Source organism: Mytilus californianus, unplaced genomic scaffold (genome assembly GCF_021869535.1).
Source record: "Mytilus californianus isolate M0D057914Y unplaced genomic scaffold, xbMytCali1.0.p SCAF_7, whole genome shotgun sequence".
Taxonomy (NCBI): Eukaryota; Metazoa; Mollusca; class Bivalvia; order Mytilida; family Mytilidae; genus Mytilus; species Mytilus californianus.
In genome coordinates, this window is record NW_026262723.1 from 79,450,986 (window position 1) to 79,523,074 (window position 72,089).

At 32.3% G+C, this 72,089-nt stretch overlaps 2 protein-coding genes across 5 annotated transcripts; one reads left to right on the plus strand and one right to left on the minus strand.

The window, feature by feature from the left end:
- Window positions 1-1,193: 1,193 nt before the first annotated feature.
- On the minus strand, window positions 1,194-45,842 carry LOC127708961 (lethal(2) giant larvae protein homolog 1-like). 4 transcript variants are annotated; one of them, XM_052214177.1, is made up of 26 exons: window positions 45,803-45,837; window positions 37,932-38,033; window positions 34,280-34,377; window positions 31,441-31,522; window positions 29,711-29,826; window positions 28,181-28,327; window positions 27,176-27,248; window positions 23,361-23,444; window positions 22,483-22,609; window positions 21,003-21,054; window positions 20,322-20,491; window positions 19,473-19,690; window positions 19,067-19,134; window positions 18,258-18,411; window positions 15,842-16,170; window positions 15,496-15,584; window positions 14,927-15,059; window positions 13,855-14,033; window positions 13,013-13,296; window positions 10,912-11,017; window positions 9,706-9,826; window positions 8,646-8,852; window positions 8,218-8,352; window positions 5,124-5,242; window positions 4,306-4,367; window positions 1,194-2,887 (listed from the first exon to the last, which is right to left on the minus strand). In XM_052214177.1, the coding sequence occupies exons 1-26, from the start codon at window positions 45,809-45,811 to the stop codon at window positions 2,753-2,755; spliced, it is 3,399 nt and encodes a 1,132-aa protein (XP_052070137.1). In that variant the 5' UTR covers window positions 45,812-45,837; the 3' UTR covers window positions 1,194-2,752. The 4 variants fall into 4 exon arrangements, with proteins under 4 accessions (XP_052070137.1, XP_052070138.1, XP_052070139.1 ...); XM_052214178.1 differs by lacking the exon at window positions 45,803-45,837 and adding an exon at window positions 38,164-38,301; XM_052214179.1 differs by lacking the exon at window positions 8,218-8,352 and having other exon boundaries at window positions 45,803-45,842.
- A 14,942-nt stretch (window positions 45,843-60,784) lies between these two features.
- LOC127708963 (26S proteasome non-ATPase regulatory subunit 10-like) lies at window positions 60,785-67,048 on the plus strand. Its single transcript, XM_052214189.1, has 2 exons — window positions 60,785-60,872; window positions 65,868-67,048. The coding sequence occupies exon 2, from the start codon at window positions 65,910-65,912 to the stop codon at window positions 67,035-67,037; it is 1,128 nt and encodes a 375-aa protein (XP_052070149.1). The 5' UTR covers window positions 60,785-60,872; window positions 65,868-65,909; the 3' UTR covers window positions 67,038-67,048.
- The last annotated feature ends 5,041 nt before the right edge of the window (window positions 67,049-72,089 follow it).

The window sequence follows — 72,089 nt, forward strand, 5'->3', positions numbered from 1 at the left end:
GAGTAGATGGTCAGCTTGATCTTAAATTTCGCCTGTGGATTATTGGATACAATATGGGGAAATGAAACGAAAACCATTATAAAATGTGTTTTTTTTTTTTTAAATGTTATAATCTAAAGATTCGTTCTTATTATTTAAGGTGTATTTTAAGTTAGCGAAAGTCCAAATTACTGTCCATTCCTGGGAAATAATGGGCGTCTGCCCTACGGGCCTCCGCTCCATTATTTCCCAGGGATGGACAGTTATTTGGACTTTCTATATACCTCACAGATTCATGAAATGACGTAGAGGTCAGGTGAACCCGGTCTGACAGACATGTAGACCTTGAAATAATCTTATATACCAAATATAGTTATCAAATTACAAGTGAGTATTTTAAAAATGAAAAAAATCTAAAAGACTTTTTCAAGCAATCACTGAACCATGAAATTAGGTTAAGGACATATAACAGACAGAAAATTCTTAACATAAGGTATCTGCATAGAAGGTATAAAGCATTCAGGTCTTCTACCTATTGTTGTATATTGTACTCTTGTATGGCTAATCATTTTTGTTGTTTGCTGTTTCTTCCAACTCGTATAAAGGGTCAACCGGCATGTTCGACTTAAAAGAACACTGGTCCAATGGTCAAAACCATAAAACTCTGGTCAGACTAGTCTCATTGGCACTCATACCACATCTTCCTATATCTAGTATAATGAGAAGTCCACTGGACCAAACTTGGAAATATTTGTTATGGTTATATCTTGATTTTTAAGTGAAATTTTCTAAGGACAAGTGAATAATAATGCACTGAATCTAATGTTCATTGAACCATCAAGCACCTTAGCTGAACTTTGCAGACGACATCCAATCTTTATTTTTGTCATTGGCTTTACTATTCTATGCTTCATGTACACGTTTCATATTAATGAATTATTTTCCTTTAAAAAAATTCATTTTGCACACTATGGTTCGATTACTAAGGATTTTCTACTCAAGGAATAGATCACATAAGCTGTATTTGGCAAAACCTTTTGAAATTTTAGGTCCTTAATGCTCTTCAATTTTGTACTTGATTTGATCTTTTATTAACTTTTTTATTCGAGCGTCACTAATGAGCATTTTGTAGACGAAACACACATCTTGTGTACTAAATTATAGCCTGGTATCTTTGATGCTTTATTTTAAAGACACAAGAAATGAAAACTGAAACAATTTATACATTTTATTAGTAGTGAGATGTTTCTATACAATATCATGTACATGATACACATCATGAAAAAAGCTTTATGAAAATAAAATGGATGGATCATTAAAAGCTCTATAGCTTTCTTTGGTCTAAAATGATGGTCAACTTAATCTAATAATGTATCACAAAAATATGAATCATAATTTTTCTTCTGTTTTCATTTTCTTCTGAAATATGCATAAAATTTCAAAAAATTGTTCTTTGCACTACTTCAACAAGAAACAACCATATATTTAGACAGGCACATAAAACATGTAGTTCTCAACTTAACACAGACAAAAAGCTATCATAAAATGCATAGGAAACAGTACTGAAGCAATTAAAAATATAAAATTCTTAATCACATGATTTTTTAAAAATCTAGTTTTAGCAAATAGATTAAAATAACTATTAAATTGGTACACAACCTATTTCATCAAAAACATCAATACAAACATTTCACAAATGTAAAAATTATTCTTCATTTTTACAAAAGCTCTACACTCTACTAAATAAGAGGCAAATTGAATGATAATTTACCAGTGTTCAAATCTCATTAATCTATAATGCAGTCCTGCTTTGTATGCTCAAAAACTTTTCATTTTAATACTGAAACTTTTGAACTGATGTAACGAAGATTTACAAACAAGATATAATCATATAAATTATTGAAAGTACAACCTTTATTATTATTAAATAATTATAATGAATAGTCATTCAGTACTAATTCAATTTTGGTAATATTAAAGTAGCTTACAAATCTTATTTAATAAATTTATTATTTTTTAATACATACTTTACGATCATAAAATAATTATTACACAAAATACATGATAATGCCTTAAAGGTCAATTTATATTTTCTTCTTATTATTTCCATGGTAAAGAAAACAGCAATAATTTGCCTGTACTTTGTAATGCCTATAAAAATGTGTATGTATGTCTGAGAATAAGCTTGGAATAAAAAAGATTTTAAAAAATTCTATACTACATTGCACTAGTTTGAAAAAAAAAATTTATTGGTTTCAATCTTGACAAAAAAACACCACAACCACAAGTAAATCCCTATCCCAATAAAATGTCTAAATAATGTAAAAATCTAAGATAACAAAATTTAAACATCTTTCTTTTCTACTTATTATGCAGTTGAACTTGGAAGACAAATATAAAATAGTATCTAAACCAAATATCTTCCTCCAAGCAGTACTTAGTACATGTAGGTGTCATACTTTTCTATGTACACTTTTTAATAACACTGACAAAAAACCAGGCTAAGCATTTAACATCTGACAAAAAAAATCACACTATTTCACATTACACAGTAGCAGTTGCAGTTTCATAAATAAGTATAATAATCTTGGAATGATTCTTAAAATAACTTGACAATAGTCAAAAATGTCCTTTTAAACAAGCTTAAGCACAACTTAAACATAGATAGTCCGTGATACTTAAATTTCTCTTCCTAATTGTCCACAATATAAGTGTGAATTATTGCCATTTTATCGTTGGCCCCATGTTTACAGGCAAGCCTTAGCATTACAGTCTAACTGACAACTGGAGCCTCGGTTGAAATCACCTGTTCTGCATCTTGTAGATTTTTCTTTGCAAGAGCGGCATCATCTTCTGTTATCTTCAATTCAATTATTTTATCATGAACTTCATTTACATCAGTTATTACCTGTAACAAAAAAAAAATCTACAGTGAAACCTGTGCATTACATATTGTTAAATTATTTACTTAAGCTATGTTTGAAAGTCTGCATGAATTTTGTACAATGAAATGTATTTTGCCATATTTCCAACCCCAAATATTTTGAATTTCAAACTGCAACCTTTTTTTAATATGTTTAAATAGCACTTTCATTGTTTTCGACTAAGACTTCATATTTGTTCACTCCCATACCATGTAATACTCCACAAATATTAAGTGGAGTAATGTGAAGCATGTATGGAACAGATATAAGATCTATGAAAGAGATCTGCCATAAAATACCAACTGAACATAGACAACAAAATTTATAGGCATTTGTTGGCAAAGCTTAAGCATGTAAAGGATTATCAAATTGCAGTAATGGATTAAATATGTAAAATACATAATAATGGTAATAAATTTTTTTTTTTCAATTCTTAACCAATTTATACTTTTCTAGAGAGGTGGTTGATTATTATTCTTTTTTATACAATGTGTGGTTTGTTTGATCTTAGTTCCTCATAAGTTCAAATTCAATGATGACATCAAATTTTCTTGCTTTCTTCTGAAATTTCTATTGTGACGTCGTGAAAAAAAGGCGACCATGCCTGATGACGTCACATGGTAAGAACACATCTATTGGCAGATCATTAAAAAAAGAAAGATAAATTTTGTCTCCATATTTTAAAATCATTGGAGAAACAGATTCCACATCTCGGGCAATACGATATTTCTCCACTCTTGACACCTAAAATTTTAATATTTAAAAAGCTCAGCAAGCCTTAAGTATAAAAATTTAAGTGTCTCGAGGTGAGTAATACTGTATCATACTTGCTGCAGTGGTAGAATGTATATATAAATTTCCTAGTTTATGTATATATACTGTTTATATTTATAAAAGTGAAAATCTTGTCTTACAATGAAATATGCGGTGGAAGAGTGACATACTCTCTTAAGACACTCCTTTCAGATTTGAAAGAACAACATTGAGCTTTAAAGTGATCACATTTCATTTCAATAGAATATCTTCAATATTTCAGAAAATCTTTTTTTCAAAAAACAAAATTTAAACTCACAACAATATAACACTGTTCTATATTAAAAAAAAAAATTTAACTTGCTTATATGGTGGACAAATTCATGATTAGTCTGATACCAATATGTATGCTTAATAACTAGCTTTACATATTTTTATGATTTTTAGTTTATACATGGACAGATGCAAACTGAGGACAAGTATACTATTAAAGCATTAACTCACTGCAAACTAAACATGAAAATGAACAAATAAAAAAAGTTAGGACATCTAAAAGGTACATAAATATTGAGAGATTACAGCAGAATTTCAGATATTAAGAAGTTCTACCACCAGAAAGGTTTGCCACAAGAGTTGTCCCTCTTCTCACCTGTGTTGTAGTAGTAACAATCGGCTGTGTAGATTTCGTGTCATCATCAATATTGACTGATTCTGTTGGGACAACATAAATAAAAAAACATTAACATAATGAAATAAGCTAAAGACTTGTTTTCGAAAAAGATATAAAAGAAATCAAAATGGTAATGATTTAGCAACAGAATAGCATGCTCTATTCGAGCAGGCTTTAGTAACTGGAGATAATTTAACTATTGCTTAGCATGCTCTTCCTTAGCATGTATAGAAAATTTTAGAATATTCCAACAGTTGCTAGCATGCTCAATGGAATAAGAAATTGCAATGACTATAGTGTTTCCAAGTCTTCCTTTCTCAAGAATTACTGACATGCAAAGGTTCTAAATATACATCATAATATTTAACTTAGCTTTCTATAATATTGATTCCAGTTATTGAGAGTTTTGAGTATACCTTAAGACTTATTACCGTGCAATAGACAAGAGCATTAAGGTCATGCTGTTGAAATTGTAAAGATGTGGTGTGATGTTTTTAATGCATGAAAAGGTTGAGGCTTTAACAACTAAATGCAAAGAATAGTTTGACAAAAAATTTCTTTTCTAAAATTCGTGCAGTAAACATAGCCATGTAAAATTTTGAAAAATAAATCTTTTAGTATATAAATCCAAAATTTAAAAGTTCTGTATATCAAAATAGTTACAGTATAAATTTACATAATTGCTTACAATTCAACAGCTACTGCAAGATATTTAGTTGAAAGCATATATAACCAAGGATATAAGGAAAGCTAAAAAGTAATACCACAAAACAAACATGTAAAAGTGATTAACCCACCTGGACCATCCCCACCAGCTGTTACTGTGTGTGTTACTGTCTCCTCTGTTGTTGTAACTACTGTTGTCTCAGATGTAGTGATTAATGTTGTTGATTCTACCACTGAACTATCCTGTAGTCTAAAGATAAAAATATGTTCTTTTAAAAAAAAAAATTCAACTGTATTCAATAATATAAGTAAGAAAAAAAGAACTCATCGAAGATACCAAGCTTTTAATTTTGTGAATAACCCAATGAGAAATGCTTTTGCATGATGGGAACATCATCAGTTTGAACATTCTGATTAATTGAGATGTAATTTGTGACTTGTATTATGGGAACATTATTTTGCACATTCTGATTGGTTGAGATGTAATTTATGAATACTCTAGTTGATGCTATACAATTTACAGCCAGAAATTAAATTTTCTGACCCATTCTGCAGCAATTTTTTCCTTCAAAACAAAGATTAATAAAGAGCTGCGCCATGAGTGCATGATACGCCCATCGCTTTTTCAAAGAATAAAGTTCCACAACTCCTTAATGTCATTAAGAAATTTATAAAAAACTAAAGGGAGGTTATTCTAATAGATATAAAGCAGTCTCCAAAGTTTCATGAAAATTGCTCAAAGCACTTTTAAGTTATTGTCCTAAAACTGGAAAATCACCTTTTTTTAATGAATAAAACCCATAACTCGGAAACTTAAATCTATAATTTATAAAAATCGCAATTCACCAAAGTTTCATGAAAACTGCTCAAATCAGTTTTGAGTTATTGTCTGAAAACTGGAAAATCAAAAGGGAGCTCACTTTAAGAGATATATAAACAATTCATCAAAGTTTCATGCAAATTGGTTAAAGGGTTTTCGAGTTATTGTCCAACATGTTGACAACGGACGGACAGACAACAGTATACAAAAATACATCCCGTAAACGGGCGTATAAAAATAACAACTTGATTTTCTTAGTTCAATTTGATCTCATTTCATTGATAAAAAATGTAATTAAATGTTTATCGTTTACATCATAACCTGTATAAGACTAATTTTTGGCAAGCCAATAACACTTTATCAATGTTTTGAGCTAATTTTGACAAAATGCCAAATGCAAAATATTATCACAATAATATCTAACCCAAATTGTGAAAAATGTTACATATCTTACATTATTTTTCTTATAAGTAAAGAGCTGGGTTGGTGCTGCCATACAAATGAATTTTTGACCTACATCTTTAGATAAATTTCTAATGAAAGATTTTTCAAAATCAACAAAACCTAAGGCCAAATAAAAATATATGTGATGTTCCAGTTACCTGACCAACCCTAGACCTTTTTTGCATTTCTTAAAAATAAATTTTGAACAATCCCATTTTGTGGAATGTAAACTTCATTAATAAAATTCAGACTTCTGTCTTCTGCATTTCCATTAGAAGTATGCACTACGACTAAAAAATCAAAAAAATTGTTAACAGTATGCAACAAAATTAACTAAAAATGTAAAACATCTGTTTATTTTTACAACCAAACAGACAATGGCCAAATTCCAGTAGGGGCATATACAATAACGGAACCAGATTCAGTGAAAACAAGATTCCCCCCGAATTTAAACAATGCATTAAAAAAAAAATTAAAAAATTTGAACCTAACAACCTATTTTTTTTTTAATGGATGTAACTGGAACCACACATATATTTTTATTTGGCCCAAGTAAAAATATAATTATAGAAAATTAAGTATACAAAGATATGTTGCCTTTCTTCAGATGCTGAATATAAAACACTTTTATTTTAAACATGCCTGGTAAATATTTCATTAAAAAGCAGATTGTATTTAAGAATAATAAACAATAAGCAAAGTAATTGCAGAAGCGAATGAATCACACATATGTTAGTTCTACCACCAATATGCATCACTAAAGCAATACATTTATTCTATATATTTAATACACCAGGAATCATGTAGTAGTCTACCAATTCATTAGGAATTTAAATCTTAGCAAACAAAAATGTTAGTATTGTCCTCTTTACAAAAGGGGAAGTGGTGTTTCAAGCAAAGGTAATTAACTACATCCATCACCAAAATGTGGGAAGGGGAGTAATCCAATGATATATTAATAAAAATTTCCTTACAAGAGCACAATTATTCGTAATGCATTTTCCATAGGGTACCAGTGGTGTTCCGTATTTTTTTTCTCGAAGACTACACAAACTAGGGAAAAACAGGTAGCAGTTCCTGTTACTAGAAATGCCAGTGTTGCATGACAACCAAAAAAATATATATGGTCATGCGGCAAAAATTGACTTAAAATGCAGTTGAAAAAGATCTTCTATTTTTTTCGCTTAATGAAAAAGGCATATTTTTAATGGCCCTGACGTGCAGAAATGGAAGATATTTTCTATACTTTGCAAAATGTGAATTTGATTTTCTGGATTTTTAAAACCTAATAGGATAAGCTTTCGATTAAAAGTAATTCCAATTCTGTATCATCCAATCAGAAGCCGTACAGGATTCTATTCTGAGTACCATCTTGTGGTAAAAAACTTGCCGGTAAAATATAAACAAATAATTGCGCTCTTGTAACCTACAAAGGGGGGAAAAAATCCAATAATGACTGCCAACAAAAGCATGCTATTACATATAATTTGTGATTTAATAAAAAACTTAAATCAACAAAAGTATAAACATTATGTTAGGTAAGTATCACAAGACTACATAATAATGATTTTTATTAGCCAGACCAGTAAATTTACATTTCAGAAGTATTAAGTGTTTAAAACCTTTTCAAGTCTTTAAATGTCAAGCTCAATTCTCAAATATTTTTTTTTCACTCCTAGTATAAAATTTTCAAAAATTCAAATAACTTACAAAAACTGCACTCAAAATGTTTAAATACTACACAGATTTGAAAAACATTTGTCAATAAAAAAGTCTTTGAATCTTAATTAAAAAATAAAACCATTAAAATGTAAAAACCATAAATATTTTAAAATGTTGCAGTCATTTAGTATTTCCCCTCGTTTTAATTTCCAAATATATCAATTTCCTTCTGAAGATAAATCACTTATTGTCTGAGAATTTCTGCATTTAAACCTGTGCATTAATGGTTTAATACTAACACTTGTATGCTGTCTTGTGTTACTTCCCCTTCAACGGTTGTGTTGGCTTGTGAGTCGTTCAACTGTGATTCATTCAAAGCTTCGGCAATATCTCCACTATTATACCGATCGTCTGGGGTTAGACCACCTTCTTCTCTGTTAACAGAAAATATGCTTCTTTTTTATTTCCTTGATTTTTTTTTAATTTCACATTTTTATCAGTATTTTTCTTTATACAAAATGTTTTTTTTTATGTTTTAATGGATAAAAAAATGCATCAGTTATCTTTAACAACAACAAAAAACTGACCACTTAAATTTTTACTATCAAGTGCTTTTTTTGTTATATTTTTTAGATTTACATGAATATATTGGTAAGCACTTATACTATTTCCAAATATTTATATTTTCTTGTGTACAGAGCATGCAAGCTTTGAATTTTTCACATACTCTTTTTTCTCCTCAGCCTCTTCCTTCTGAGGTTCAACAACAACTTCAGGTTCAGGTTCTGGCTCTGGTCTCATGCCGTCTTTCAGTTCTACCGTACAGTTTGGTTCTGTAACATTCCGTGATGACAATGTCACTCTTGCATACTCTGATGATGATAATAAGTAAAATCCCTGACCATGCTTGGTAAAAATGAATGATGAAATTCCTCTGAAAGGCAAAATTAAATATTACTTAATAATTCACATCATATCATTCTCTAAAGAAACAACATTTTCTTTTTAATCCTGATCCAAAAGTAAACAAAAATACCATCACTTCTCTCGGTCAGTTTCAAAAAGAGAATTGACTTCACCTACTGATTCTGAAGTGGTATGAGCCCTGAGTGGTTTTTTTTAAGGAAAATTTTTTAAATCTTCAATGACACAATATATATTCAATGTGACAATGTGCAAAGTCTAGATGTGCCTGAAGAATCATTTTATTTATTTCAAGAATGTCTATATTTTTCAGAATTATTCACATTGAAATTTGGTGACTTTTCAAGGATACTCAATACACAACAGCTTTAAAAGAAAACAATTTTAGAGCCTATTCAACACAAAATGTACAGGGAAATATTGTTTGTTGTAACACTGCATATTTCAAGAAGTTATGACTTGTAGTTGGTGAGAATAATGTGACAAAAATTTCATTTGTGTGGATGACATTTTAAAAGATACAAGTTTTCAGCAAATGGGAATTAAAAGAATGAAAGGAAATAAAAACATGTCACATGGTAAGTCATAACCAAATGAAGCTTGGTGCCATATATCATGAAGCTATGAATTGTAGTTGCTGAGAAAAATGTGACAGAAAATATTATACCATCGCCCTCTTTTCCATTGGAGTGTGGATAACAAAAATGCTTTTCCAGACAGACACCCAATATGAATCCCGATATTGTTAGAACTTTCTGTATTTTTTACAAATTTTCAAGACTTTTTATGGTGGTAAAATATCAGTCTGCCTTTCATAGAGAATTCCTTGTTGTAGTTTATTTGTTCACATAATAATCACTTACGTTATGTCTTCTCTTTTTAGAGCTGATGCTACTAATTGCTGCCTTAATGAATTAACAGTATGTACACTTAAATCTCCTAAATTGGTTAAACAGGCGATGTCAAATTCATTATAATTTTCATCTGAAATTTAAAAAAAAACATAAAACCATTGTAATATTTCTATAAAAATATCAAATTAACAAATCAAATGGCCTTCATATACTACACATCCCAGATCACTTAATTTCATAACTTTAAAAATAATGCACAACACATTCAATGGATTGAAGCCTGAATCCACAGATTACTTATATTCTGCAATTGAAATTTTTTTTATTATTTATTTATTGGTGTTTTACGCCACTTTCAACACTATTGTGCAATTTCGTGGCGGTCAGTTTTTATTGGTGGAGGAAGCCGGAATGCCCGGAGAGAACAACCGACCATCAGTAGGAAAACTGACAATCCTAGTCAATTAAGGTTGGAGTCGACCGCGCCTGCCACGGGATTCGAACTCACATCCTCAGTGTTGACAGGCTAGTGATACAGTAGTTTGACTACTTAGACCACTTGGCCACCGAGCCCCTCAATTGAAAATTTATAATTTTACATTTAACTTAAAGTAGATTTTCAGACTGCAAAATCAAAACGATGCAAATATATAATTCAAATTATATTTTCATAAATCGATTACAGAAGCATGTCTGCAAATGTAAAGATATATCAATAAATAAAATTATTGATTTTTTTTCCAGGAAATTTCAAGTTAACCTCAAAAACTTAAGTTTTGACTTTCACAAAATTCTTAAGACAAAAAACCAAGAATTCTATTTTCACTCTCTGACAATGTGAATATATTGGATTGTGATAAACATTTATCAGAACTGCGAGACATTTTGTTTCTTTTTTATTGCTTTCCTTTCTATTTTTTTGGTGTGTGTCCATGGTTATTAAACACCAAAAAAATATCAAACAGTATCAGTCAATACAGAAAGTGAGATCATATGCAGCCTATTCTAATGTCAAATTATCACTTTCACCTGAGAAAGTAATGAAGTGAGTGAAATTCAAATATATCTGAAAACTTTCAGAAATCCAGCTCATTCTAGGGACTTTCCTCCATCATGTCCATGGTAATTTCTAAATTTCAGAGAGTATATTATTGTGCTGAACATAGAACTATTGTCTTATATGCCAACCTTCATATCACAGTCAAAGAAACTTACCACTTTTACTCCTAAAATTAATAAAAGCTACTTTTCTAATTCTAGAACCATCTAAAGCTGTTACTTTGTACTTTAATTTAGCCTTCAAATGTGGTAATGTAAAAATCTGAAAAGAGAGAGAAAAAAAAGAAATTTTTAATAAGTTTAAGAAGGTGAATATTACCTGATGATTGAGCATATCCAAATTAGTATGTACAAATCATTGTTCTCTAATAGAATACCTCATCAATGCCTACAAAGGGTAACAAAGAAAGAATTCATTTGTGTGTTTATCAAATACAGTCGAACCATGATAAGTCGAAGTGACCTGACATAACTATTCGACTCATCCAAAGTTGAAAGTACATCAGATTGTACCATTTCAATATTGTACCTTGTGTTGTCAGCATATGTAATGGCAGAAAACATATTTAGTATCCCAAACCATATGCATCGTCATGCAGTATAAAACAAGTGAAACTGCGAGCTACTGCTCACTGATGATACCCCCGCCACAAATGGATAATTTTAATAGTGTAAAAATATGTAAGTGTTCGGTAAACAGGAAGTTGTCAAGTGATGAATCTGAAAATGCATCACACGGTAAAGCTGACTTATATAAACCCTGAAACCAGATTTCAGAAATCCTTGTAATGTAGTTCCTGAGAAAAATATTCATGGGACGGAAGGACGGACTTGAAGGACTGACGGATGGACAGACAGACAGAGGTAAAACAGTATACCCCACTTTTTTAAAGCGGGGGTATAATGATTTATTTCATAATAAACTATTAACACAGAGATATGTCTCGCCTATTTGTTATTTTGATAATGCAAATGTTGAAATTAAAATAGCAATACTTTAACATGTAAGTTATGCAAATATTCAAAGTTCAATGAACCATGACTGAAGGTACAGGGATAAACAATCTCCAAGGAAATGAGATGTGCCAATGCTTACCAACTGCATACCAAATACCATTGACTTTTCATAAGTCGTTCCCTTTAAACAAACCTAAACACAAACATTAACTTGTAAACTATGTAAAAGTTTCAAAGTCAATGTACCATAATGAGGGGGTGGGGTTATATAATCTCCATGGATATGAAACTTTTGCATACCAAATATCATTGACTTAACATTAGAGGTTCATCTAAAACTGATCTAATCATAAACTAATACATGAAAATTAAGCAAAAGTTTCAAAGTCAATAGACCATGACTGAGGGGTAAGGACCAAATATTCTCCATGGAAATGACATGTGCTAATGCTTATACAACTGCATACAAATTATCATCAACCTTCCACTAACGGTTCCCCATAAACTGACCTAATCACAAACTAATACATGAAAACAAAGAAAAAGTTTCAAAGACAATAGACCATGACTGAGGGGTAAGGACCAAATATTCTCCATGGAAATGACATGTGCTAATGCTTATACAACTGCATACAAATTATCATCAACCTTCCACTAACGGTTCCCCATAAACTGACCTAATCACAAACTAATACATGAAAACAAAGAAAAAGTTTCAAAGTCAATAAACCATGACTGAGGGGGCGGGGTCATAATCTCCATGTAAATGAGATATGCCAATGCTTATACAACTGCATACCAAATATCATTGACCTACCACTAGTAGTTCACCATTAACTAGACCTAATCACAAACTAATACATTGTTGATGCCGCCGCCGCTGAAACAGCATACCTGTGTCTGGCTTTTTGACTCCGTCAAGGCGAGACAATAAACGAGACAGAATAGACAGTTCACAGCTGATGTTTACAAAGATAAGCAAATATAAAATACAGATGTACAAATTTTTAACTTGCTCCTTAGCAGCAATCTGCTGAGGTCAAGTATTAATCTTACAACAAACGTTTGATCAGTTGGAGTAACCTTATGATCATTTTTCTTCGAGGGGACTTCTAAATATACTGGAGTTAACAAGGACTTTGAATCAACAGACAAAATACCTGGACTTTTCGACACAACAAGGTTGGACTGTATTGTTACAATAAGATTATACATGTACAATAATCCTACCATACTATACAAGAACCATGAAGCTGCATTTTTAACTTATTAGAAAAATAATGTGTAATGAAAGTCTTACTTTAAGTTGTTCTTCAGAACAAATTATTACTGTATGATGTGCTCCTGAGTAATCTGCAGCCTTAGCTCGTTCATTCTCAACTTCCAGTGCATCTGGTATGACACGAGATTTACCGTCCACAACAGCAATATGTATTACAGGAGCTTTATGTCTTAATTTAATTTCCTTAGCAATAATTGCTATCACATCTGATTCATTTCTTTTCTCTGTTGGAACTGTCATTGTATAAATATAAACATGTCCGCCATTTGTTCCTACCCATAATGATGGAGCACTATCTGTACCTGTTGATGAAATTTACTATAATGATAATATCTGCATAGTCTTGATTCTTACTTCATGCATAATTCATTCTTTACCACCTCAAAATTTAGAAAGTTATAGGGAATACAGAATATATCTTTGGAACTGTTTGCTGTTACATACTTTAAAATTTTCTATCAGGTAGACAATTATTTATTTCTTATTTAATGATTTTTGCAGTGAAATACAGTTAAACATTTCAAAGAACAATTTTTAGTTAAAGCTAGAATAATGTAATACAAATTCTTTCAAATCTCTTCATTTGATAAAACTAGTTTCTTGATAGTTTTTTTAATATTTTTCTTTCCTTTTTTACTGGTAAATACACCTTTTCTGAAAGAGCTAATTATTATTAACACTCTTCTGGAAAGTTATAGACTTTAAACTCATCTTCCTATTAAGTGAACAAGGAATTACTGCATTGTCTTAGATTAATTATTTTTGCCATCTTCTACTTTAAAACAAGAAATTTCTTCACATATCAACAAGTACAGTGACAACACTATGTCATGAACAAAATGCATTTTACAAGTACTTACCATTTGTTACGAAAGTATTTGCGAAATATAAACACCTAACCATAGACCCTATGGTTTCCTCTGGATTTCTAGCTTCTATTTGTCTTTCTACAGGGCGTGGTTCTGGTGAAGCTCCAGGGGAGGCTCTACTTTTAGATGGTGATGAACTTCCTTCATCTGATTTCTTTTCTTTTTCATCACTGAAATGTAATAAATAATTATTAATAGATATAAGAAGATGTGGTATGAGTGCCAATGAGACAACTCTCCATTCAAGTAAACTAAAATCTACTTCACTTATGAAATGCTTGTTTTCATGGTTAAATAAACTTAAGGTGATAAATGGATTTTTAATGTTTGAAGAGTTTAACATTTGAGAGCCAGGCTTTTAAAATTTCTGTATCATTGAGTGTCAATAACCGGCCTATAAAAAAGTGTTGTATTTAAGGTGTTATAAATTTTATTACAATGTGACCGCATAAAAGGAAACTTCACATCAAGTTTTCTAACCATTAACCTTTCAAAAAAGTGTCAAAATATATTAAAGGTAATCTGGTATTCTTTGTACTTCAGAAAATAGTTCATTGGTGTAGGATCCTTATTATTTAAAACTTTTATGATCTATATAACACTTTGTCTAATAATTCTAAGAAGTTCTATTTATAAATGCCACAGATGAAAAAGTAATTCATTTATAGACTAATTCAGATCTCTGCCTTTCTACCAGAATCGATAAAAAAGGATGAGGGAATAACTTTGTTTGAAGACAAATGGCCAATTTGTCCTTTATTTTACTCAGATGGTCAAAATAGGAAAATAAATGAGAAACCTAGTACTTTTTAGTAAATATCAAAGATTTCTTGATTATTTGTAGCTTATTTTCCTTTGGCAAATCATTCAGACTTCAGGATATAATTGATTGATGGCAGATTTTAACATTGTGTCAATTTATTATTATTGACCAAAACAGCAGTATTAAGTCAGACAAAAATCCTGTTTTAAAATAGTTGCTAAAACAATCTGACTTTTCAAAAACAGTTTAACTATATAAATACAATTAAACTTAACTCTACAAAATGATTCATAAGCTTACGTTTTTTGTTCAGGTTTAGCTTTATCTTGTCTTCTTTCTGATCTCCTCCTCCTCAATCTACGGAATGATTCTCGCAGTGATTTCTTTAAAGATTTCCTTCTAGACATAGGTGTTTCTGATGTTCCTGTCATGTCTGAAATAAAAATATAAACATATATATAACAAAAACAAATATTCTACTTTAAAAATGTGTAATGTAATTTATTCTTGCTTCAATGCCACATCTTATACGGTAGCAGTATCACTAAAATCACAAGAGATCTTAAAAATAAAAACAAAATCATTTTGTCTCTTAATATCATAAGCCTGACTTTTCTGTGTTTTATTTCTATTAAAAAAAATATTTAATCATTTTGTAGCCTTTTTGTGTAATTTCAATTCCATTTTCTATATCAGAATTAGTTGTTTAATTTTTATCATGGAAGGAATAATTCTGAAGTTGTACCCTACTTTCTATTGAAAATAGAAACTTTGTTGGTTACATGTAAAATCTATCTTTCTGTCACGATGAGAGAGAGAGTGCTTGCTCATAAACATACAGATTAGTTTTGTTAATCGTTATAACTTACCATCTGGATTTAGGGTACATCTGGTTGCTACTGGTTTCTTTTGAGCATAATCAAATAATGCAAAGCCATGGGCTGTTCCAGCTGCCATTCTTTAAAGAAAACAAGATAAGAAGCACCATTTTAAAGTATGTAATATCATACAGCACTTAAAAACTTTTTTTTTAAAATCAGAACCTGTGTGTCTATTCTGATCAAGTTTTGGTCGAATCTGAGTTAATTGTGGAGAAAACTTTCAATTAGAATTTCCGAATGGAAACAGTTAAAACCATATCAAATAAAATCAACATTCACTTAAAAAGAATGACAATGAAAGACCTATAATATTTTCTGTATTATTCAAACTTACAACTGCCATTCTGAATGGAAAGCCAAAGCTGTGCAAGCCGCTGGTGGATATAACTGAATTACAGCTGTTGGCTGGAATCCTGCAGCATACTTTACTTCACCATCCCGTGGTTTCAGTGCTTCATGTCCTTTCCACACAAAATTATCACGATCACTAACAATGTTCATAGTATCGCTTGATGTTTCATATTCACGTTCTTCTCTTTCCATCTGTAACACCAAAACTTGGCCAGCAGTTCCTGCTATCACACAAGTTTCACTCAGAGGGCACATGGATATTTTCTGAATGCCTAATCTAGGATCATCACTGAATGGGTCATATATTCCAACCTGAAAACAGTGATCTTTAATTTTAAATTCAAGAAAAAATTTAGGTATATTACATTTACATACACATTCTTTTGGTTTATCCATAAATTTACATTCCAAGTGGGAGATGAGAACACATGCCCTATTCCAACCTGGATCTTTTGTTTTAATTGTCCAATCAATAGTCTTCTATACATTCAAAACTAGTAACACTTTGCTCATGGTGAATTTTTTTAAGTCAGAGATCATTAGCATACACAATTGGAATATCAGTCTTTACAAAGAAATAGGTGGAAATAGAGAGAAAATATTCTCAACAAGAGTGCGAACGCTGAAATGTCTCGCCTGTTTTACTGACCATTGATTTTATGTTGATAGTCCTAAATATAAAGCTTTACTACAAGTATCACATAAACATAACATGATCCAAGAAAATGAGGTCAAGGTCAGATAAACCAAACCGGAAATACACATACACCTTACAACCATTCCATACACCAAATATAGTTGAACTTTTGCTTATAGTTTTTAAGAAATAAACTTAACCAGGAAAACTTAACATTGACCAATGAACTATGAAAATGAGGTCAATGTCAGATAAACCATGCCAGACAAACATGTACACCTTACAATCAATCTATGCATTAAATATAGTTAACCTATTGCTTATAGTATCTAAGAAACAAACTTAATCATGAAAACTGAACATTGACCAATGAACCATGAAAATGAGGTCAAGGTGAGATGATACCTGCCAGACAAACATTTACACCTTACAATCATTCCATACACCAAAAATAGCTGACCTATTGCTTATAGTTTAATAAAAACAGACAAAAACTCAACACTGAGCAATGAACTGTGAAAATGAGGTCAAGGTCAAATAAAACCTGTCAGACTGACATGAGGACCTTGCAAGGTACACACATACAAAATATAGTTATCCTATTACTAATAATAAGAGAGAAATTAACATTACAAAAATTTTTTGACTTTTTTTTCAAGTAGTCACTGAACCATGGAAATGAGGTCAAGGACAATGAACATATGACAGACGAAAACTATACAAAGCATGAAACATCCAGGGCTTCCACCTACTAAAATATAAAGCTTTTAAGTAGTTAGTTAACGCCGCCGCCTGATCACTATCCCTATGTCGATCTTTCTGTGACAGAAGTCGCAGGTTTGACAAAAACTATATGTGTTGATTGATGGCTGCTTCATGTCCAGCGACTTTCAAATGTGCGGGATCCTATTAACTTAAACAAGACCACCTATAACGACCTACAAAATGTATAATTCTTCTGGTCAACATCCTCCCCTCCCCCTCTTTATTTTATATATTGATGCAGTAGAACCTGCATTAGAACTAAAACTGACTGGTTTTATTATGCATTAGGATTGCTGTTGGACTTACTTTTCTAGATAATTTAGTTTAATTTTGGCAATTTTTTTTTTATCTATCAATTCTTTCTCAAAAAGATAACAAAGAGAGATAAATGGGTAAAGTGTCCATGGGACACAGATGATGCCCCCGCTTGCATATCATATAAAGTTTTGTGGTAATAAGTATTGTGTATAAGTTTCATAAAATTTGGTTGAGGCAAACTTAAGTTACAGAACGGAAACGAAAAATTCAGCAATTTTTCCATTTGTAAAGGGGCATAACTCTAGAACAGTAAAAGTGACACAACCAAAATTCAAAACTTGATCTGTATTTTGTGGTAATTAGCATTGTGTATAAGTTTCATAACATTTGGTTGAGAAAAACTAAAGTTAGAGAATGGAAACCAACTTAGGGATGTACGGACGTACGTAAGTACAGACGGACAAGGATAAAACTTTATGCCCCCTCCACTACGGCAAAAAAAAATCATGTTTTTTGTTGATGTGTTCTTTATTCCTTCAAGTTACTTACCAATTCAATTGAGAAATGTAAAAATTATGCAAGTATCCATGGTAGAAATTGGTTGGCAATTTTCTTGTTACTAAAAATCAATGAATGAACATATCTTTAATGTCTGTATACTTTGTTACTGGATTGCTGTATCTAAAATATTACCCCTTATCTCTTTTAAATGATTAACCCATCTATTATGTAACCTTACTTTTCTGAATGGTGGCCATTCTTCTTCCACTTCAGGAGAGCTCTGTTCTCCGGGATGGAAGTCCACACTGAACATGGTAGCTGTTGACAATGAGTACAACAATTTCATAGATAGTCCTGAAGCATCCCAGAACTTTACTGTACCATCCTCATGTCTGTCATAAAAATAAAAGACCATATAAAAATTCATTATTTCAAGGTATTGACAATAATGAAAAGTAACATGATTATTTACTTCCCTGTAAAAAAATTAATATATACATTTTCTTAAAGAGTTATTCAAGAACAACAATATAATGGAGTTGACAGGCAGTTTTTTTCAAAACCAACCACTCGTGCAATTTCATTCAAAATCAGTGCATTCCAAGCCACAAAAAACCCTTAATTTTTCCCCTAGAAAAGTCCTGACAGTATTTCTACAAGCAAATTATTCCAAAGAAAATGTATCTTCCAAATATTTTATCAAAATATACTAATATATAGTAAACAGCTGTGCCAAGAGTCCTTGATATGTCCTTCCATAAAACCAAGCTGTAAAATTTTTATATTGAAAGTGAGTTTACTTTTATTAGTAGTGACAACTAAACTGAAAATTATAATCTAAAAGTAGTTTTTTATGGAAACAACAAGTAAGAATTTGCTACAGCATACTGTATTTCCAGGATTAGAGGTTAGAGGGAGCTGATCAAGACAACATTCTTTTGGACATATTTTATTGCAAAAATTAAATTTCAACGGTTTTGTCACACTGCCTAAATCTACCATTGATTTCTGAATCCATTGAGATTTCTCTATAATAATTCTACCTACCCTGTGAGTAATAAATCTTTAGTTATTCCTTCAGCTCCTTTTAGTTTACCTCCATTTATTGGCCATTCCTATAAAGACGTAAAAAACTGTCTGGCTACTCAAAGCAAGGTTTTATAAAGTCACAGCATGTTGAAAATGCCATCATGTGGGCATTTAACTATAAACATGTTTCATGTATCTATAAAATTGTGTTTTGGCATAATTTTTTTATGTAACATGTTATGTGACTAAATTAAAAAAAAAACAAAACACACATTTCAATGAGAAATGATCAAATATTGTGAGGTTTAACCACATTATATAGATAATAGAATAACTGCTAATTGTATTCAGGTACAGCTGTAGTCCATCCTATCAAAAGCATACCACAGTAATATTGAACTGTGATAAACAATTTTTTACATACCCTTTTTGAATGGTTTTTAGCTTGAGATTCTCCAACATCAACAATTTTCTGCCAGAGTGGATCAGGAACATTGGCGACATGATGGGAGCATGTAATTGGTGAAGAATGTAAGCTGTTGAGGTATGGATTCTGGAAAGTTGGCCATTGAGAAGAATCTAAATCTATTACAATCAATTCTTCTTCCAGTAAAACTATTAAACAATGTGGATCATCATGTTCTAAAAGAAGAGAAGTAAATTAACATTCAACTTTTTGATAGAAAACAACAAGTTCAGTATTTTCTATTGTGAAATGACATAACAAATAGTTTACTCTGGAAAAGGAGATCATATCGACCGTATATGTAGCAGCAGATAACACAACATTCTGAATTGTAATTTGTAATCATTAAAAACCAGTTGCACTATTTATTCTGAATATGTATGTTTCTAAAGTTTTTTACTTCCTGCATAATATTATGACTAAAATATTAATAGTAAATTATTTACTTTGAAATATGCCCATAGAAGGCACTCAATACATGCTTGTTCAACAACCAGCTCTTGCATTTATAATCAGCAATAATAATTCCTTTTTTTACAGGTTTGAAATTCATTTCTGTATTCTTTAATTTTTAGACTATTTTTCTCTATTATTTATACTTTTGCCCTTCATTCTCTATTCTTTATATTTTAGCATCTCATTATTCTCTATTCTTTATTTTGTTGGTCCATTTTTCTCTATTCTTGATATTTTTTGCCCATTATTCTCTATTCTGTAAACCCCCATCCACACCCTCATAGAATTTGGTAAAAAAAAGTTGATGAGCAATGGATGTGAAAACACATTTAACAAATATATGATATTTACCACTATTGTTATCCTCATCATCACTATCAGCTCTGCCTAATGTGATGAAATCTATTACTTTAGATGTAAAATCAAACACAACATGGTTAGATCCTTCCATAACACTGATTGTATGTTTGTCTCCATAGCTAGCACGAGGCATTCCTCCCGAAAATATGATGAAAGGCTCTCTTTAAAAAAAATTCACATGTTCAAAAATACATCGAAGAATAATTATTTCATAACTATAAACATGAAATTAGAAATGGCCATGTTTGTCACATTATATTTTCTGGATAAAGTCAGACCTTTAAATATGTAAAAGAAGAAATTTTTTATGCTGTTTTTTTCCTTTCTTTCTAGAAAATCAAATTTGGACTATTTCTAATGTCAAGTGGAGCAGGAACTTTTAACATTTTATTGGGTTGTGTTGTTCAATCTGTTTTCTGAAATTATAATTTGTGTACCTGTCCTTCAACCGTTATCTTTTAGTTTTTCTCTCATATGCAATGATAAAATGGTAGCGTTTCTCTCATTGCTATAAAAGGAAAGCAATTGTTAATGTTGAGGTTATCTTTATAGATGCTGAGATTGACTGATTTATGTTTGCTTTACAAATATATATCTTTTTTAATTCTACAGCTATGCATTTTGTACCATATACCAATGTGCCCCATAATAACAATTAGGAGAAATACTCACGATTTCGATGTTTTCCATTCAACTTTGCTAATTGCCTTACAAGGAAATGGTCCTACAAATAAAAAAATAAATATTTCAGTTAAGATGTAATTTTTGCTTTTTTAATATGAATTTCAAGAAAAAATTGTATGTTGTCTTTAGGTCCAGTCTATCTCTAGACAACCAATCCAAAGAACAGTATATTTAACATTCATTCCATGGAAGCAGTACTTGTTCATTGCAGTGCTGAGCTACAAAGGGAAGTAATTATTTCAACAGATAAAGCACCACAAAATGTGTAAATTGGATATTTTCTCAGATCACTCATGTACTTAACAAGTAAGATTTCTAATTCAACTTAAATATCTGAAAGCTGTCAAGCTTTAAATTCATTTTGAAAAGGAGACATTTGGGCAGATTTCTAAATAAACAGCTGCGCCATGAGCGCATGATACGCCTGTCATCTTGTGTGTGAATTTTAAATTTTGAATCAAAACCAAAAAGTATACAGATCTTTAGATTAATATAACTAAAAAGTGTGTAAAATTTTAAGCAATAATCATAAATCGTTTTTGAGATACGGCGCGACATGTGAAAACCCCCCTTTTAAAAAAAAAAAATCAATATCTCAAAAATAAAATTTTAAATCAAAACCAAAAAGTATACAGATCTTTAGATTAATATAACTAAGAAGTGTGTAAAATTTTAAGCAATAATCATAAATCGTTTTTGAGATACGGCGCGACATGTGAAAAACCCCTCCCCCTTTTTTTACAAAATATTCAATAACTCAAAAATAAAATTTTGAATCATCACCAAAAAGTATACAGATCTTAAGGTTAATATAACTAAGAAGTGTGTAAAGTTTTAAGCAATAATCATAAACTGTTTTTGAGATACGGCACGACATGTGAAAACCCCTCCACCTTTTTTAACAAAATACTCAATATCTCTAAAATAAAATTTTGAATCATCACCAAAAAGTATACAGATCTTAAGATTAATATAACTAAGAAGTGTGTAAAGTTTTAAGCAATAATCATAAATTGTTTTTGAGATACGGCGCGACATGTGAAAAAAACACACACCTGTTTTAGTTACTAAGTCCCGTAACTCAAAAAGTTTTAATCTTATTTTCACCAAAAAGTATACAGATCGTTTGACCATCATAAGAAACAATTATGTTAAGTTTCATGAAATTTGGATAAGTCATTCTAAAGTTACGCGACATGTTTACGCCGGAGAGACAGACGGACCGACACCGGACATTTGTATACCATAATATGTCCGGTCAAAAATTGACGGGCGTCGTATAAAAATTGTAACCAGAATGTCAATAATTTAGAAATCAAACTATCTAAAATTATATGAGAATTGTAACAAGAATTTCAATAATCTAAAAATCAACTAACCAAAACTATATGGGAAATCCCTCCCCCCCACAAAAAAAAAAGATTAAGTGTGGCCTGGATTATTTACAGGAGTAAAGAGAAATGTATACCATAAGGTGTAAGAGCTGATTCTTTTGGTGTAGTTGAATCTGATGCATTCCATACAATGTAACTGCCATCTATATGAGCACTCATAAACTCTTCACCATTCCTATGCCAACACAAAGACTCTAATTGCTACAAATGAAACAAATTTTGTTAATCAGTGAAAATTTTTTTATCTTAAAATTTGCAGGCAAAATTTACATAAAAATAAGTTTTCAAAATTATAAACAGTTGAATAATTTTGAAATATTCTCAACTTAAGTTACCAAACTGTCATGGTTTGAAACTAAAAAACTTAATTTAATCCCTTTCAAATATGATTAAAACCTTATAAACACTTATATCATAACATTTGAATATCTTTTGAAAGAATTTAAAATGAAGTTAAATATTGTACAACAAATATATGTGTCCTGACACAATGCCTTGCTTAGAATTTCATTTATAAATTATCACATTTACATGCTCAATGGACTGATTTCATATATCACAATGAACATGCAAAATCAGGAGACTGTAAATCAGTTGGTCTTTTATTGCTGCATAACATATTTGTTTTCTGTATATTGTTTTGTTCATAAATCAGGCCATTAGCTTTCTTGTTTGAATTCTTTCATCTCTCATTCCCAAGGCCTTTTAAAGATTATGATTTAAAAAGTAAATGCCAAAAATCATTCCAATAATGAAATGAAATAGGAAGTGTAAAAGTACATCACATGAACATGATTCTGTGAAAGAATAACAAAGTTCAGTAAAGCAGTTCAGAAGTAGATGAGGATACAAGATCAGGACACCCAGCATCACTATATACCTTAACCAAGCAGGGGGTATAATACAGAATAAGGCTACTTCAATATAAATAACATAATTGATGATTTTTTACCTGTGTAGAATTATATGTCTGATCTGTGTTGCTGGTTTTGTTATCCCACAATACAATTAGACCTCTGTTATATCCTATCAGTACCTGCAATTAACAATCAAATTCATAAACATAATTGAAAAGAAAGCATATATTGTATAAATTATTCATGACACAAAAACCCTATATATACTTGACAAAACACAAGGCAAAACAACAGTGAAACAATATACTGTCACTATAAAACAGTCTTCTCATTGAACATGTTCTTATCCCTTCATCAGACCTAGGGGACAGAAATTTAGGGGGTCCGGCAAATGACGTCTTTGTGTCAGACCCAATGACCGGCAAATATTTTTACTGTTTGGGGCCTTCAATATTGAAATTTCAGTTGGTCCTGGTTACCTTGGCTTCGAAATCAATTATGTAGTTGAAAAGCATTGAACACCAAACGTTGTATTGACACATTTATTGCCAGTAATAGGTAAACGTGCTGATGTAAACAGATTTCGATCTTCTCTATGTTTATCCAATTAGCGTAAGCAAGGGTCCGGAAACGGTCATATATGCCAGTCATGTCCTAAGATGAAACTATTTGTCCTAAACGAGTAATAGGGATTTAGGACAAATTTTATTTTTTTAATGAAGTAATTTCGGTCATTTCATTGACTCAATGATTGAAATCAGATTTCTTAATCGCCATTTTGCACTGTCTTGTGTAAGTTGTGATCACTTGTTTTTGTTTATAATCCCTTTCCTGTAATAAAACTGCCACTCCAGTAGTTTGATAATCCTGAGGGCCCTCCTAATATCTATATCAATGCCTCCGTGAAACATTGGCTTATGATCGCTAATCACTTTTTACCTGTGGTTTTAATTATTCACACCTGACAGTGATCACAAGCTCAGAATAATATCTTAACAAAAATTGAAATTCCCTTACAAGTGTATTCATTATTTAATTACTTTTCAGCAAAGACAATCATCAAATCTGATTTAAAAATTAAACCTAAATTTACGGAGAAGAAAGTATTTTTTCATGTGCTTTATTTACTATATAATACGCATGCGTGAAATTGTCTTCAGCAAATTTAATGTTTAATCGTAAAATGCAAATTGATTTCATGCTAAATTAAACGAGTGCAACTATTGTCTGTTACATTCAAACACTTCTAAAGGTAGTAAAATAAAAAAGCCATAAAAAGCCGGTGATTTCCTGTCAATTTGATAAAAAAAACAAATCCCGGAAATGAATCCGGAATTATTCGTACTTTAACTTTATCGCAAACTTCCGGTTTTAACTTTTGTCAAATCGAAAGAAACGTAAGCAATGTCTGAGAGATTTACCATTTTGAGTCATTAAAATCATTTCAATTTTAAACTATTGCCTTCCCTAAACTGTTCTTCATGGTAATGGTAATACATTTACTTAGTAAATGCGATGAAACAGCAATACAAGTTCGTTGATGCTATGAATCTAGTCAAGTTGACATCGACAATTAGGAAAGGGGCACCAACTTTTCTATCATCTCAAAATGACCGAAATTGTGTGGAAAAATTTCTGGATCCTTGAGCGTAAGTCATGTGATCATAATTTTTTTCTTATTTCTCGGGATTAATCATTACACATAGCAATGAATGAAAACAAAAGTAAATTTCCAGTAACAATATTGGATAGAAGCATGTTTTCAGCTTCTTTTTGATAGCTGAGGGATAATTCAGATGATGACAATTAAGACTCAGCAAGTGTTATCAGGACGCGTCCCTCGGACGCACGGTTCATGCAATGTCACTTGACAGAAAACCATGCGTCCAATAGATGGCCATTTCAATTATGTTGTTGAAAAGCATTGAAAACCCAAAGTTCTATTAAGGGACAACTTATGACCATATTTATGTAAATTAAATTAAACAAAAACAAGTATTTTTTTTAGTTTTCTGAGAGTATTTTTTCCATTTTAGTTAATGTGTGACGTAAATGTAGCTTGCCACGGTCATTGATTTTGATCTAATTAATAAGACAACTGTCCATAAAGTTAATGGATAGTTGTCTTATTGGCAAGTGTAGTACAACATTCTCATTTATTTATTTGATGTAGCAGGATGATTTAAATTAAATGTGGTCTCGGTCATTTAACCCCCCATGGTCATATCCTTATTTAACCTGGTCGATTTAGTCAAGGTTTTAAGGTGTATCTTAATCCAACTGGGGAACTGGTTATTATTTTTCAAAATAAGTAGGTCTGGCAAAACTGTCTTACATGCAGGACCCAATGTCTGACAGGAAAAACAAGAATGTGTCCATAGTACATGGATGCCCCACTCGCACTATCATTTTCTATGTTCAGTGGACCATGAAATTGGGGTCAAAACTCTAATTTGGCATTAAAATTAGAAATATCATATCATAGGGAACATATGTACTAAGTTTCAAGTTAATTGGACTTCAACTTCATCAAAAACTACCTTCACCATAAACTTTAACCATGTTAACCTGAAGCTGGACAGACAGACGGACGAACAAACGGACGCACAGACCGAAAAACATAATGCCCCTCTACTATCGTAAGTGGGGCATAAAAAATTATCTGCATCTCTGTTGAAAGATAACTTTCTGGACATAAAATATTCACCCCTCCTTAGAACATTTTCATATTCCTCACATTAAAATATTATATTGTTTGTACATCTAATTCAAAGTTATTTGTGTTACACAAGGCAACACTAAAAGAAGCAAGCTCAACCACCTCTTTTAGTTGAAGCTGTATATCTTCCATCCTAATTGCAAGTTTATATTGGTCTAACTTGAAAGCTAAGAGAATAAAATGCTCAGCGGGGCACAGCTCAATACCACTACAGAGGTCAAACCCTGAACAGTTGGAGAAAGTATTGACACTACATTCAAGCTTGATACAGCTCTGAATTTGGATTGTGATTAAATATTTGACACAGCAATTACACAGTTATCTGCACCATATCAATAACCCCAATAATTCAAATGTTGATGAAATGAAACAAAGTTTAATTTTGGACCCTTTGGACCTCAATGAGGACCAATTTAAAAACAGGGCCCAATACCCAAAATCTAAATACATGGTTGATATATTATTAGCATATTAAAGAACCCCAAAAATTCAAGACTTTGATCTAAACCTCCTTGAAATTGGTCAAGAAATAAGCAATTTTTACAAAGTATTAGAAAAGTTTTGTTTTTGGCCCCTTTTTCCAAAACGGTTGAGCCATATCTTTTAAAATCAATCCCAACCTTCCTATCTTGGTATTGAACCTTGTGGTACAATTGCAAAGAGGTCCATAGACTTATACTCAAGTTATTGTTTGGAAACCAGAAAATCTTTGTTTTCGGCCTTAACTCCTACACAGTATGGACCCTAAACCCCAAAATCAATCCCAAACTTCCTTTTGAGGTATGGAACCTTATGGTACAATTTCATCGAGATTTATACACTTATACACAAGTTATTGACCTAAAACAAGAAAAATGCTTGTTTTTGGCCCATAATTCTTAAACATTTAGGACAATAACACCAATAATCAATTCCAACCTTCCTTTTATGGTATGGAACCTTGAGGTACAATTTCATAGAAATCCATACACTAGTGCATAAGTTATAGCCTGGAAACCAGAAGACGACAACATCTACCATTATACGTCATATAAAAACTTTTTGAAACAATTTCATTTTTACCCCTTTTAAAAAAATAATACTAAGAAAGTGTTAGTCCTTATGCAATGTCTTACATAAATACTCTGTTGATATTGTATAATAGTTTTTGAAGAAATGATCTTAACTGCAGTGAGAAATAAAAATCAATACCTTATCGGGATTTATAGGATGAACAGCTATTGCTTCAACCGCACCAGGATTAACTTTGAAATCGTCTGGAACACTACAACATAAATTACTCTCTATTAACATACTTCCTTACTGCTTAATACTCTTTCTTGATAATTTCATTAACATAATGTGTATTATCATTATCATTATTATCATAAGGAGAAATCATAAAAACTACAAAAATTTTCTTTTGCCTTTACCACTGGTAATTAAGAAACAGTCAAAGATGTTCCATAATGAAAATGTGTTCTAACCTGGAACAATTCTTCCTTTACAATGTGTATGTGGGGACCTTTCAAAAATTAAATGAAATATCTTAAATCTTATTTGCAATGAAATAATACGTTTGAAAATACATGTTCTAGGTAGTTGGAAATATTAACCTTTTTTTATCTAATGCAATAACACTCTATCAAAATATTTCAAAATCTAACACTGATTTTAATATGATATCAGATTTTTGAAATTATAAATTTTGACTGATCAAATTACAAATCAAGATGATTAGTCACCCTGCATGCAAAACAATGTAGTAAAATCAATATGACAAACTCTTCTAATTCTTTACAGATTTCCTCTATTACGTAATAACAGTATGAGGATATCCAAGCAGAATTTATTCTAATTTTCCAGCATTTCTAATTTTTTTCCATTGCATCAAAACTTCCAATTTTGTAAACATCTATTTTGCTGCTTTTGTCCTCATGGTTTTTGACATCATTCTTAAAGAAATATGTTGTTTATTGCAATTTTTTTAAATCCTTATAGGCCTCAACCAAGTCACTCTATCTGTATAATCTGGTGTTGTCCATCAATTCAGTTTCTCTGTTCAAACTTCAAATTGAACCTATTTTGTTACTATTTCTGAACTCTCGTCTTTGAATTAGCCCTGGGCTATAGACTTAAATATAGTAAATATCTTTTCAGACTGATAAGTAGACCACTTACTTCAAAAGTCTAGTATATGTGACAATAAAGACTTACTTCTGCATAACAACATCTTGATAAATGATTTGATCAAGTAATTGGAATGTTTTTAAATCCAATATGAAGATGTTTCCTATTTCTGTTCCAATCAACAGGTGCTCTTTGTTCTTGGTTAAGCAACATACTGATATGTTCTTGAATTTACTGAAAAGAAACCAAAAAAAGATAATACTTTGCTTTATTGTAATTAATAAATCTCTTACTTTCTACATTTATCAATGTTTATCAGCTTTAAACCAACATATGTTGTAAATCTTATCTATAAAAATAGGGAGAAGTGGTAAGATTGCCAATGAAGATAACTATCTACCAGAGACAGAAGGGTGTGGATGTTAGCAACTATAGGTCACTGTACTGCCTTTAACAATGACCAAAACTTGTACCATATATTTAGCTTTGACAGGCAGAGGCATAACAAATTCTAGTCTATATTCTTAACTGATCATAATAAATAGATAGCACACTACATGATGAACTGCATGTCTATATAACTATGATCATCTATCACATCTTAATGAGGCCATAAAAAATTCCCACAATCTCTGAATTTCTAGTTGACAAAGAAAAAGAGATTATCATGTAACCACAAAAGAAACCAGGTAAGTACATTTGAAGAAACTTGGAAACACTCAAGTACATCAAATAAAGGCAATGAAATAATACTCAGAAAATAAATCATGATCTCATGCAAGTGTAAATATTTTGATTAGTAATACATTATTTGATTTTTCACCAGTCACAAAATTAAATGGTGATGAAGGTATTTTATTGTAAAAGAACTAAGATTTTGTATTTTCGCATTGATTATTCATGTCTAGACCTCTAGGTTGTAAACCATAATCAATATATTTAGGAACCTTAACAAAGCCTAATCAATTCTGTAATGAAAACACATTTTAAATCTGTAAACCAATCAAGCTTCAGTAGCTACCTGCAAAGAGGCTCCAATTAGGGAGTTTAAATTGTATGAAATAACTATATAATTCTTCCAGTAACTCCCCCCCCCTCTAATGTCTAGTTAAAAAAATTGCATCCAAAGTATGAACTTGATCACTTCATTTTGCTAAAATATTTTGGGATTGAGGCAAAGTTTTAAAAACTTTTTATAACATTTCACAAGGTTACGACGTTCTCTGTGAAAAACAAAGTTATCAGATAGAGAGGACCATCTGATGATAGGATTCAAATAAGATCATTTAAAGTATTAAAATTATTCAACCTAGTGTGAAATGGAGCCATTTCTTGATTGTGACATGATAATAACTTTGGATGGGTTGACCTTTTCAAAAAAACTCATTAGAAATACAATAGAAATAAAGTCAAATCATTGAACATTATTCATCTGAAATTTCCAGCAGGACAAAGACCACCTGGGGGAAAATCATCTTATCTTTGAATTATCAATTATTTAAACCAATTACAGATAAGATAACAATACAGTGTAACCAGATAAGCCAACATCCACAAACCTGCCAATCACACACAGAGTATCCGTTTTTTACCTGTTGTACAGGTAGTTTTTTTTACCTTTCTTCAGCACTAAATTTAAATTCTTTCACATCTTCTAAAATTGTATTCTCTCCTTTATCGTTGATCTCCCATAATGTGATAGTGTTGTCTCCACAGAGGGATATCAAGCGAGCCTAAAAATCAACATTAACAAAAGTCAAAATACATAAAAGAGAAAATATCAATAACACCTGCTTAAAATGATCATGTTCAAAATACTTGTTTAATTTGAAGGTATTTAAGAAAATAATTACAGATGGGGTCACCACTAATTCTTTGATGTGGTCTGGATAAATAGATGTTTAAACTAATTGAAGCAGAAAGATTTTCAATTTGTCTGTAAAATACAGACTATAGTAATCAATCATCTTCAATCTTTTAAATATATGCTTTTAGTTACAAATATTTGTTATTGAAGAGATTATAAATCTTATATCTGATTTCTGGAGATTTAGCTAGGGTAACATAATAACTGATTGTATCTCTATCTATCATGAATGTTTTACAGTACTTTCAGTTATCTATTTCAGATGATATCATATTTTCTTTTGCAAGCTTTCCTCCTTATGCTTTGAAGCAAAAGTTTGGATTTCAATTTAATTCATTTTAAAACAGTTATGTACTGAAAATATAATGGGATATGGGATTAATTTTTCAAGATACTACAGTAAAATAGATGAGTAAATATGCCTTAAAATTGAGAAACATAAATCTTTTATGTTGCCTCAAATGAAAATCACAGCAAATGATTAGGAAACCACCACTATAGTTTAACTAACAAGTTATGAAAACATTTCCCTTTTTCTATAGAAGAATCAAAGTTTATTTTATCAAAACAAATGTTATTATTTTTTTTAATTTTTAAGTAAATAAAGTTCTCTCCCAACCCTATCCTTTTACTAAATTCTGTAAAATATTTTCAGCTGTTGTAGCTAATCTTCGGATTGACAAAGGTCAGTTTACCCTGGACATCAATGGACATATTGACACCCTTCAGGTCACGAGATTAACTGTAAATAGTAGGACAAACAATGTAATTGAACTACAAAATGTATTGATTTCTACATTGAAAAGTTTTTACAGAAATGAATTGTATAAAGTTCAAGAATCACTTTATCATTTATAAATTTTTTGTTGTTAAACTTTATACCCTAATAAGTAACAATGGCAGGATGGGTTACACTATCACATAAAACAAACCAAGATTTACAGTTCAAGGATCATTGTATCTTGGTTTTGTTTAGGGGTATATATATATATTTTATATACCAGTATAACTGAATATCATAGTTTGTACAATTTTTTCAACAGAAAATTGACACTTTGGTGTTGTACAGTACAAATTAAAATCGAAACTCTTTGAGCAGCATTCTTTCTCTTTTATAACTAGATCCTATGTTTAAACAGAAGGTTGCCACATAGCCAAATGATCATAAAACTATTTTAGGATTAAAACAATTCCAGTTTAACAGTAACAAATTTATGAAACATGGCATTATTGTAATTTCCATTTGTGCCGCTTTATTATCAATATGTCAACCTGCATGTATTGCTAACTCAGCAATTTTATCCACCAAGTTTTGATACAAGATGACATAGTGCAAGATGATGAAAAGGTAATTTAATACATGCCATCATGTCTACCTGTTGTCATCAGATATTGAAATGTTTATTCATAAATGACATTAAACAAACATGTCTATGTAAAGGACATGCAATAATTAGGTACATAATGAATCTTTAATTACCTCTTCTGATAAGAAAAATAACTGGTTGACAGATGCTCCACTCTTCAGTTCACCACAGAATTCTACACCAGGCTGTCCAAGTCTGTTCGTGTGTTAAGATAGATACATGTACTATCAAAGTTGCTACTAGGGTGAACATTGTAAATGGCCTTGTTCATTCTAAACTAAATGTTTATTTTAGAGCAATAGTATATTTATGAAGTGACTGTTGCACAATCATACCTTCAGGTTATTGAATGACTTGGTTTACAATAATTTTTACATTTGATGGTGGTTTTGGGGGATGCATGTTTAATCATTATCATGTCAGTCATATACATCATAATAGACTCGCATATTATTATTTAGTACAATGTACATGCAGTAAGAAATTTAATTTCACTATGTAATCTCCCTAGAAAACTGCAAGTGATCTCAAACAAGTAATCTTTTTCTTACACCTTATGTTTGCAGAAATGGCTAATCATGGAAATTATCTATAGGTTCTAAAGGGCATTCAATCCTTGAATCAGTGAAATACAAGTCTCAAGATAGAAATTCCTGGCAGTAAAGCTTGCTGTAAAGATGTTATCATTCTACTTGACTGTGTGTTTACTTTGAACTACAATTTCTTCAATTTTTGTTAATTTCTCATGACTAGTAGATAAATTAAACTTTGCAATAGAATTTTATACAAATTTTTTTTACGTGATTCAGAAATGGGAAGTCTTTGTACAGCTGCATACTTTTTTGTGTATGTGGGACAAATATTATTTGATACAAGAGAAGTCAGAGGTGTTTATTTCAACTGTCATATTCTGAAAATATGTAAGTGGGAGTTGTGTTGACAGTATAAAACCATCCCAATTTAAATGTCTCTTTTTAATGTAAACAATTTTATGTAAATTTGTGAACTACTATTATACACATGACCTATTTTTTGGGTGTAATAACCAACTTCCTGCACTGATTGCTAACATCTATAAATTTATGCATCAGCTATTATTGAATTATGAACTTCATACTCTCCCTTTAACCTGTATTATCAGATACACTATTTGTAATCAATTAATTTTAACTGATACATGTATGATTGGAATAAACGGTACTTCAGAATTTAATTCACATTTATACCTAAATTGTCACCTAGTGACCTAACCACCAAAAAAACACTACAAGATACTTAAAGACAATAAAATTTCACAAAAATCTGATCCTATTAACATTTTTGCATGCTTGACTGATGAAGATGTATACAATAAATTCTTCCTATTGTATATATATTAAGTGGGTTAGCATGCCCACACCTTGACAGTTTATAACCTTACAAAGATATAGTATATCTACATTCATTGTATGCTTCATTGCCATCCATGACATTCCTCACATACAATTATTCAATGTTTACAAAAATCATTATCCCATGTTTAATAATATTTAAGTAACTAAAATTATCTTTGGAGAAAATTTATGATTGCAAGATAGGCAAAATGCACGTAGAGTTCCAATATGCTATTCAAAACATGCAAGCAGCTCATCTTGAAAAAAGGCAGTTTAAATTTAGTTTCAATGTCACGCCTTAATACTATTAAAGGCTTACAATGCACAAGAATGACAGTTGTGCACTATTTCTACTTTCCATTAATTTTGTATTAGCTGTGATAAACTGAAGCCTTGATAGTTAACATTTATGTGAAGAATGTTAGAAATATGCAGACAGCTGCTCTGTTATTTTGTAATATTTTTTAGTATTTTACACAACTTTCATTTCATACTGTTTATTGAATTTTTGGCAACATGCGGTCTGGTTATTGAATATTTGGCAACAGGTGGGATATGAATATTATGCTAGATAAAGAAAACAGTCCTGGAACTATGATTTGTCATTGCTATATCTTATAAACAAGGACTCTATATTTTTTCTTCCTTTTATGTATCATATAATGCAGAAATAATTATACAATAAAAAGATTGTGTCAATGGGATACAGATGCCCCCCACTTGTAAATATGCAAGAGTCAATATACTAATTCAAACCTATTGACATTTGTTTTCTTTGAAACTTATGTTGACATTTGTTTCTTAATGTTGAGTGCGCAAAACAACAAGTTTGGTAATTTTCCATTTATAAAGGAACACAACTCGAGAACAATAAAAGTGACACCAACCTAATTAACCTTGATCTGTGTTTGGTGGTTATAAGCATTGTGTATAAGTTTCACAACAATTGGTTGAGGCAAACTAAGGTTAGAGAATGGAAGCTAATTTTGGCCATACGTATGGATGTACATGTACAGGTGTAAACCTTAATGCCCCCTTCACCTACGAGCAGGGGCATATAAAATATTAAAAGCATTTCAACTGAGACAAAATTTGATACATCAGCAACATTTTAATAGTAACTGCTTTGTTCTTATAAAAATGTTCTGCAATTTTGATCTAGATTTACACTACACATCTGTTATTTGGAAAATGCAAAACAGAATTTTGCTATTATGAATGTTGCGGCTTGCCCCAACTTTTAACTTGATTTTGGTTAATTCTATATCAAAGTTGACTAAATAAATCAATAGAAATAGATATGTAGTCTATCGTGTCTGTCTATTCTTAGTCTCACACTACAAAATTCACAGATATTCACTTTTAAATCGTCTTCTATTTTTATTTGTTATACATTTGTGTTATGTAAGCAGTTCATAAAGCTCAAATCACTATATTTTCAGTAAAGTATATTTTCAGGTTACAATGTCACATTCTGTGACAATATTCAGAATCTGGCTTCCAGAAGAGCCTGTATTCAAATAAATAGCAAATACATAATTAACATTGAAATGAATGTCCTAATCTATGTAAAGGATACATTTTAATATAACCTTGCTTGTTTCCAATGGCTAGCAACTGAAGTTTGGGATCATAATCCATACAAGCGGGCTTGTTAATAAATCCATGTTCTGTGCACTGAAAAAAACAAATCTCATGTCAGACAGAAGCTTTTTATCAAATATACACTGCTTTTTCTAAAAAGGGAATAGCTACATTGTACTTATAATGTGCAAAACCTGCAGTTCACTGTCAGACATATATATTAATATATTATCTTATCAGACTATAACATTCTTCATCAAATATAAATAAAGGATTGCCGCTTAAAAAATCTTCAAAGCCTGTTGTAAAAAACTAAATTTCTCACACTGCTAAAGGATTGCATTCTTGAGCTCAAGATCATCCAGTACATAGCATCATATTTTGGAGGATAAAAAATATTATTTAATGCCCATGGGCATGATGGGACACATGTACTCTGGTCCTGTTAAATTATGTTCTTACATTTAAAAGATTCATGTGCAATGTAGTTGATGTACATGTGAATGAAACTGAATCTATGTCATTATACAATTTTCTCTTTCACTTTTGGCTGTAACATGTAAATCTGAGCTCAGAACGCAAGAAATGATTTTCTCTTTCACTTTTGCTGTAAATGTGAGCTCAGAAACCAGGAAAATGATTTTCTCTTTCACTTTCGGTTGTAACATGTAAATCTCAGCTCAGAACCCAGGAAAATGATTTTCTCTTTCACTTTTGGCTGTAACATGTAAATCTCAGCTCAGAACCCAGGAAAATGATTTTCTCTTTCACTTTCGGTTGTAACATGTAAATCTCAGCTCAGAACCCAGGAAAATGATTTTCTCGTTCACTTTTGGCTGTAACATGTAAATCTGAGCTCAGAACCCAGGAAAATGATTTTCTCTTTCACTTTCGGCTGTAACATGTAAATCTGAGCTCAGAACCCAGGAAAATGATTTTCTCTTTCACTTTTGGCTGAAACATGTAAATCTGAGCTCAGAATGCAGGAAAATGATTTTCTCTTTCACTTTTGGCTGTAACATGTAAATCTGAGCTCAGAATGCAGGAAAATGATTTTCTCTTTCACTTTTGGCTGTAACATGTAAATCTGAGCTCAAAATGCAGGAAAATGATTTTCTCTTTCACTTTTGGCTGTAACATGTAAATCTGAGCTCAGAACACAGGAAAATTATTTTGTTTTCTTTCTTAAATCTAATTGGTGAGTAGGTCTGTGATTCCAGTTTTACACATATCCCTTTCCAGAATTAGCCAATTGCAATCTCTCAAGCTCAGTGACAAACATTTTTGGGGAGTGTGATAAATTTTGTCCCATATTTTCACAAAATATATTGGGGTAAAGATAGCTAATTTGTTGGTGGTAAGATTCATAAGAAATCCTCTGAAGAGCTAGTAGATCTGTTGATTGTTCAACAAGTTTAAGCTCTATAGATCTCTCCGGTCAAAATATCATGGTCCCTTTATTTAGTGTTAGGTTAGTAAAATATGGGAAAAGATAAATCTTTATTAGTATATTACAAGACACTGGCCTGAGCAATTATGAATAGGATTAATGAAATCATGATTGGACTTGAAAGCAGGCAGTCAACTGACCAAATGAACTTACCATAAAATAGTCACTTGCCATATCATATATTAACCAAGTGTCAATTTCCCACACTTTACTAGGTCATTAACCTGAATTCAATATGTTTTGTCATTTTTTGGTGATGTTTAAACAACAAATAGCTTAGATGGTTTCCAAAAATGATGAATTGTTATTATTTAAATATCTAAAATAGCTGTAAGGTCAGTAAAGGACAATATCAAAATTTACCAGTTTCAATCTGTGACAAAGAGGCCATTTCTCTATCTTAAATAATTTAACAATGCAAAAGGAGACTAAAAAAAACTTCATATGCTTAAACCTCTTTTATAATATCATCAGCTTTAAACTGATAATTCTTTTTTATATGAAGTTATTTCCCTTGGCTACCATGTTGGAGGGCAAACAGGTTGGTTGATTTTCATAATTGACCAACAAAATTAATAAATTTGGTACAAGCAAGTCTGATTAGGGATCTATCCAGATTGCAGTGCCCAATTATACAATGTTTAGATTTTCATAATTGACCAACAAAATTAAAAAATATGGTACAAGCAAGTCTGATTAGGGATCTATCCAGATTGCAGTGCCCAATTATACAATGTTTAGACAGGGAAATATAATATGAATATTATCTAATGAAACAGCATACAGCTCTCTCTTTATTTTTTAAACTACTTCTTCATGTAGTGATCAATTCCTTCTCTTCATTTTTTCTCATTTTTCGCCTCTTTTAAAATAACAAATTTAAGAGTAAAAAAAAGTAAAAAATTGACATCAAGATATCAGAAATTCAACAAAGTCACATTAAGTGAGGTGGCATCGATATGGTTAATACTCCTTTTTTTGTTTTTGATAGTACAAATACATATGTAAGATGTAAAAGAACATCAAAATTTAAAAGATTTCTCGAAAGGGTATTGAAGGTATCATTTAGATATCTTGTTTTTATTTTTAATGTATTAAGGTTTACTTTGTACTTTTTAAATTTTCAATCAACTCATGAGGAGGGCCAGCTCGGCCAGACTATTTCACAAGATTTTGCAGAGTTACCAATCTCTGGTTTTATACATCTCGAGCTTCAACAAATAAAGATTGTCGAGAAAACTATTTCTTCTAAAGGCTTGAAGTTGAGGTCAGTACAGCTGTTATTTCTTCTAAAGGCTTGAAGTTGAGGTCAGTACAGCTGTAACAAGTTGAATTTTATGCATGTTGACCTCAAAGGTTCAAACATCATCACAAATGGAAATATCTGTTACTCAAATTACGTCAATCAAAAACTATCTATAGGCTATTTCTCAATTCATGTCTTTCACCGGAAAAGATGAGTCTATTACGCACTCCCTTATGACCTCATTTCCAGATAGAAGGCGCGCCTATATCCCTGCCCCTATTAAAGTTTCAAGATTGTCATTCAACAGGGTAGTCTAGCTAGAAATAATTTATGTTCCGTAAGTACGTAATCTCAATGTCTGGTATGACTGAAGGGAGGATGACCAAGTAATTAAATTTTATTTCCCCAAATATTTCATGCAGTATAGCATCAAACTTTTTCACGTATTCACTCGACATGTGTTGCAAACGAGGATGTCTACATTTTGGTCACTAGATGATGCAAGTCACATGACAGATATAACTAACTACCGTATCTCAGAACTGGTGTATTGCTGAAAACAAAAGATTTCACCTGGCCTAGTGTTCAACATTTGGATGTAGGCATGATTTTACTTAAACATCTTCACTGTTTGGTAGAAGTTTCATGGGTATCAAAATAAGTTGATGAAGATGAGATATAAGTCTTCTGAAAATGTAAATATCACATGTCATGTATGTTACATGACAACTGTTGCATTTTCTGTGATGGAAAACCATTTCCAGTCTGATTTTAACAGGTTAAAAGTATTGTTAAATACCTGTCGTGTACAGATAACTTGAAAAACACAGGTCAATTAATAACCTTAAGTGGCCCCTTATCTTGTTATCACTTATGAGTCATCTGTCATTCATTTTAACTTCATTCAATATGGCTGCAACAAAAGTATATTTACTACAATTTACTACTCACTCGTTTGAATCCAAACAACTCTTTCTTCAACTTCTCTCTCTCCTCGCTATCCTTAGCGGGATGCTTCTTCAAAAATTTAAACATTTCCTCGTCGAAATTTACCTGAAAAATGCAAATTACGAGACGGTGAAAATGAAAATAGGTTACATTTTTTGTTACAACATATGATCAGACACAATGAAAAACGAGAATTCGCACTTGCAATAAATTAATAAACTACTGTAAAACTTACAAATGGACTGATTTGATTATAATAACACTCCTATTAATTAAATGTCACAAAATTTAATTAATTTGCCGGCATTCAAACCCGCGCCAAGCTTGGCGTAACCTAAATCGATTGACCTCAATTCAACTCAAATGTGTATTACTCCGCAAACAAAACAAAATGACAGTAAATGTAGTTCCTATATATAGCTTTATTTCACCCGATGATTTTTTTATTCAATCGATATCTAAAGTTATATCATATTCATTCATTATGAAAAACGAAAAACGTTATTTTCTAAATCCCAAATGACTATTTTCTGTATGGACTATTTAAACTGTTCCTACGTGTTGAACAGGGAACATGAAAAATTTGAGTTCTCGTTCCTGATTTTCCCAAACTTTTTTTGTACAATAAGTAGGCTATAAAATTCATCTTTTTAAGAAGCTTATTTATGGTTTGCGTGTGTGATACTCAAGACTTTCCTCTTTTTTTCTATCCATGCTTTATGCTTTATTTCCCATGCGTATAAATGAAAATTTATACGAATTATGAAAAGACTCATGTCATAAATATACTAGATAAACATGCACTTTTAAAAACAAGATACCATAAAAAAATGCATGTTCAAATAGTGATTTGAGAAAACCCATTCACCGTTAACATATCTTCTATTCAAGTTACACAAAACAAAGGAATGGAATAACTTGGGGGAAATTTTAGAAAACAGCAATCTGGTCAAAAGGAGATCAATGAAAAATTATTTCTTAGAAATCTTAGAAAGATTTTTGGAAAACTATAAACCCTCTTTTCTCTAAAAAGTGTCACTCAGGTAAAAAAAAATGTCTTGAGTCAAAGCAACAAAATTCAGACTCGGATATCAAACAATTTAGAGAACATTTTAATGCCTTTTTTAGTCAACTGTAGCCGAGGAAATAGGAAAAGATGTTATATATGACCCAATTTCCACATCCCAGCATCTTAGAGATACAAAATCATAGAGACCCGGAGATAAATTTTGAATTTAAAAGAACTACCATCGAGGAGGAAGTAAATATTATAAATAAAATAGGCTACTGGCTGTGACGGACTTCCAGCTAAAATTCAAGTTGTGAAACATAGTAAATCTGTTTTTGCGCCACAGCTGACAGATCTAATAAATCTATCTGTTGACTCTGGTGCATTTCCAGATAGACAAAAGGAGGCACAAATAACTCCACCTCATAAAAAAAAAAGACATCTCCAAAGCTTTTGATTGCTAACCGTATGAAATTTTACTCGATAAATTATCATTTTATGGTGTTTCTTCTCATCCAGTGTCCCTTTTAAATTCATATTTATCAAAAAGAAAAAGATAAAAGTTGGCAACATATTTATAGTAGTTGGGCTGACATCCAGAAAGGTGTGCAACAGGGTTCTATTCTTGGACCACTTTTGTTCAACGATTTTATAATAAACGTTTGATTTGATTAAGCAGAGCTCATTGAATATTAACTATGCAGATGACAACACATTATTGTTCTGTATAGTCCTGATTTTAACAAGGTAATGTCTACATTAGAAGATGAATCCAACCAATTGATTGACTGGTATAAATCTAATAAAATACAAGCTAATCCTGACAAATTCCAGGTGTTGTAAAGTTGTTGGACATAGACATTGACTACCAGTTTAATTTTGATTTACATAGTAGGAATTTATGTAGAAAGGCATCTCAGCAGCTTAATGTTTTGAAACGTTTAGGATATTTTTTTTCCAATTTAGATAAATTTTAACTCACTATATTTCGTACTTTATCATAAGTACTAGTAATTATAATTTTTTCCCTTGAGCTTGGCATTTTTGCAATGAAATTAATACTCTAAAGTTAGAAAAAGTGCTCTCCGGTTTGTGTATGATGGCTACAAAATATTTACAACTTGTGAATAGGGCTAAGGTGTTAACTCTTTTGGTGTGCAGAATCAGGACTATGACTCTAGAAACTTTTTAGATTTTAAATAATATTGCTCCTTCATGTTTGAACAGTCTCCTAAAAATTAAATTTACAAAATACTCTTTTGATATAGTAATATATTATATGTTTCCCGGATAACAAAAATCTACTTCATGTATAACTAGAGGCCCTAAAGAGCCTGTATCGCTCACCTTGGTCTATGTGCATATTCAACAAAGGACACTCTCCAACATTGTAGGCTAGAATAGAACTCATGACAAAAATCTCTGTTTTGTTGATCTTGTATGGTTGATCATTTAGTCTGTTTACTTTCTCTCTATCTTCTTTAGTTTTTGCTCAAAACACAAAAGAGGGTAAAAAAAATCCTCATTTAAGGGTAATTACTCATTTAAAGAGTGACAGTCTACTATCTATATCGGCAAATTTTGACTTGTTAGTAGATCTTGCCTTGCTGATCATTTTTGTGATGAAAGTGTCTATCTATTATAATTTTTATCATATAAGGCAAAACGCAAAAAAGGTAAAAATCTTCATTAAAGGGCAATAACTCCAATAAGGAGTCGTCGGACGATTTCCTCCATATTGTCTTAATTGTAGATCTTGTCTTGCTGATAATTTTTGCTTATTTAAGTTTCTATCTATCTATTATAATATTTAAGATAAAAGGCAAACACACAATAAAATGGCAATAACTCTAATAAGAAGTCGACTGACGATTTCGAACATGGGGAATTCATTTGTAGAACTTGTCTTGCTGATCATTTTTGCGATTTAAAGTTTATCTCTACATATTATAGTTTTCAAGATAGGCAAACATGAAAAAAATGGTAAAATTTGTCATTTAAGGGCAATAACTCCAATAAGAAGTAGTCTCACAGTATTGAAGAATATGGACAATTGGTAGAGCTTAACATTCTAAACATTTCTGCTCCTGTCAGATTTTCTCTATTTATAACGTTTTTCAAAATAATAGACAAAACTTGAATTTTACCCCTATGTTCTATTTTTAGCCATGTCGGCCATCTTGGTTGGCAGGCGGGGTCATCGGACATATTTTTTAAACTAGATACCCCAATGATGATTGTGGCTAAGTTTGGTTAAATTTAGCCCAGTAGTTTCAGAGGAGAAGATTTTTGTAAAAGTTAACAGACGACGACGGATGATGACGATGACGACGAACGACGACGGACTACGGACGCCAAGTGATGAGAAAAGCTCACTTGGCCCTTTGGGCCAGGTGAGCTAAAAAGGAAACAGATATTCTTCGTCAGTATGATGTAAAATGAATCTTATCATATTATATACTATTTATTCTTATATAGATAAAACAATTCTGAAAGTAATACAAACAAGTGAAACTGCGAGGTACTGCTCACTGATGATACCCCCGCCCAAATATTTCGGTAAACAGGAAGTTGTTGAGTGATGAATCTGAAAACGCATCATACGGTATAGCTGACTTATATAAACCCTGAAACCAATTTCAGAAATCCTTGTATTGTAGTTCCTGAGAAAAATGTGACGAAAATTTTCAACTTGGCTATCATGTGAGTATGATACAAGTGTTCGGTAAACAGGAAGTTGTTGAGTGATGAATCTGAAAACGCATCACACGGTATAGCTGACTTATATAAACCCTGAAACCAAATTTCAGAAATCCTTGTATTGTAGTTCCTGAGAAAAATGCGACGAAAAATATTCATGGGACGGAAGGACGGACTGACGGACTGACGGATGGATGGACTGACGGATGGACAGACAGAGGTAAAACAGTATACCCCCACTTTGTTAAAGCGGGGGTATAATTAAAAACCGAAACACGCTTGTATAATTCTAAAATTTCAAAGTTGACACAGGTTAAATATTCACAAAAGTTATTACAACAGAGATTCTCAGTGAATAGATATAAGAAGATGTGGTATGAGTGCCAATGAGACAACTCTCCATCCAAGTCAAAATTTATAAAAGTAAACCATTATAGGTCAAAGTACGGTCTTCAACACGGAGCCTTGGCTCACACCGATCGAACAGTAAGCTATAAAGGGCCCCAAAAATTACTAGTGTAAAACCATTCAAACGGGAAAACCAACGGTCTAATCTATATAAAAAACGAGAAACGAGAAACACTTATGAACCATATCAACAAACGACAACTACTGAACATCAGATTCCTGACTTAGGACAGGTGCAAACAAATGCAGCGGGTTTTAACGTTTTAATGGTACCAAACCTTCACTGTTATATCACTGTTAAATAGCACTGTTATATTTTAACTAGTATAATTCTAAAATTTAAAAAAGTTGACGAATGTTAAGTGATTTACAACAGAGGCTGCGTACATAAACATCCCAAATGGGTAGCACTGTTAGATTTGAACTGGTATGATATTTAAATTCCAAAATTGACGAAGGTTATTTAATTAAGTCTCCACAAAAAAAATTGGAGACTTATTGTTTTTGCTCAATTATTATTATCATGTGGCACCCTCAACGGAGTTGGGGTGACATACTGTTATTCTACGTTTCTAAGCCACCGTTTCCATGGAAACTGCTAAACTGCGAAAAAATTTCATAATTCTAAATCTTTCATTATAAGACCTAACTGGATGAAACTTTCTGGAAATGTTACTTGGTATACCTAGATGTGCAGACATTATTAAGAAATTCCAAAATGGCCACCGTTGTCATGGAAACAGGGCGAAGGTTTAACATTGACTCCATGGGAAAATACATTAAAGCTGCTTTTTCTTAAATAATATTAGATCAAACCAATGAAACATTATGGATATGTAACATGGCATCTGCCAATGTGGCGCATATCTTTGGACTTTTGAAAATGGTCACCGTTTCCATGGAAACAGCAAAAAATGTCAAAAATTACAAAATGCTCCAAACTTAATGAAACTTTACAAAAATGTTAACTGGCATGTGTAAATGAGCTATTTAAATTTGGAATATTCAAAACGGCTGCCATTACCACCATGGCAATAGATGGACGAGGGTGCCATTCGCTATTGCTAGCAATTGCATATCTAGTTATTATTATTATTATTCCTCTTCCTCTTTCTCTTCCGCCGCTCTTTTAAATAAACTTTTCCACACCCGTTCTCCAAAACCGCTAGTCAGATTTACGCAAGGTTCTACAATATGTTAGACTAGCTTGTCTAGTGGTGCAATAAGGGTTTTGTTTGTGCATTGGGGTCTATAAAGGGGTACTTTGAGGGGCAAAAAGAAGGGAGGGAACCCTATCGGATTTATATTTTTGTTATTTTCAAATGATAATAACTTGAAAACAGTTAGTGATAGGCACAATATTTATAATTGAAAATGTTCTACAAGATAAAGCACATCAAATGAAATAAAGGGTTAGTCCCCATGGGTCACCCCACCTGCCATTTCAGAAAGTTCTAATATCTTGTAAGTAGTCAAGATCCCCACCCCGAAACAATATTTATTCTGGTTTTGTCATGCTAAGATGATTTGAATGATATACAGGGTAAGACCAAAGCTGTCACCCCACACCCTGTCATTTGAATATGTCCAAATATCTTGTAAATGGTCGACATCCCCACCCCTAGACCATATATATTCCTGTTCGTCATGCCACGAAGATTTGAATGATATATAGTGTCAGTCCCCAGGGGTTCCCGTACCCCAATGTTCATATATTTTGTAAATGGTCCAGATCCCCCACCCCTAAACCATATATAATCTGGTTTGTCATGCAAAAATGATTTGAATGATATACAGGGTAAGACCCGAAGGGTCATCCCCACCCTCTGTCATTTGAATATGTTCAAATATCTTGTAAATGGTCGAGATCCCCAACCCTAAACCATATATATTCCTGTTCGTCATGTCACGAAGATTTGAATGATATATAGGGTCATTCCCCATGCGTTCCCCCTACCCCAATGTTCATAACTCTTGTAAATAGTCCAGATCTCCATCCCTAAACCATATATATTCTGGTTTTTTAGACCAAGATGATTTGAATGATATACAGGGTGAGACCCAAAGGGTCATCCACACCCCTGTCATTTGAATAAGTTCAAATATCTTGTAAATGATCGAGATCCCCATCCCTAAACCATGTATATTCCTGTTCGTCAAGTCAGGATGATTTGAATGATATATAGGGTTAGTAACCGGGGTCACTTATGCATATCACTTTACTGGATCAAACCAATTTTTACTGGACTTTGCCCAATGTCCGGCGACCTTAGAAATGACTGTAATTATGGGAGCTGTGTTTGGGAGACTTCGTAACAGCATCATGTTACAATCGTTTCTTTTTACAACAGAGGCTGTGTATTTATTCATACCCAAATGGATTATAGTACTGTGTGATTTGAACTGATATAAATCTAGAATTTCAGAGTTGACGAAGGTAAAGGAGTAATAAAAATTTCGATTGGAAAAAATAAAAACGGAAAGTCCGTTATAAAATGGCAAAAACAAACGCTCGAACACATCAAACGAATGGAAAACAACTGTCATATTCCTGACTTGGTACAGGCATTTCCTTATGTAGAAAATGGTGGATTAAACCTGGTTTTATAGCTAGCTAAAGCTCTCACTTGTATGACAGCCGCATAGAATTCCATTATATTGGCAACAATGTGTGAGCAAAACATACAGACATAAAAGGTAAAATTGTCAAAAATTGGGGGCGCAGCAGTCAACATTGTGATATAATCTTAATCACTATAAAAACAAATAACTATTTCAACAAGGAAAAACAAATACTCTATAGACAAAGTACTTAAGCAACAAGAGGCTCTCAAGAGCCTGAATCACTCACCTGTATTTCAGAGGAGAAGATTTTTAAATGTTAGCAAACTTGATGAACAAATTGTGTAAAATTGTCTTTAAAGGGCCAATTGCCATTTTTGAACATATTAACTTTTTTGTAGATCTTACTTTGCTGAACATTATTGCTGCTTACAGTTTATATATATCTATAATAATATTCAAAATAATAACAAAAACTGCAAAATTTTGTTAAAACTATCAATTCGGTGGCAGCAACCCAACAATGGGTTATTTGATTTCGTCTGAAAATTTCAGGGCCGATAGATCTTGACCAATTAAACAATTTTACCCCATGTCACATTTGCTCTAAAAGATTTAGTTTTTGAGATATAAGCCAAAAACTGCATTTGACCCTTATGTTCTATTTTTAGCCATGGCGGCCATGTTTGTCGATGGATACAAACTTCGGATACAATTTATAAACAAGATACCCTAAGGAACATTTAGTTACAGTTTGAAGGTAATTGGCCCAGTAGTTTCAGAGGAGAAGATTTTTGAAATAGTTTACGACGACAGACGACAACAGACGACGACGACGACAGACGACGACGGACGCCAAGTGATGGCATAAGCTCACATGGGGCCTTTCGGGCCCCGGTGAGCTAAAAATGAAAGACAAAAATACAAAATTGACCATAGCACAATAACACAAAGGTGAGATGTATAAGTACAGAACCACGCCAAAAGTATATTACCAAAAATGGACTGAACAGTCAAGGATAAAAGTGTACAAGGAAAAATAAAAAGACCACTATAACATGTAATTAAGACGACAAACAACGTCAGTAACCAGAATCTATACTTCAAGACCATCATGTATCATTTGTGAAGTTTACAGAGACTGCTTAGATATATATACAACCCAAATGAATAGCATTGTGCGATTAGAACTCACCTTTTTCATTGCTCCCACTTGGTGCCATATATACACATAGTCAGACATATCTCATTATAAATCCATAGTGAGTCTATGCTTCTAAAAATAGAATAGCATCCCGTCTGAGGCTGTATTGAGTAGATGATCATATCTGTACACTTAGAGAACAGTCATTAATTATTTATCAGCTGAGGGGGTCGGTGCATTTTAGGTTTAGGGGGCGGGGTCATTACCAAAAATATCATACAGCCTGGGGGGGGGGGGGGTGGGTTGCCATCAAAATTTTTATTTTACTGGGGGGGGGGGGGGGTCACACAATGAAAGTTTTTATTTTTATGTCTGGCAAGCATATTAATTGTTGACGATATTGAAATGAGTGTGCAATCTCTTGAATAATTTCTGTCATTATTAAATCTTTGATAGTGTACAACACTAGCAGGATGCCTAATCTCTCAATGGTACTATTAATATTTGAATTGATAATTTTATAGAGGAGGCATGCTGTCAAAAATAGTATAATACTTAATATTAATAATCTTTATTTTTTTTTTTTCAATGCTATATGTTTGTATTGTTTAATGTCTATCGTTTTGTCATTAATATGCCTGTCTGTCTGTCTGTCTGTCTGTTTGTTTGTTTTGTTTTGGTTTGTATTGGTTTGTTTATTTAGTAACAATCCTATTGTTTGGATTTTAAACTAATAAAATTCTTATTCTTATTCTTATTCTTATTCTTATTCAATGGTACTGAATCTGATTACTCCTTATTACAGTGATATGTTATAGTTCATTATTCCCAGTCAATATGATACTTCCATGATTATCCATAGAATGTGAACATTTACAATCCGACTTATCTTAGGATTAACAACTGCATGACACATTTGTCCCTAGTTTTGACCACAGGAAACAATGAGTTAGAAAAATTTCTGAACATCTGTATTTTAACTTTCTAAAGTGTTAAAATCATTTTGATAGGAATGATTTCTTGGGATAGATGTAGGACTGTAAAAGGTGTGTACATTCTAAAATCGTTTGTGAGTATGTATAACTATGTGATGAAATTATTACAAAGATATCGAATAAGAAAAGGAATATCTAATGTTCCAATTATGGGCCGTTGTTGGGCAGCATGGCATTCACACACACAAAACAATAAACTGGGATTTCGTAAAACATTTACACATTGAAATGAAATATTGAATGTTCATATAATTATAAACCTACATATACTTTCCTTTATTTCAAATAAATCATATAAAAAGAAGATGTGGTATGATTGCCTATGAGACAACTCTCCACAGTAGACCAAATGACACAGAAATTAACAACTATAGATCACCGTACGGCCTTCAACAATGAGCAAAGCCCATACCACATAGTCAGCTATTAAAGGCCCCGAAATGTAAAACAATTCAAACGATAAAAACTAACGGCCTAATTTATGTACAAAAAAATGAACGAAAAACAAATATGAAACACAGCAACAAACGACAACCACTAAATTACAGGTTCCTGACTTGGGACAGGCACATACAGAAAGTGGCGGGGTTTAACTAGTTTGAAGGCGCCAACCTTCCCCCTAACCTGGGACAGTGGTGTAACAGTACAACATAAGAACAAACTATACAAATCAGTTGAAAAAAGGCTTAATTAACTCATCAGATGGATACAAAAAGAAATACATCCAACAAAAACACAAAGTGGACGTGGACGGGTACTTTTACTTTTACATCCCAACAACAAAAAGACAAATAGAACAGATCTGAGAGTACTCGCAGTTACTGACAGCTAGTTCAAAGCCAATAACATAAATTATGGGTTGCAGTCAAATAAATTGGAACAAAATTTTTTATTATGCCTTTAAAAAGCTTTACTTTTTAAGGATTCGCAGTTTCAAAATTAGGGACAATCTGTATATAGGTATGACTTCTTTCTGTTCACGAAGGTTTAAGTTAAATTGCAATATTTTTTTTTATTCAAATGCTTATTTTGTCCATTTTTCTTCTTGCATGTGTCAGATATTCATATTCGAGAAAATAAAAAAAATCAATAAGAAACACTCTATGTTATATTCAGGGGTTTCTCAAAGAAGAATAAAACTGAAAAATGTTTACTAAAATCAGTTGCATCAGCTTCAAAACAAAGAATATGGAAGGTCATGATGAAACATCAAGAAAAATATATTTACAGAATATCACTCACTAATGACTGCTAACCAAACAAACTAAATTATCTTTATCAAATTAACTTGATAGGTTCAAGATACCTGTATATAGAATAACAGGACTATATATAGTGTAGAATGTGTAATAAAAAATCAGTACAAAATCAAAGAAAACTAGAACTGCTATTGCAAGCAATAGCGGATGATGTCACCCCGTACTGGACATTGACACAGTAGCAGCAACCATTTTGAATATACCAAAGTCAAATGGCACATCTTTACATGCCGGAACTTTCATACCTTTGAATCTTTAACCCTTTTATTTTCTTCCCGTAGAAAAAAAATGCAATCATCCCGTAAAGTTTAAGATCTATATATAGTTTGGAAAATCTTTTGAATCTAAAATAAGACCCGCGCGCGAGGAAGAGTATGGCGTAATGTGATGAGCCTCCTCATGGGTTTTTTGATTATGTGATTACTTGGCCGTTTTTATAGTGATAATTTGATTACAAGACCAAATATTTCACGATTATTTGATAATTTGATAATCTAGGACTGTATTTTTGATTATTTTGATTATCTTGTTAAAAAAAATACTTAATGATTATGTGATTACCCCGGTATATTGGCAAACAAATTTGTGATTATGTGATTAGAAGGACATCCCCATGAAGGGCCTCTGTGATGTTCGAGTATATTACTGTGGACTTTAATATTCTTTTAAGAGGAGTTGCATACTAACTGTTCGTTGTGTTCTTTAATAGGTAACGGATGGTTGATCGCGGATAACACGATACATGCATTCGATATGTATTTTATCCTGTACAATTTACATTAATTACATGTTTATCATCGATTGATTTTAGCTAACATGTAATGTGTATATTTTAGCAGGTGTATGAATCCCGGATGCGTACTTTAAGTGCAGAAATGTCACTAATATGTACCCTTAGTATTTTTCCCTTTCTAGGTCAGAACATCTAGCAGGCCGCACGTGTTTAGTAATTGTTACTCGATTCAGTTTTCTTTATTTAAAGTATATTTGTGACGATCGATTCTCTTTTCAAAGCACGATTTTTGTAGAGTAAAAGCGCGTTTAATTATTTTGTTTCTTCTAGCATATTCTAGAAGATGTTAGCAGTGCATATTTATATTTGATCGTATGCACATACACTTGGTTACAGAACTTTGACTCAAATTTACGAGGTGTTTTTATGCATTTTCGAAGTTTCACAACGTTGCTGCTTCCATGGCAACGGTGGACATTTTGAAAATTTCAAATTTGTAAATGTTACTTAATTTTGACGTTTTTTCCCATATGGGTCAATATTACACTTTTAGCCTTATCTCCATGGCAGCAATCTTAAAAATTCCAACGGCAATCAATTCTGCAGTTCATACTCTCATTTCAGGGATGTAGGTTCTGGGGTCGTATCTGTAACGGTTGATTAACTATGAATTGATTCATTTTTTCACATTTGGACAGTTTCCATGGTAACGGTGGCCATTTTGAAAGTTCTAAAGACGGATGTTACCCCTTCGAATGACGAGTTATATTTCCTGAAAATTTCATTAAATTTGGAACACTTTTCGATTTTTCACATTTTTGCCGTTTCATGGTAAAGGCGGCCATCTTGAAAATTTCAAACCCTAAATGCACATTATGGTGCAGTTTTATCAATGTTTGTCAAATCATCTCCAAGAACAAAACTTTGTAATGTGTAAAATTTGCTGATAAATAATGACCGTTCCCTTACATATACTTCGTTTATTGTGTTTAGATGTCCTTGTTTAATACCTACGAGAAGGTATATAACACCCCCGAAACGAAAGCTGATATTTATCAGCGATAGTTAGAGGAGGGGATACGGCGTATGCGCAATGCTAGTCGGTGTTGTCGTTGAAATGAGAAGTGAAAAGTACAGGTTCCAGCCCTATATATATTCAAGAGTCTATCCTAAATTGAGGTAAATTATATGGCCTTCCAAATACCGTTTCGATTCCTAACATCACTGAAGAGACATTAATTGTCGAAATCCGGATATGGTGTACAAAAACCTTTGCACCTTTTGTTTGCGGTATATCATCTTTTCCGCAAGTTTATTGTTTTCTGTTTAGTATGAAATTTATAATTAAGATCCATTTATTACATCGGTGATCCGTTTATTTGGCAATCGCCAATGGCAGTCAGCAGGGTTTAAGAACATTTGTTGTTCGACCTGTTAGTCAAATACGTTTTGTTAAAATATACTTGTTCACTTTTTTGGTCTTTTGGAAAATGTTGTTTGTGCTGTATTTAGACCCCTCTAACAGGAAATTTGTTTTGCATGCACACGTATAAAAATTGCGGTTTTTATCCAACGCAATCATAGGTTTGAACGTTGTTTTCAATTTAGACTTGTTTATATTTTTTCGTTTGGGCTTGTATTATATTTGCCTTCGGGTTTATATGATCCGTTCATCCTATTTCGACTCTATCAAAATTCAAGAGTCTATCCGAAATTGAGGTAAATTATATGGCCTTCCAAATACCGTTTCGATTCCTAACATCACTGAAGAGACATTAATTGTCGAAATCCGGATATGGTGTACAAAAACCTTTGCACCTTTTGTTTGCGGTATATCATCTTTTCCGCAAGTTTATTGTTTTCTGTTTAGTATGAAATTTATAATTAAGATCCATTTATTACATCGGTGATCCGTTTATTTGGCAATCGCCAATGGCAGTCAGCAGGGTTTAAGAATATTTGTTGTTCGACCTGTTAGTCAAATGCGTTTTGTTAAAATATACTTGTTCACTTCTTTGGTCTTTTGGAAAATGTTGTTTGTGCTGTATTTAGACCACTCTAACAGGAAATTTGTTTTGCATGCACACGTATAAAAATTGCGGTTTTTATCCAACGCAATCATAGGTTTGAACGTTGTTTTCAATTTAGACTTGTTTATATCTTTTCGTTTGGCCTTGTATTATATTTGCCTTCGGGTTTATATGATCCGTTCATCCTATTTCGACTCTTTCAAAATTCAAGAGTCTATCCTAAATTGAGGTAAATTATATGGCCTTCCAAATACCGTTTCGATTCTTAACATCACTGAAGAGACATTAATTGTCGAAATCCGGATATGGTGTACAAAAACCTTTGCACCTTTTGTTTGCGGTATATCATCTTTTCCGCAAGTTTATTGTTTTCTGTTTAGTATAAAATTTATAATTAAGATCCATTTATTACATCGGTGATCCGTTTATTTGGCAATCGCCAATGGCAGTCAGCAGGGTTTAAGAACATTTGTTGTTCGACCTGTTAGTCAAATGCGTTTTGTTAAAATATACTTGTTCACTTTTTTGGTCTTTTGGAAAATGTTGTTTGTGCTGTATTTAGACCCCTCTAACGGGAAATTTGTTTTGCATGCACACGTATAAAAATTGCGGTTTTTATCCAACGTAATCATAGGTTTGAACGTTGTTTTCAATTTAGACTTGTTTATATATATATATATGTTCCAGGTTCCAGTGTCTATATATATATATATATATATATACAGCACAAACAACATTTTCCAAAAGACCAAAAAAGTGAAAAAGTATATTCTAACAAAACGCATTTGACTAACAGGTCGAACAACAAATGTTCTTAAACCCTGCTGACTGCCATTGGCGATTGCCAAATAAACGGATCACCGATGTAATAAATTGATCTTAATTTTAAATTTAATACTTAACTGAAAACAATTAACTTGCGGAAAAGATGGTATATCGAAAACAAAAGGAGCAAAGGTTTTTGTACACCATATCCGGATTTCGACAATTAATGTCTCTTCAGTGATGTTAGGAATCGAAACGGTATTTGGAAAGCCATACAATTTACCTTAATTTAGGATAGACTCTTGAATTTTGAGGAGTCAAAATAGGATGAACGGATCATATAAACCCGAAGGCAAATATAATACAAGCCCAAACGAAAAAATATAAACATGTCTAAATTGAAAACAACGTTCAAACCTATGATTGCGTTGGATAAAAACCGCAATTTTTATACGTGTGCGTGCAAAACAAATTTCTTGTTAGAGGGGTCTAAATACAGCACAAACAACATTTTCCAAAAGACCAAAAAAGTGAAAAAGTATATTTTAACAAAACGCATTTGACTAACAGGTCGAACAACAAATGTTCTTAAACCCTGCTGACTGCCATTGGCGATTGCCAAATAAACGGATCACCGATGTAATAAATGGATCTTAATTTTAAATTTAATACTTAACAGAAAACAATTAACTTGCGGAAAAGATGGTATACCGCAAACAAAAGGTGCAAAGGTTTTTATACACCATATCCGGATTTCGACAATTAATGTCTCTTCAGTGATGTTAGGAATCGAAACGGTATTTGGAAAGCCATACAATTTACCTCAATTAAGGATAGACTCTTGAATTTTGAGGAGTCAAAATAGGATGAACGGATCATATAAACCCGAAGGCAAATATAATACAAGCCCAAACGAAAAAATATAAACATGTCTAAATTGAAAACAACGTTCAAACCTATGATTGCGTTGGATAAAAACCGCAATTTTTATACGTGTGCATGCAAAACAAATTTCTTGTTAGAGGGGTCTAAATACAGCACAAACAAAATTTTCCAAAAGACCAAAAAAGTGAAAAAGTATATTTTAACAAAACGCATTTGACTAACAGGTCGAACAACAAATGTTCTTAAACCCTGCTGACTGCCATTGGCGATTGCCAAATAAACGGATCACCGATGTAATAAATGGATCTTAATTTTAAATTTAATACTTAACAGAAAACAATTAACTTGCGGAAAAGATGGTATACCGCAAACAAAAGGTGCAAAGGTTCTTGTACACCATATCCGGATTTCGACAATTAATGTCTCTTCAGTGATGTTAGGAATCGAAACGGTATTTGGAAAGCCATACAATTTACCTCAATTTAGGATAGACTCTTGAATTTTGAGGATTCAAATAAGATGAACGGATCATATAAATCCGAAGGCAAATATAATACAAGCCCAAACGAAAAAATATAAACATGTCTAAATTGAAAACAACGTTCAAACCTATGATTGCGTTGGATAAAAACCGCAATTTTTATACGTGTGCATGCAAAACAAATTTCTTGTTAGAGGGGTCTAAATACAGCACAAACAACATTTTCCAAAAGACCAAAAAAGTGAAAAAGTATATTTTAACAAAACGCATTTGACTAACAGGTCGAACAACAAATGTTCTTAAACCCTGCTGACTGCCATTGGTGATTGCCAAATAAACGGATCACCGATGTCATAAATGGATCTTAATTTTAAATTTAATACTTAACAGAAAACAATTAACTTGCGGAAAAGATGGTATACCGCAAACAAAAGGTGCAAAGGTTTTTGTACACCATATCCGGATTTCGACAATTAGTGTCTCTTCAGTGATGTTAGGAATCGAAACGGTATTTGGAAAGCCATACAATTTACCTCAATTTAGGATAGACTCTTGAATTTTGAGGAGTCAAAATAGGATGAACGGATCATATAAACCCGAAGGCAAATATAATACAAGCCCAAACGAAAAAATATAAACATGTCTAAATTGAAAACAACGTTCAAACCTATGATTGCGTTGGATAAAAACTGCAATTTTTATACGTGTGCATGCAAAACAAATTTCTTGTTAAAGGGGTCTAAATACAGCACAAACAACATTTTCCAAAAGACCAAAAAAGTGAAAAAGTATATTTTAACAAAACGCATTTGACTAACAGGTCGAACAACACATGTTCTTAAACCCTGCTGACTGCCATTGGCGATTGCCAAATAAACGGATCACCGATGTAATAAATGGATCTTAATTTTAAATTTAATACTTAACAGAAAACAATTAACTTGCGGAAAAGATGGTATACCGCAAACAAAAGGTGCAAAGGTTTTTGTACACCATATCCGGATTTCGACAATTAATGTCTCTTCAGTGATGTTAGGAATCGAAACGGTATTTGGAAGGCCATATAATTTACCTCAATTTAGGATAGACTCTTGAATTTTGAGGAGTCAAAATAGGATGAACGGATCATATAAACCCGAAGGCAAATATAATACAAGCCCAAACGAAAAAATATAAACATGTCTAAATTGAAAACAACGTTCAAACCTATGATTGCGTTGGATAAAAACCGCAATTTTTATACGTGTGCATGCAAAACAAATTTCTTGTTAGAGGGGTCTAAATACAGCACAAACAACATTTTCCAAAAGACCAAAAAAGTGAAAAAGTATATTTTAACAAAACGCATTTGACTAACAGGTCGAACAACAAATGTTCTTAAACCCTGCTGACTGCCATTGGCGATTGCCAAATAAACGGATCACCGATGTAATAAATGGATCTTAATTTTAAATTTAATACTTAACAGAAAACAATTAACTTGCGGAAAAGATGGTATACCGCAAACAAAAGGTGCAAAGGTTTTTGTACACCATATCCGGATTTCGACAATTAATGTCTCTTCAGTGATGTTAGGAATCGAAACGGTATTTGGAAGGCCATATAATTTACCTCAATTTAGGATAGACTCTTGAATTTTGAGGAGTCAAAATAGGATGAACGGATCATATAAACCCGAAGGCAAATATAATACAAGCCCAAACGAAAAAATATAAACATGTCTAAATTGAAAACAACGTTCAAACCTATGATTGCGTTGGATAAAAACCGCAATTTTTATACGTGTGCATGCAAAACAAATTTCTTGTTAGAGGGGTCTAAATACAGCACAAACAACATTTTCCAAAAGACCAAAAAAGTGAAAAAGTATATTTTAACAAAACGCATTTGACTAACAGGTCGAACAACAAATGTTCTTAAACCCTGCTGACTGCCATTGGCGATTGCCAAATAAACGGATCACCGATGTAATAAATGGATCTTAATTCTAAATTTAATACTTAACAGAAAACAATTAACTTGCGGAAAAGATGGTATACCGCAAACAAAAGGTGCAAAGGTTTTTGTACACCATATCCGGATTTCGACAATTAATGTCTCTTCAGTGATGTTAGGAATCGAAACGGTATTTGGAAAGCCATACAATTTACCTCAATTTAGGATAGACTCTTGAATTTTGAGGAGTCAAAATAGGATGAACGGATCATATAAACCCGAAGGCAAATATAATACAAGCCCAAACGAAAAAATATAAACATGTCTAAATTGAAAACAACGTTCAAACCTATGATTGCGTTGGATAAAAACTGCAATTTTTATACGTGTGCATGCAAAACAAATTTCTTGTTAAAGGGGTCTAAATACAGCACAAACAACATTTTCCAAAAGACCAAAAAAGTGAAAAAGTATATTTTAACAAAACGCATTTGACTAACAGGTCGAACAACAAATGTTCTTAAACCCTGCTGACTGCCATTGGCGATTGCCAAATAAACGGATCACCGATGTAATAAATGGATCTTAATTTTAAATTTAATACTTAACAGAAAACAATTAACTTGCGGAAAAGATGGTATACCGCAAACAAAAGGTGCAAAGGTTTTTGTACACCATATCCGGATTTCGACAATTAATGTCTCTTCAGTGATGTTAGGAATCGAAACGGTATTTGGAAGGCCATATAATTTACCTCAATTTAGGATAGACTCTTGAATTTTGAGGAGTCAAAATAGGATGAACGGATCATATAAACCCGAAGGCAAATATAATACAAGCCCAAACGAAAAAATATAAACATGTCTAAATTGAAAACAACGTTCAAACCTATGATTGCGTTGGATAAAAACCGCAATTTTTATACGTGTGCATGCAAAACAAATTTCTTGTTAGAGGGGTCTAAATACAGCACAAACAACATTTCCCAAAAGACCAAAAAAGTGAAAAAGTATATTTTAACAAAACGCATTTGACTAACAGGTCGAACAACAAATGTTCTTAAACCCTGCTGACTTCCATTGGCGATTGCCAAATAAACGGATCACCGATGTAATAAATGGATCTTAATTTTAAATTTAATACTTAACAGAAAACAATTAACTTGCGGAAAAGATGGTATACCGCAAACAAAAGGTGCAAAGGTTTTTGTACACCATATCCTGATTTCGACAATTAATGTCTCTTCAGTGATGATAGGAATCGAAACGGTATTTGGAAAGCCATACAATTTACCTCAATTTAGGATAGACTCTTGAATTTTGAGGAGTCAAAATAGGATGAACGGATCATATAAACCCGAAGGCAAATATAATACAAGCCCAAACGAAAAAATATAAACATGTCTAAATTGAAAACAACGTTCAAACCTATGATTGCGTTGGATAAAAACCGCAATTTTTATACGTGTGCATGCAAATCAAATTTCTTGTTAGAGGGGTCTAAATACAGCACAAACAACATTTTCCAAAAGACCAAAAAAGTGAAAAAGTATATTTTAACAAAACGCATTTGACTAACAGGTCGAACAACAAATGTTCTTAAACCCTGCTGACTGCCATTGGCGATTGCCAAATAAACGGATCACCGATGTAATAAATGGATCTTAATTTTAAATTTAATACTTAACAGAAAACAATTAACTTGCGGAAAAGATGGTATACCGCAAACAAAAGGTGCAAAGGTTTTTGTACACCATATCCGGATTTCGACAATTAATGTCTCTTCAATGATGTTAGGAATCGAAACGGTATTTGGAAAGCCATACAATTTACCTCAATTTAGGATAGACTCTTGAATTTTGAGGAGTCAAAATTGGATGAACGGATCATATAAACCCGAAGGCAAATATAATACAAGCCCAAACGAAAAAATATAAACATGTCTAAATTGAAAACAACGTTCAAACCTATGATTGCGTTGGATAAAAACCGCAATTTTTATACGTGTGCATGCAAAACAAATTTCTTGTTAGAGGGGTCTAAATACAGCACAAACAACATTTTCCAAAAGACCAAAAAAGTGAAAAAGTATATTTTAACAAAACGCATTTGACTAACAGGTCGAACAACAAATGTTCTTAAACCCTGCTGACTGCCATTGGCGATTGCCAAATAAACGGATCACCGATGTATAAATGGATCTTAATTTTAAATTTAATACTTAACAGAAAACAATTAACTTGCGGAAAAGATGGTATACCGCAAACAAAAGGTGCAAAGGTTTTTGTACACCATATCCGGATTTCGATAATTAATGTCTCTTCAGTGATGTTAGGAATCGAAACGGTATTTGGAAAGCCATACAATTTACCTCAATTTAGGATAGACTCTTGAATTTTGAGGATTCAAAATAGGATGAACGGATCATATAAACCCTAAGGCAAATATAATACAAGCCCAAACGAAAAAATATAAACATGTCTAAATTGAAAACAACGTTCAAACCTATGATTGCGTTGGATAAAAACCGCAATTTTTATACGTGTGCATGCAAAACAAATTTCTTGTTAGAGGGGTCTAAATACAGCACAAACAACATTTTCCAAAAGACCAAAAAAGTGAAAAAGTATATTTTAACAAAACGCATTTGACTAACAGGTCGAACAACAAATGTTCTTAAACCCTGCTGACTGCCATTGGCGATTGCCAAATAAACGGATCACCGATGTAATACATGGATCTTAATTTTAAATTTAATACTTAACAGAAAACAATTAACTTGCGGAAAAGATGGTTTGTGCTGTATTTAGACCCCTCTAACAAGAAATTTGTTTTGCATGCACACGTATAAAAATTGCGGTTTTTATCCAACGCAATCATAGGTTTGAACGTTGTTTTCAATTTAGACATGTTTATATTTTTTCGTTTGGGCTTGTATTATATTTGCCTTCGGGTTAATATGATCCGTTCATCCTAATTTGACTCCTCAAAATTCAAGAGTCTATCCTAAATTGAGGTAAATTGTATGGCTTTCCAAATACCGTTTCGATTCCTAACATCACTGAAGAGACATTAATTATCGAAATCCGGATATGGTGTACAAAAACCTTTGCACCTTTTGTTTGCGGTATACCATCTTTTCCGCAAGTTAATTGTTTTCTGTTAAGTATTAAATTTAAAATTAAGATCCATTTATTACATCGGTGATCCGTTTATTTGGCAATCGCCAATGGAAGTCAGCAGGGTTTAAGAACATTTGTTGTTCGACCTGTTAGTCAAATGCGTTTTGTTAAAATATACTTTTTCACTTTTTTGGTCTTTTGGAAAATGTTGTTTGTGCTGTATTTAGACCCCTCTAACAAGAATTTGTTTTGCATGCACACGTATAAAAATTGCGGTTTTTATCCAACGCAATCATAGGTTTGAACGTTGTTTTCAATTTAGACATGTTTATATTTTTTCGTTTGGGCTTGTATTATATTTGCCTTCGGGTTTATATGATCCGTTCATCCTATTTTGACTCCTCAAAATTCAAGAGTCTATCCTAAATTGAGGTAAATTGTATGGCTTTCCAAATACCGTTTCGATTCCTAACATCACTGAAGAGACATTAATTGTCGAAATCCGGATATGGTGTACAAAAACCTTTGCACCTTTTGTTTGCGGTATACCATCTTTTCCGCAAGTTAATTGTTTTCTGTTAAGTATTAAATTTAAAATTAAGATCCATTTATTACATCGGTGATCCGTTTATTTGGCAATCGCCAATGGCAGTCAGCAGGGTTTAAGAACATTTGTTGTTCGACCTGTTAGTCAAATGCGTTTTGTTAAAATATACTTTTTCACTTTTTTGGTCTTTTGGAAAATGTTGTTTGTGCTGTATTTAGACCCCTCTAACAAGAAATTTGTTTTGCATGCACACGTATAAAAATTGCGGTTTTTATCCAACGCAATCATAGGTTTGAACGTTGTTTTCAATTTAGACATGTATATATATATATATATATATATAACTTCAGAGGAAATCAAGAAAATTGACGTCATAATCGAATTTTGACCAATGACAAACTGAGATCAAACGAACCACACGTTGATTAAATAAAAATAATCAACAGGTTAGGAAAAGGATAAATAGGGTAAGAACTACAGAAATGGAAATATGTACTAGTTTATACTGTATACAAAAAAATGCTGCGTTTCCTATCATATTTCCTTGCTAGAGGTTTGCTGCGTAATAAGTGCTCATAACATTTTTTCATCTCTTCGAAAGCTTTACATACGCTATCTTCCCGGTGCAATATTATCTGTATATATGTATAAGTCTGTTTGGGTGTGTACAATTCTACAAATATATATGATAAATGATTGGTATAATAAAATGTTTTATCTGATTTGATTTGTATATGTTCATCAGTTTTTGCTCAGTTCCTGAAATTGTGGATATTCCTGGCTGCAATAAAACTCCTTATGAAAATTAGATCAGTTTCTATTCTGTCAACACTGAGGTTGTGAGTTCGAGCCCCGCACCGTGGCATGGAAGGTGTGCTCGACTACACTCTGAATTCCAATTTTTACTAGTAAATTTCGGAATTCCAATATTTGTACTCATGATAATTCTGGATCATACTGATGAATTCTTATTTGTAGCATAACATATACTTCAAACTTGAACAAATTTTATAAATCAACAGCAATGACTAATCTTACATAAAATGTCAGCTCTTACTGAGTGATCCTGGTTAGGGGGCGACCATTTGATATTCTGGGCGGGGGGGGGGGGGGGGCAGGAGGATTTTGAAAATAAATAACTCAGCCTTGATAATCACAAAAATAAATGGTTTGTTCTGTGGTAGTTCGAAAATAAATAACCTGACTTACAATGTATTGAAAATGAATAACTCGGCTGGTCTTTAAGCCATTTTATAAATGCTATTCGAAAGTATGAGGTGGCACCAGATTCTTCATAAAATTCATCTTTTTTCAAAAAGAAATTCGGGAAACACTTCCCAAATCTTTTAATAATAAAAGTATAAATATTATTTAAATATACTTGAAATGTCTTAAAATGGGTTTCATTTAACTTGAGGTATATTGGCTCAGGAACACTTACCTCACTTTTATTACAGGGCTGTAACTACATTGAGGCAAATGCCTTTATGTAGGAAATTTTAAAACCAAAAGCTTGTCTTCATATCAAATTGTTTTCACAGCGAGTGTTTGCAAGAAGCAAGTTCTGTTCTCCCTTGGACGTAGCACCTGTTTTTTCGGGATCAATGTTTCTTTAAATTTGTCTTTTGTTCATTGATTGCCCTTCTGTATTCTCTTAGTGTTGCATTCCTTTTGTGATTTAGTAATTTTGTTTTCAACTTGATCATGAGTTTTATTTTATTTAAGACTTTTTAGCTAATTTTACAACTTATGTACTTTAAATTGTATCCCAGTTAAGAGCTACATCAAGTTGTAATTGAAATGTGTTATTAAAAATTACTTGACATAGTTATATCACTGATAATCAGCCCCCTCTTAACTTAATTTGAATAAAACCCCATATAATTTACAGGTATAAAAGATTTAAATTCTGCATGCCGAAACCGAACAGCAACAAAAAAAAAAAAAAAAAAAAAAAAAAAAAAACCAGCAGCCACATACTTAACTATGTGAATTACATTTTTACTTTATTCTTCATATTGGTCTTTTGATGTTGTCCATAAAAACTTAAGTCTTACGCTGAATCTATACATTTTGCTTTGAGACCAAAATATTGTCAAAAAATTACGTCTTGTAAGGCTATTTTATTTTTTTGCTTTGACGCCTTCCTGCGACAATGAGCGTCAATGAGGGATAAAAAAAATCAAAATCGAAAAATACCTTCAGCAAACGGCATGGTTATCTGGGCTTATCTTTTACCTGAGAGCTATCAAGCCCTTTGATTTATTAACGCAGTGGTCCTTGTTCTTTTATGGTAGTTAGCGTGACCATGTGAAGGGAAGTAAACAGGCGAAGAACACAAAACAGATAGACAAAACATCGTTATGTCAGGTGAAGCCATTATTTTGTCCTCTTTTCACTTCTTTCAAGGATTTGATTCTATACAAATCCTTATACAAATCATTGCTTCTTTGCAAATTTGGCATTTTACTCTTTTCGCACACTTACTGACTTAGCCAGGTTGTTGTTGTTGTTGTTGTTCTGTACATGTATCTTTCCTCCACTGTCTGGAGAACTGTAGTGTTGAATATGGTTACACAATACTTCATAAAATATATCATTTTCTGGCAGGTCAGAGACATAATAATATCAGAGACATATAATACAATTGTATTATATGTCTCTGATAATATATATATATATAATGTCTAAAATAGCAACAATCAACATCCAATCTATTTAGGCGTGGATCAGTGATTGTTGCATGACACAAGAATGTTATTCTGAGACAGATCTAGGGTCAAATTCAGCTAAATATCCAAATGTGTAAATACATCTATTGTTCAGTCCTTATTATAATGATATAGCCCCATCGGACGCAATTACGACTGGACACAATTACGAACGATTTCAAATGTTTGCCCTCTGAAATCATATTCAATTATGATAATTAATAAATGTTTCTATGTATAAAAACCCTATTAAAATTCCCTTGTTTTCATGATAATACAATTCATGTGCACTTGGTGAATGTTGATGACGATGACAAAATCATTCTGAAAATATCAAATGGACGACACTCTCGCCTGGAAATTATATTAAAAAAAACATTAAGGTAAGTGCATCTTGCCTTCTTTTGTTAATATATAGAAGGAAAAATATCTCCTGATTCTGTTCGTATGCGTGATGCCTTTTATCTTGCCCAAATAACCCCAAAATTGACGTTTTTTTCGACTCTTGTGACCCTATTTATTGTCAAAAGAAAATACGGTAACTTTATTGAAAAGTCCAGAGAACTCCGAATGAAATGTTGACCTATAAAAAAAAAATCATAGATGAATGATAGGTTCACCAACAAATTTTGGAGAAACTTGAATTTAGTGCTCCTTAAATGGAGGAACTTACATAAAAACAAAACAATTCCGAAATCTTTCCTTTACACATACGAGACATTTCGTCTGCAACCACTGCTGAAGTATTTGAAGTAAAATACAAACTTGCACATCTTATTTTCCTCTGGAAATGTGTTTGAGATTAGATTAATGTATGTTTTATCAATCTAGACTGTTGTCATTGTTTTTTTCTGCAATATATATTAATATAGCGCTGTTCGGAATTGCGTCCATATTTGGCTCACTTGACCCGTAAAACCAGGTCAAGCAAATCTTACTAAAGTATCCTAACGTGAATAGAAAATTATGTGGGATATGATGCAAAATGGAAAGCCTCCATGCATCTTAAATTATATGGAATAAACAATTCCAGAAAAGTAGTCTACATAAAAAAATATTAATCACAGTTCAAAAATAGTTCGTAATTGTGTCCAGTGAGGCTATGTATATATATAAACAAGTCTAAATTGAAAACAACCTTCAAACCAATAGATGTATTTACACTTGTATGCAAATTCGTCCGCCATTACGTAAAATCACACAGGTTCCCGTAAATTTTGACATCATAATTCAAAACATTTGACGTCACAATTAAAAAGTGATTGTTGCCTGACGTCAAAAGGTGATTCGAAGTAGATCTTAGGTAATTCGGAGGCAAAATATAGCTTAATACCAGAAGTGTAAATATGTTTATTGAAAACAACGTTCAAACCTATGATTGCGTTGGATAAAAACCGCAATTTTTATACATGTGCATGCAAAACAAATTTCTTGTTAGAGGGGTCTAAATACAGCACAAACAACATTTTCCAAAAGACAAAAAAAGTGAAAAAGTATATTTTAACAAAACGCATTTGACTAGCAGGTCGAAAAACGGATGTTCTTAAACCCTGCTGACTGCCATTGGCGATTGCCAAATAAACGGATCACCAGATGTAGTAAAATGGATCTTATTTATTAATTTTATACCAAACAGAAAACAATAAACTTGCGGAAAAGATGGTATACCGCAAACAAAAGTTGCAAAAATTAGTACACCATATCCGGATTTCGACAATTAATGTCTCTTCAGTGATGTTAGGAATTGAAACGGTATTTGGAAGGCCATAAAATTTACCTCAATTTAGGATAGACTCTTGAATTTTGAAGAGTCGAAAATAGGATGAACGGATCATATAAATCCGAAGGCGAATATAATACAAGCCCAAACGAAAAAATATATAAACAAGTCTAAATTGAAAACAATGTTCAAACCTATGATTGCGTTGGATAAAAACCACAATTTTTATATGTGTGCATGCAAAACAAATTTCTTGTTAGAGGGGTCTAAATACAGCACAAACAACATTTTCCAAAAGACCAAAAAAGTGAAAAAGTATATTTTAACAAAACGCATTTGACTAGCAGGTTGAACAACGGATGTTCTATATATATATATATATATATATATATATATATGTCTCTGGCCAGGTCAACTCAAGCCACAGGCACTAGACGTTCTATCAATATGACAATAATAATAAAATATGGTAAAGAGCTCTTTTTTTATATACATTGACACTATTTTCTTCCCATTGCCCATACTTTATTATTATTGATAGAACGTCGAGTGCCTGTGCTCTAGTCCAAATAATTATGATGTCTTGAAAGGCTCAAAGCAAAAAATAAAATAGCCTTTCAAGACTCATAATTATTTGGACTACCTATGCTCAAGCTGGCACATACACAATGTATTATATTTTAATGACTCTAATGTACAACCTACTTGTACTTTGTATGTATAGTGTACTGCTCAGTCTGCTACTAACTTCAAATTTTATATATACTGGGTCGGTGTATTATACCCCATGGAATGAAGATGTGGAGGATATAATGTGTATAACCCTTCTGTCCATTAAGCCTTGTGTCTGTCCATCATCGCTTTGTTGTCATCAGAATAGCGCCTATGTCAGATCATCTTCAAAATCAAAAAGGGGGAGATTACAAAGAGACGATAATTATTTAAAAAGTAAAGTCGAAAGACGTATTTTCACTTGTATGCAAAATTGTCTGTCAAACAAGTTCCCGTAAAATATTGCGTCACATTTAAAACATTTGACGTCATAAATAAAAAGTGATTGTTGCATGACACAAGAAAGTTATTCTGAGACAGATCTAGGGTCAAATTCAGCTAAATATCCAATTGTGTAAATCCACCTATTGTTCAGTCCTTATTATAATGATCCCTCTAATCATTTGATAATGGGTCCATACCCAAAGTTACCACAAAATACCAAAACAAAATCCACCAAAACATACAAAACATAGTGAAAGTCACACCAATACATCATCTTCTGATTGCTGCTTTTTCACAGAAAAAAAGTTACGTCACAAAGCAAATAACTTTAAGTCACAATGTTCTATGACATGTTTTCCCTGAAATGACCCAGGTGAAACAGGGCAGTTAATTCATAAAATTGAAATTGAAATCTCATGTTACACTGACCGTGTATTGTAATTTTTTGAAAAATTTGTGACATTGTTTAAATTGAATTATGTGAATTGTTTTAATGATGAATTAATTTGCTCTTCTAGCCATAAAGTACTCATCAATCAGGTCTGTTCATGCCAACAAAACATTTTATTTGTTTGAATACATCTATTTTTAAATACCTTATACAGTTGTATGGTTCATAAAAATTTAGGCTGTGATAAGCAATCTTTTCCAAGTATCATTTCCTTACACCTTTGTTAAACATGACACACTAGGACTTTTCAATGTTGCCTAAATGATTATCTTCAACTAGATGTAGTTCCCATCCCTTAAATTAGATACTTTACACAGTGTTTGGCTATAAGAACACCTACCTCTCTTACAAATATGTGCTTTGTTAACTTCTTGTATTACTTAATATTTCCAACTCACAATATACATATCAGAACTCAACAATTTTTGTGATAGAATATTTATAAAAAAAGTATAATAACTTTATTAACAAAAGTACAAAACTCCAAGTAGAATTCAAAACGGAAAGTCCCTTATCAAATGGCAAAATCAAAAGCTCAAACACATCAAACAAATGGAAAACAACTGTCATATTCCTGATTTGGTACATATCATTTTAGGTTTTTTGGTACATATATGCCATATATTTTGACCTCAAAGGAGGCCCTCATGGAGGTGTCCAAGTAATCACTTAATCACATATTTCCAATATAATCACATAATCATTAATTATTTTTTTAAATAAAATAATTAAATAATCAAAAATACAGTATTAGATTATCAAATAATCAAATAATCATGAAATATTTGGTCTGGTAATCAAATGATTAATATAAAAACTGCCAAGTAATCACATAATGAAAAACCCCATGAGGAGGCTCTCAAAGTAACCATGAATAAGAAGGATCTTCGGAATAAGGCTCGTCACATTCACATCATTTATTTAAACCAATATGATACTGTACTTCATTATCTAATCCAAATAGGCCCTTTAAAGAACACCTCATCCTTTACCATATAACTTTATTAATTGTGATTTCACCACGGTTTAATATAAAAAGTAACAGTGTTTAAATGAATATAGCTGTGATCAGTTATTTTATGCCAGAATCCAAACATTAAACATTCAATTTCGCTAAATTGGAGTAATTTTGAAATACATACTATTTCAGGTGTAACTTTTTTCTCAAATCTTTCTCATTTCAAGATAAGTTTTTGTTTTAGTATGCACCATGAAAAACAAAAAAGTTATACATGTGTACTTTAATTATTTTACATAAGAGGAATCTAGTATAAGATATAAAGATTTTTGATAATCTGTATTCTGATCATAAGAGTTTAACAAGGTCACACACATTTTTTAATTTTATTATAGGAAAGATTTAGGTATTTGGTTTTATTATTCTGATTTTATAATATATTATAAAATAGAATAGGTTTTAGATTGTGGATATATACATTTTCAATACACAAATTTTAACAATAAAATATTTTTCTTATTACTTACAGATGTTAGAAGATTAAGCCATATGAACAAAAGTTATTATCAGAATGCCCAATGATCAACTGTCTCTCCTTGATGCCATAGCAAGAAATGATGTAGAAACTGTTAACTTCTTTATTTTTGGACATCAGATCTGTCCAGACTTTGTTTTTAATGGCCGTAGTCCAGTAGTTGTAGCGGCAACTAATGGCAGAGAAGAAATACTTGATATTTTAATTCAAAGTAAATGTGATTTAAACTTACCTGATTTTACTGATGAAACTTGGAGAAAACATCCAATACACATTGCTGCAGCAAAAGGCTACCTAGGATTTGTGAAAAAGTTAGTGACCAATGGTGTAAATGTTAGTAGTTTGGATTTAGAAGAGAAAACAGCCCTGCACTGGGCAGCATCATTTGGTCATGTCAGTGTTATAGATTACTTGATCTCAGCCGGTGCTTCTGTCAATGCCTCTCAGGCAGATGGATTTACTCCATTACATTGTGCTGCAGCACTGGATCATGATGAGGCTTGTAAAATTATCATAGAGAATGATGCAGAACTGAATGCGATAGATGATGATGGATGGACTCCAGTACACCATGCAGCAGCCTATGGACATTTCTCTGTTGTTAAAACTTTACATGGAGCTGGAGCTTCATTATTATTGAAAACACCAATAAATGACAATACTTTACATATATCATCGTACACGTCTACAAAATATAAAGTTGACATTTTGAGATATCTAGTTCAATGCAAAGTTCCATTGAATGATAGAGATGGTTATGGCAATACAGCTTTACATATAGCATGTACACATAACCTTTATGACAATGCTAAATGTTTAATAGAGTTAGGGGCGGAGTTAGACACATGTAATGACCATGATGATTCTCCTCTTTTTAGTGCTGCATGTGCCTATGACAATCACAATATTGTATCTCTGTTGATAAAATCTGGGTACAACTGTAGTAAAGAAATGTGGATACATGAAGAACGATTTCTACTAGCACTAGCAAATGATTTTTCTCTTGTACCAACACTAAAATATTATGCATCATATCCGAGAACACTTCAGGAATTGTGTTTTTTTTGTGTATTAAGACATATGGGCCATCAGTCCAACTCTAAAATAAACAGTTTACCTATCCCTGAATCTTTAAAATTACAGTTAAAGGATATAATAAAATAATTTCAAGTGTTTCTTTATAGAACTTTTATTTATTTTAGAACATGCCATAATAGAAATACATGTATCTTTACGAAGAGAATTTGAGAAAGGAAGCTTTTATTTAGTTGGTCAGATTATGAAATTTTACACTATATATTAGAAAATGGTTTATGATGGTTTGTATTCAGAATTTTTACCACATGGAACACTCTTCCTCCACCTCGTTTTAATTCAAGGTGTCACCTCATCCTGGTCCTATTGGCAGACTGAGCTATTGCCATCACTTAGCATTCAACCCTTCATAAACTTCATATTTTCATCTTCTTCTCTGAAACCACCCATCCAATTTAAACAAATTTTGTAGGAATAATGTATGACAGTCTTCTACAAGCCAACCTCATAAGGCTTTGGACATATGAAAAACATTGCTGCCAGAGGCAGTCTTTGATTTCGAATAGCCATGGTTGAAAAATCTTCTCCTCAAAACTACTATGAAAAGTTATTTGAAACTGTTTGAGGTGGATGTTTGGATCATTTAATGTCAATTTGGTGGCACATACTTATTGTTGAAACCCTATGGAAAAGTACATTTTTATACTTTTGCGGTCATATATTGGTATCACGTCGTTGTCGTCCGAAGACACTTGGTTTCCGGACAATAACTTTAGTGTAAGTGAATAGAAATCTATGAAATTTAAACACAAGGTTTATAACCACAAAAGGAAGGTTGGGATTGATTTTGGGGGTTATGGTCCTAACAGTTTAAGAATTGGGGGCCAAAAAGAGGCCCAAATAAGCATCTATTTAGTTTCCAGACAATAACTTGTGTTTAAGTGTATGGATCTCTCTGAAATTATACACAAGTTTTTATATCACAAAGGGATGGTTAGGATTGGCTTTGGGGGGTTATGGCTCAAACCGTTTAGGAATTGGGGGCAAAAAAGGGGGGAAAAACAAGGGTTTCCTGGTTAATGTACAATTAAGACAATTTAAAAGCAGTGTAAGGGAGGTAATCCAAACACAAACAATGTTTTAAATTATGTATTAAGGAATGTTGTATTGTCTTGAGGTGATTAGCTGTCAATTTACTTTAAGAAGTTACTATTAAATTTATGATGATTAAGGAATGTTGATTTTAGCCATGGTTATGTAGAGGCTCCCGCAGGGTCAAAAACGACCTGCGACCTCCGGGCTTTTTAGAGGCGACTTCCGACCTGAGGGCCTTCTAAAAACGACCTGCGACCTGTAAAATTTGAAAAAAACGACCTCCGACTTCACCCACGCTGAAAACGACCTTGCCATTTTGGGCGCGATTTTTTTTACTTTGTGGTTCTTTGTCGCCATTTCGGTTAATGGTAGATCTGATAGAATAAAATGCCCAAATCACATGTCTGTTATTAAACATAAACTGCTGACTGTTGGTCCCACCAACCATGGTCAGCCATACTGTTTTTCCGGCCATCTGTCACACTTTTGTCTACTTTATTATACCCCACTACACGCAGTAGAGAAGTTTTACATGGTTGGGTATCCGTCCGTATATCCATCTGTCTGACCGTTCCAGGGTGGTATCCAGATGAAAACTTGAGAACGGATCAAAGATTTATTTCATTTGTTCCCAATTGTTTAGCACTATAAAGTACAAGTTAAGTTCGATTTTCATCTTAAATCAACATGCAGTTTTCAAATAATCAATTTTGAACTATTTGTGACCCATTTTGTATCTATAGTCTGTTAGAAGTCTTCGTTTCTTTGTTTCTAGAGCCTGATAAGCTATCAAATTGTCAAGTTATGATCATTTTTGGACTATTTTTGTTTCTTAAAAAAGATTAAAGTTGGTCTGGGTTTTTGCTTCAAATACAAGATGGACACAATGGGCGATAGTAAGGGGACGACCATTTGATATTCTGGGGGGGGGGGGGGGGGGGGCAGGAGAATAACTCAGCCTTGATAATCACAAAAATAAATGGTTCGTTCTGTGGAAGTTTGAAAATAAATTACCTGACTTGCAATGTATTGAAAAAAATTACTCTGCAGGTCTAATCGAAAGTATGAGATGGCACCAGATTCTTCAAAAATTCATCTTTTTTCCAAAAAAAAAAATCGGGAAACACTTCCCATATCTTTTAATAATAAACGTATAGATATTATTTAAATATACTTGAAATGTCAGAAAATTGGTTTCATTTAACTTGAGGTTAATTGTCTCAGGAACACTTACCTCACTTTTATTAAATCAGGGCCGTAACTACATTGAGACAAATGCCTCATGTAGGAAATTTCAAAACCAAACGCTTGTCTCCATATCAAATTGTGTTCACCGTGAGTGCCTTGCAAGAAGCAAGTTCTGTTCTCCCTCAGACGTAGCCCCTGATTTTTCTGGATCAATGTTTCTTATTTATTTGTCTTTTGTTCATTGATTGCCCTTCTGTATTCTGTTAGTGTTGCATTCATTTTGTAATTTAGTAATTTTATTATTAACTTGATCATGAGTTTAAAAAAACACAGCAGCCACAGACTTAACTTTGTGAATTTCATTTTTGCTTTATCATGCATATTTGTCTTTTGATGTTGTTCCTAGAAACTTAAGTCTTACACTGAATCTATAACGTGATTTTGCTTTGAGACCAAAATATTGTCATAAAATTATTAAAACAGAACTTGCATTTTCAGTTTAAGAAAGGGTCTGGGGAACACCCAGAAGGCATGATTTTGCATCATTTGTTCTATAGCTTCTAGGGCCTTCAGCTGTTCAAAAACCCTTCAAAAAAAATTTTGCCTCGCTCCGCTCGGCGAAACATGTTTGTCAATACTTTTAAAAGAGCCTTAGTTACAACCAAACTTTAATACTGGGTATGTATGCAATACATGTATATGCATGGGGAATATAGAAGATTCATTTCTGCAGAGGATAATAATTAATTCTGATTAAATGGTACATAATGACTTGACTATACATGAATTATTTATAATAAACAAATAATTTTAAAATTGTATCTTTTCGAATATTATAAATATAGTTGTGAAAATAAATAATCAGTCCCTTGCTTTAATGAAAATGAAAAATCTTGCTTCAATAGTGCAGAAAATAGATAATCTGTCCTCTTAGTTTACAAAAATAAATAACCGATCCAAAACAAATCCTCCTGCCCCCCCTCCCCCCCCCCCCCCCCCCCCCCCCCCCCAGAATATCAAATGGTCGTCCCCTAATCACTAGCGCATAGGGCACTAGCTACTAGCGTCTCTGTGTGTGCTCCAAAGAGACAAATGTATCCAAGTAAGGTTGATGATCAGTTTCATGTTTTATGTCCCGACAACATTGTTGCGGTAAATATAGTTTTTCGGTCTGTTCGCCCATCCGTTCGTTCGTCAGTTACACCTGAGACTACTATAACACATGTATCGTTTCGTACCTAGTCGATTCGTAACTAACTAGTTCGTTTTGTAACTGAGACGTTTCGTAACCTTATAACAATATATCATGGTATGAGTTGTAGGTTATGGAAAAAGTTTCGATTAAAAATAATGAAAAGACTTATTGGCACTCATACCACATCTTCTTAAATCTGCTTATTGATGTATACATATCTATATTTATTTATTAAATAATTGATTGCACATAATTTTACACTTTACAAGTACAGTTTTGCACACATACGAATAGAACAGAAGAATTAAAAATGTCTTTCATCATTTAGATGTACCCCGTCTTTATCAAGGTATCATTTAGTCTTCTGCCAAGTGCATTGATGTCTCCAATACTTTACACCACTCATCTCTATTTTGCTTAGTTCTTTATTAATCTTCTTGTTTTTTCTATCATAAGTTGTTTCTTTCATGTTTCTTGTTTTAGTCTGTCGATGTCACAGTTGGAGCCTATATCACTACAGAAGGAACACCAAAGCGCAAATTCGTCAAGACTTAAATAATTTTACAAAGTCTTAAATTATTACAATATTGTTATTATTAGATGCACACTTTGATCATTTTTAAATAATAACAAGAACAAAAGACAAGCAATTTATTTTGGCTTCAATAATCACATATAGACAATTCTAAGAGATATATATATATACACTTCTAGAGACAAAACTAGTTAATTAATTTATATATAAATATATATTTTCTTTAACTGTTTGATTTAAAATAATTAATTCAAACTAATAGAGACGAACTTTATTACCATATATATTCACACCAGGTACGAAACGTCTCAGTTACAAATCAACGTAGTTACGAATCGACCAGGTACGAAACGACCAGGTTACGAAACGACTAGCATTCTTTAAAAGAGACCTTGCGACCTGAGGGGGGTACGCTGTGGGAGCCCCTATGTATGTCATTTTCTGTTTTAAGACTTTTATGATGTATTTAAATGTATTTTAATTATGGTTGCAAACTCCAATGGAAATTTGAATTGAGATTATGACCATATCTTGAGGGAAAGATTTTTTTGTTTGGAAAAAGGGTGGGGGAGGTGAAAAAGGAGGGAGGGGGGGAAGGGGGGGGGGGGGGGGTTAAAAAAGAAATTGTGGGAGGGGGACATTTTTTTTTCATTTCAGATTTTAGAAATTAAAAAGAAAATTTCGTCATATATTTTTTTTTTTGCCAATAAAAAGGGGGGATAAAAATTATTATATTTTTTTTTAAACGGGGGGGGGGGGGTATTTTTTTTTATTTTTTTTGGGGGGGGGTGGAAAAGGGTGGGGGAGGTGAAAAGGGGGGGGGTAAAAAGAAATTGTGGGAGGGGGACAATTTTTTCTCATTTCTGATTTCAGAAATTAAAAAGGAAATTTCTTCATATTTTATTTTTTTTGCAAAAGAAATGAGGGGGGGGGGGGGGGGGGCGTGTAAATTTTTAAAAATTTTTTTTTATTTTGGAGGGGGTCAATATGCAACAGCATAGTGTATTGCACAAAATTAAAAAAAGGGGGGTAATTTTTTTAATTTTTGAGAGGGGGCAATTTGCAACAGCATAGTGTATTGCACAAAAGCAAAAAAATGTGTATAAATTCAAATCCTATAACCAATTCTAAGTTCTCAATGGTTTTTTATAAAGAAATGTGTATTCTT

Excerpts from the sequence above, each read along its gene's own strand:
- LOC127708963 (XM_052214189.1), top strand. The coding sequence starts at position 65,910 with ATGCCCAATGATCAACTGTCTCTCCTTGATGCCATAGCAAGAAATGAT.
- LOC127708961 (XM_052214177.1), bottom strand. Across the intron at positions 23,445-27,175 it reads ATCCTATAAATCCCGATAAG|GTACTGATAGGATATAACAG; the intron begins GTATTGATTTTT and ends TGTTAATTGCAG. Across the intron at positions 9,827-10,911 it reads TAATTTTAGGAGTAAAAGTG|ATGAAAATTATAATGAATTT; the intron begins GTAAGTTTCTTT and ends TTTAAATTTCAG.